This window comes from Schistocerca piceifrons, chromosome 4 (assembly GCF_021461385.2).
Source record: "Schistocerca piceifrons isolate TAMUIC-IGC-003096 chromosome 4, iqSchPice1.1, whole genome shotgun sequence".
NCBI classification, from domain to species: Eukaryota; Metazoa; Arthropoda; class Insecta; order Orthoptera; family Acrididae; genus Schistocerca; species Schistocerca piceifrons.
Window position 1 is genome coordinate 674,836,663 of NC_060141.1, and position 72,089 is coordinate 674,908,751.

Genomic DNA, 72,089 nt, shown 5'->3' on the forward strand with positions numbered 1-72,089 from the left:
GTGTGCGATACTCCTTGGCATCATGGTGACTCGAACGAGCTCAATTGGATCTATGGATGCTCATGTGAATGTTCCGCAGAACATAATGGAGCCGCCGCCAACCTGTGTCTGTCGTGCAGTACATGTGTCAAGGAGCTGTTCCGCTTGAAGACGACAGATTAGCGCCCTCCCATCGGCACGATGAAGAAGATACGGGATTCATCAGACCATGCAGCGATCTGCCGTTATGACAACTTACGTGCCGATGGTCGTGTGCCCATTTTAGTCGTTAGTCGTAGTTGCCGATGTCGTGGTGTTAACATTGGCACACGCTTGGGTCGTGGGCTGCGGAGGCCTATCGTTGAGGAGTGGTCGATGCACTGTGCGTTTAGACATACTCTGCCCGGCAGTAAAGTCTGATGTTCGTTCCGCCACAGTTCGCCACCTGTTCTGCTCTGCCACTATTCCCAGCCTCTGATCTCCCACATCTGTAATGATGGTGGCCACTCATTCCCACGACATCTGGAAGTGGTTTCACCTCGGTTTCGTCTCGTGCTGAACACACTCACTACAGCAATCCTCGAACACCCGACAAGTCTTGCAGTTTCCGAAATGCTCGTGGTGAGCCACTGAGTCATCACAAACTGAGATAGTGCGCGTTCCCCACTCTACACATTGACATCACGTTCACGGATACTATGTGCACCAAGTGTGTGTCTGACTAGCAATCATCCCTCGTCAGGTGACGTTGCTGTCTCCTGGACGGGTCTATATTGACAGTCGTCGGTTGTCATAATGTTCTGGCTGGTCACTTTGCACACTCTAGGGGTGTGAGTCATTATTGCTCGTTGACGTCGAACACAGTCGGTCGTCATTTTAATGTGACTGGACAACGTATGTAAGTGGAACTGAGATGAATGAGGAGTCATTTTAGCGAGGACGCAGGCTGAACATTGAATGATTCAATTAGCGTGGCGACTTTTACAAAGGCCAGAATGATACTGCCCATCCATAGTAGCAGGCACCTCAGAAACGGCATTGTAGGCTCTGGTGAGCATTTATGGAAAGTGAATCAAGGACGGTGTGACCACAAGCAGTCGAAAAGGTTTAGTACGTCAACGCCCCGTCACTGAACGTTGAGATTGGAGGCTTGCCAGCCCTGTGAGGCAGAATAAAGAGCTATCTGTATAAGATCTGCCAAAACATAGGCTGCTGTGGAAGCCGGTGTTTTGTACCACACCGTTCAGCGTACATTTTTGAATGCGGAGTTCAGCAGCGGACATTCTTGATGTGACCATCTTGATGTGTTACCATGTTGACCCAACAATCTTCTGTCACACTTTCAGATGTCACAACAGTATTGCGAGTGCACCGTGAGTTAGTGGAAACGTGGCACCTGGTCCGGTTGATCGAAGTATGTACCGCGCCACACCGGTGGCGGCAGTATTGATGTACTGGAAATTCTCAGGTTAGTTCCCACGGGATCTGGGGCAGAAATCGAAGGCACGATGACAGCCCTGGACTTCACGAACGTTACTTCATATCTGATGTCTCCCCTAACGGAGTTTGATATCTCCCCTGACGGGGATGGTACTCTACAGCGAGAAAACTGTCCGTGCCTCAAGACCCAAATCGTATTACAAGGACTTGAGCAATACGATAGTGGATGTCTTGGCAGCCAGATTCGTCTGATCTGCTTCCATTGTTGCTTATCTTGGACACTACAGGAAGGTACTTCCTCGCCCGCAGACATCTTACACTACACTAGTTCGTCCTCTGTTAGAATATTGCTGCACGGTGTGGGATCCTTACCAGGTGGGATTGACGGAGGACATCGAAAGGGTGCAAAAAAGGGCAGCTCGTTTTGTATTATCACGCAATAGGGGAGAGAGTGTGGCAGATATGATACGCGAGTTGGGATGGAAATCATTAAAGCAAAGACGTTATTCGTCGCGGCGAGATCTATTTACGAAATTTCAATCACCAACTTTCTCTTCCGAATGCGAAAATATTTTGTTGAGCCCAACCTACATATGTAGGAATGATCATCAAAATAAAATAAGAGAAATCAGAGCTCGAACAGAGAGGTTTAGGTGTTCGTTTTTCCCGCGCGCTGTTCGGGAGTAGAATGGTAGGCAGATAGTATGGTTCAAATGGCTCTGAGCACTATGGGACTTAACTTCTGAGGTCATCAGTCCCCTAGAACTTAGAACTACTTAAACCTAACTAACCTAAGGACATCACACACATCCATGCCCGAGGCAGGATTCGAACCTGCGACCGCAGCGGTCACGCGGATCCAGACTGTAGCGCCTAGAACCGCTCGGCCACTCCGGCCGGCTGGAGATAGTATGATTGTCGTTCGATGAACCCTCTGCCAAGCACTTAAATGTGAATTGCAGAGTAATCATGTAGATGTAGATGTAGATGTAGATCACCGGCCAGTAATTTACAGGAACTGCGTAACGTGTGCGTACACATCTGGTACCACACACCTCCGGAAGTATTCCCAAGACTTGTCGAAACCACAGGATCCGTAATCGCTTCTCTAGCAGGTTCCAAAGCTACATCACACACTGTGAAACATGTCGTAATGATTTGGTTTACCAATGAATAAGTGTAAGCCTGTGTCTTACCAGTATCGTGACGTTATCATCATACAGTCAGTAGTAGTTTCCTTTCTTGTCACCCACAAGAGAAACATCGCTTATCTATTAACCGAGGATGAGTAGCGGCCCATATTAATGACTGCCCTTTCAAACTACTGAATGAAGTGCCTGCATTCACGAGAGACCCTTCTTGACTAAAGGTATTATATTGTTATTACTTAAGTAAGCGTTTGTATGCGTACTAATATCATATTTCCTGGGAACGTTATACGGGCTAAGAAAGTTAATTTCGCCTCTAGTAACCAAAGGGGGCCAATGCGACTCACATTATTTCATAAAATATTGGACAACGTTATTAAATTTTAGACATGACTAGTGCTCTCTGCACAAGTATAGTAAAACACTTTATGGGCTACTACTGGAAATGAGTTTTCTACGAGCTGAAGAGCTGTTACAGACGAGGTTTTTCGGTACTCAAACATATTCTGGTTGAAAAATATGACTGAGGCTCCAGCAAAAGCAATAATCACTTCGAAAATAAATAACTACTTGACAAATAATTAACAGAGTAAGTTATCAGTTCACATCTTTGTTTAAGCTGAAGATATACTTAAAATACACCGAGAAATAAGAATTCAGTAAAAGATGACGTCAGACAGTTTTCTTGTTGATCTACCGGATTCGGAATTAGCTTGTGCGTCTATAATATAATACACACACACACACACACACACACACACACACACACACACAAACACACATACACACACACACACTCACGCACGCCCACAGTTCGCGCTTGTGTGTGTGCGCGCGCGCTCACACACGCACAGTAGGTTCCTATTCCTTGCTCGACAGACTTGAGCACCTTAAGGGCTATGTAACCTTCTGTGCCTCCATACTGCGTCTGAAAGGTAACCGAAATCGTTGGTGCACTAAATTTCTTTACCTTCATAGGCATCAGTTTGTACTGTAAGATCAGGTACAGAAGTGTAATGTGTGTCTAGGCCTTGTAAGAGAATTGTCAAATCATTAGATTCTGACACCCTAGTATTGTCCATCACATTACTGGTGTTACTAGGCGACCTCAGGCGCGAAGTGCATACGCTTTGGTAATTACACGATTACCACTTGCGTTGCCGAATCCACTGGGACGCTGTGTGGCACACCGGATTGCGGAACAATAGGATTGCAGTTTTCGTGCCTTGTCTTTCTTTCCTTTCTGTGTCTCTCTACATTTTCTCCCCCCAACTTTTATCCTTCTGTTCATGCCTTTGTTTTTCCTAACTGGCAGATGCTTAACTGCTTAACTCAGTGCACGAAGGTAAGATGTAGGAAGTGATGTACCGTTAGCTCAAATGGCTCTGAGCGCTATGGGACTTAACATCCGTGGTCATCAGTCCCCTGGAACTTAGAACTACTTAAACCTAAGTAACCTAAGGACATCACACACATCCATCCCCGAGGCAGGATTCGAACCTGCGACCGTAGCGATCACGCGGTTCCAGACTGAAGCGCCTAAAACCGCACTGCCACACCGGCCGGCTGATGTACCGTAACAAAAGTTACAATTAATGCTGAAGTTGAACTGGTCTATTTAACCCCTGTAAATTGCTAATTGAGGATGTATAATGACATTCTGCTGTTAAGTCCCAGAGGGCAGTGAAGATTTGTTAATATGAAGAGACGTAAGATGTTGCTTTATTGACGTTATTTGTGAGCAGGTAAGAGGTGCTGTGGTTCATGTGGTTGAGTACCCTTACATGCAGGCGAGAGTTCCTGTAACAATTGTTATAAGTGAGGTTATTTCTGTTACACAGGTAATGTTTTGTGGTGGAAGATGAAAAAGATGCAATGAATGCTGATTATAGTGCTAATTGTGTGAAAGAAGATTACTGAGCGATGTTAAATGGTCTCTTTTATGTTGTCGCTGTCGCCCTCGCAAGTTAGAGCAGAACCGTGAAGTATGATTCATTTTAGCGCGTAACGAGTTTCCAGCTGAGGTAATTACGTGTTTTGGAGTCGTTTAAACTGCAGCTTCTAGTCACCTGTGAATGCTTGCTGTAAGCAGAGACGATACGGTACAAACATGTGGGCCGGCACAGATGTGCCTTGCGATAAGCGAGCCACGCTAATATTTCACTTCCCCTTCTTCGTCTTGTATGCAGTCATTAAGGCTAGTTATCAAACTCTATACGTTTTGAGTGAGCATAAATTGCAAGGAACTTTATGGGAAACTATTACGTCATATTTTAAAAGGTCTTTTGTGTACTGGCTGTCTCTCAAGTTGTAGTTTTTTCTCTGACTAATAATTTATTTGGGAAAATGTACTTCCTCAGTTGAGTAGATAATAGAGCATAAATTTTTGTTGTTTGTAAGTAAACGTTAATAATTCTTGTGATAAGGATGGCCCAAGTGTATACTTATTTGTATTCTGTAGAGAGTTTAGGTGTTTCTGAAATTTTTAGGTGCTTAAAGGTGCTCCTCCTGCATCTACTGTATAGGTCTTTGACATGTGGTGAATTAAGCTGTTGCATTATTCAGCTTTGTTGTAGATTTTTGGTGTTGCACTGTATTTCACTTTTAGATCACTTTTGTCGACTAAGATTTTGTTTTGTCTTTTGAAAGAATGCATTAAATTGACCTTATTAAAATTTTTCTACAATACTTCGTCTTGCAGTTCCGCTTTGTTGAATGTTTCTTTTTTTTCTCAAGTCTAGAAAGTGCACTTTCTTTCTGCTACGTCTATCTTGTTAATCTTCTGTTGCTCAGCAGATCGTTATAATTCGAAATTTCGTGTAATTTCTGTAACTAGCGTTGTACTGCTCTCCAGACAAGTTCAGTTCAGAGTCGATTTGGAAGCATTTATTTTCGTCATTTTCTCTCAAGGTGCCACTCATAAAGGTAAAAACAATTGCGCATTTTTAATTCTCGTGTCCACCAAGCTTTACAAAATTTTCTTTACAAAATTTTCCTGGCTGGGGTCCAGTGAAATTAACATTTAGTTTTTACTTACCTATGTGTTTTACAGTGTGCTGTTGAAAATCGACACAGAAAAGCGTTGTCTCATCTTAGTTCTGTTTCAGAATTAATACAAACACTGTACTAACGATCTGAGCTGAGTGTTCTTATACCTCGTTTTTTGTCGTACAAAAGTTAAGATCAAATCCTGAACAAATTTGATGTCCGCCTGTGCTGATTGTTGTCAGCGTTTAAACCTGCTTTCAGACAGCATCGTCCGGCTCTGTTCTTACGCGTGCTCAGCATTATACCCCTGGAATACATTCCAAGCTATTCAATATGAATGAGTGCTCACCATCCGCTTCACCTTTCTCCCCTCTCCCTCGCAGCCTCATGTAACAGGAATACAGTAACACAGATCCTTTCCCCCTCTCCCGTCTTTCCTTCTCCATAATGGTACCACGTTCTTTTCTTTTTGCCCCATCCTTAAGCACCTGTCACACCTGCGCCTTGCGATGCTGTTTTTTTCCGCTGTTTCCCCTCCCACCAAGAAGCAAATTGCGCAGCAGAGAACATACCCCTCCCACCACGCCGTCCACCATCATCGCCGTGCTGGACAGAAGCCCGATTAAGGTCTGACGACGTCACACACGCTTATCTCTTCTTCCCCACAGTGTAGTCGATATGCTCTTCACCTGTCGCTTGGTACCTGTTTACAAACATGCGCATTTGCCACACCGATTGGCATTCCATCCTGTATATTCTGGTATTTTGTGAACTTAATAAAAACTCTCTGCATTCTTTCCTTTCCTGTATGTGAAGTTTTCATGAATGGGACGAGGATATTGTTGGTTGCTTCGTCATTGTGGACAAACATTTTATTTACTTTTTGTAGAGTTTTGCCCGTGTATTCCTCCGTGCCTACTACTTTCTTTTACAGGAGTATGTTATGCCAATGAAGGTTCCCTGATAACCTAAAAATTGTAAACTCTAAGAGCAATTGACAGTACAGACAGTTTTCTCAAACTATGTTATTTTAGAGGAAAAATAAGGTTGTAATTGTTCCTCATTTTCAACTGCTGTTTTCGGTCCTGACTTTCAGTTTTTTAGTTATAATTTTAGTGCTAAAGGAGAGCTTCTTAATAAATATTGTATTATAACACGTTTGAAGAACATTGTGGTTGTGTTACACTGTTGGGAAAAATATTGAGGCTTTGTGTTATTCTGAACGCTAGATCTTGTCCTTTTGTGGTGTATTTTCACATTTTATCTCATTACTTTAAAAGGAGTTAAAATTTTTCATTCGTTTCCCTACCAATGGGACTTAGAGAGGTATCGTGGTTTCGATGAGGTAATGAACAGTATTCTTAAGTAAGATAACGGATATTATCGATTTGCCACAGATCTATTTCGTACAGTACTTTTGCTTTGCGTTCTTTCGATAACTGTGATGTAATGAGGTGACACATGTTGATTTTATTTTGTGGTTCTGGGAATTCGATAAGCATTTATGGGCCTTGGAAATTAATTTGTGTAAGTCCAAACCGCCTGATGACTGGAAAGTTATTATAAAAGGTGCATTCACACCACAAATGTTCAAGCTGACATGAGCCCTTCTTTTCAGAAGTGAACCATGTTACATCTTGGGCAGTAATGCAGGAGAAATAGAAAAGGTAACCACTTACAAATGCAATACTGTTTGATGCGCAAATCGTTAACCATTCAGATCACAACTTGGTCATATTTCACCCTTGTTAATTTCGAATGGCCGCAATTACGCGTAGTTAATCTAGATTTGTGTCATTTTAACTAGATGATGTGCATAAGGACTTTCACCCCATGAGGTAATTTAAGATGTTTTTATGTTGCTTTTCTGAGATTTTCACTGTTGTTTGGCTGTGTTGGCTACTTCCAATCATACATCTCAGTTGAGACAGTGGCAGTTTATCAGATTCTCAGGCTAGTTTATGCTTCGCTTTTACTAGCTAAAGTTAATTAATAACTTTATCCTAGGTGTAATATTTCACTGTGTCTCTCTTGTTGTGTATTCCCAAATATATCAATACGCAGTGTATGAAGGACTGTTACTCAATGAGGTGATGTATGATATTTTTAAAGCGAGTAGGAAGAATTTTAATAATAGAAATTCTGCATGTTTTCTTATTTAGCTTTGATATCTCATACATTTTCCCATAAATCTGGTACTTTTTTAGTACATAGTCATGGTCATGTAATCGCCAGGCTAAATATTTCAATGATTGCTTTTAAAAACTGTATTTTACTTCTATTCAATTTCCTTGAGCAGCTAAACTTACCGTTTTGAGTTTTGTTTGCCTCTTTAATTTGGGATCTACTTTGCACCCTCTTTTTTAAATCTTAAAACCAGGACTACTCCTTCGGTTGGAACAATCTTCTTGTATTTCGTGATTTGTTATTTTATCATTACTATACAACAGCACTATTATGTTAGAGTATAAACTCCTGGAATTCTGTGGAAATCAATCACCTGATTGTATCAAGCAGTTATAAACTGTTATCTTACTTTGAATGGGAATGTGCTAAGTAAAACAAAAAAAGACTTTTTACTTCTGTATTTTAACACAGGTTAACGTAAATGATCGATTTATGTGTTTTATGGTACACTATACCTTCGACGTAGCAACTGAAGTCTACATTTTACTAAAATTGTCTTAATATGTTGTAGGCTATAGAGATTTATACAACCACTGCCCATAACTAACATACGGAGGATGTGGAAAGCTTTTACATTTGTTATTACTCTTTTTACTTCTTCTTAAACCTGTTCTAACCAAAGTCATGTGCTAATGCTCTGCAGTAAACTGTTTTCCTGTGGTTTTTATCCAAAAAGTTTGATTATCATATAATTAAGTATTCTGTCATGTTGTTGATGCATTTTACGTTCTGATTTTATTTCCACTAAGTGGCAACTAGATTAATATTTGCCAGACAACAAAAACAACCACACATTTCTAGGGTCGCGTGAAAACCTTTAAAAGATCAGAGACAATTAAGTTCGACCTCTATCCACTCATTTACTACACCAAGTTAAAATAAATCACATGAAATATATGGTGACTATATACAAAAGGACACTAAGTCGAATTATCTAAAAATGTTTGAGTTACCATTTGCAGTGGTAAAACCACCCAAGGGATGTGACACATGTCAAAATAAATGTTGTCTCTTTCAGCTGTTAATTTCATGCACACGAATATGAAAACAGAAACACGTGCAAGGCCTAGACTTACCGTAAGAGAACCGACCTGCAAGATTCTCCCTACGGGGCACTTCGCCACCTAATAAAATGCTGAATAATCAAGGAATCGTGAAAACAAGGTACCAATATAATTTGTATAAGCAAGGGAAATGCGTCAAGTAAGAGGTCTGGAGTGTATTATGGGCATGTGGACTCGCATGTAGAACCAAAATAAGAATAAGTTTAGATTGACTGATAACGCAAATAACGACTTCTGCAAGACTAATTCCAAATATCATATTTCTTGAAAAATAGCAAAAGAAATTATGCAGTGCTGACTAGTCTTAGAGAGAGAGAGAGAGAGAGAGAGAGAGAGATCTGTAGTGTAATGCCTTATGAATGCAAGACGTTGAACCGAAGAAATAATTTATCTCGTCAAAATCGGTGCATTCTGTAGTGTAAACAAAGTAGTTGGTTACATAAATATATCGTAGAATAAATACTGAAAAATTTTCTTTTCAAATTCATGCTGCTGAAATAAGAGTGCGTATGATTTCGTTCATAATCGTAGCCGTATTCTTGGAGCTAAAACTTCGGTATTTCAGTAATTTCTCATTATTGCTATACGATAGAAAGTGAAATTCCGCGCATATCATTCAGTTGTTCATAGCGACAACAGACGTAAAAAATGTACAAATTCAGTGTATCAGTTGAAAATCGTGTGTCACGTAGCAGTCCGTGAAAGAGAAATCGTGTAAAAGGTAATTTATGTGATGGCAGAATCAGCTATGTTGTATTTTCGTAGCACAATATAATTGATCCAGCTCTATGTTGGGCATGGCATAATATTTTTGAGATGAATGTAGATGTAATTACTTTTGGAAATACATATTTTCAAATAAATCTGCTTAGCTGTTGTGCGCTCATGGTATTGAACTCTGGATATTTTATTGTTGACTGATTTGCTGCTGACATCTTCGCGATCTATTTCATAGGATCTGTGCGTTGCTGTTAAATCAGATTGGCTTCTCGAGTACAAGGAAGTAACTTTGGCGTTAGTGGGTTTGATATATGCCGAGCAGAATTTTGTTTTGGTCGGCGTAGCGCTACGTTGCTTTGAAGTAAGCTGTGGTCCGCAGCTCGTGGTCGTGCGGTAGCGTTCTCGCTTCCCACGCCCGGGTTCCCGGGTTCGATTCCCGGCGGGTCAGGGATTTTCTCTGCCTCGTGATGACTGGGTGTTGTGTGATGTCCTTAGGTTAGTTAGGTTTAAGTAGTTCTAAGTTCTAGGGGACTGATGACCATAGATGTTAAGTCCCATAGTGCTCAGAGCCATAGCCATAGTAAGCTGTGGCGTGCCATTGTGCGGTCCGACGGTATTGTTGACGGCGCCGTTGCTGGTTTGAAGGACGGCACTTACCTGTTGCAGATATCATACTCTGTCCGTGACCTCTATGTTTTCAATAGGCTGTACTACCCTAGTTAATCAAGAGATGTAACATTTCAGAAACTTCAGCTTTATTAGAGATGTTTTCAGTTTGAATAGGATAACTGTGTGGGGTCAATATATCGAAATCTCTGTTTGCTTGTATTAAATAAACGGTGAATGGAATATAAAGTATTTTCTTCCCCTTGCGTTGTCTGTTACGAAGATAATTTGGAACTGTTTTTAGCATTGTCCTGACGGGCTGTCTCGTTAGAGAGAACTGATTAATCGTAGGTAGTAAAATCCTGTTCACATTAAAATGACATCTGCATATATACTGGTCTTCTGAATATGCTTCCTACCACGCTGATTTCGTGGCTTAGGGTTTTCTGTACTGGTCCTGAAAGTATTACTCTGATTTCACAAATTTTATATGAAATATCACCAATGTTGCTTGACTGATTAAAGTCAACTGTGACAGAAGATAATTTCTTTATGAAAGCTGCCGCCAGTTGTAGCTGTATATCGTAATCAGAGTGAATATGCTGTTTCTTAGAATTGAACGTGGGCTTTTGAAATTAATTGTAACTTTTGTGACCATCGTTCTTTTGGGCTGTGACATCAGACTGGCCTGTCTTATCGTCGATAGTAAAACTCTACTTGCTCAAAGTAACATCTGAATCCGTGCTGAAATTCGGAATGTGACTTCCACGAAGTTGCTGTGTTTTATTTTCCGTACTAGTGGACATCGTCTTCTTGCAGCTGTTAAATTTGGGTGCTGACTGTAGGTTGTAATAATTAAATACAGCTGCTTTGAAAGAGATAAACGGAATGGTGATATATCGCGTGGTTTCACAGGAATCCGTAACAATAGTTGATCTAACAGAAGCAGGGGCGTTAGAAGTCGGTAAAGAGGGGGGGGGGGGGGGGGCTAATGGTGAGAGGTTGAGGGGGTTTGAGGGAATGGAATATCACTTAAAGACAGGAGAGTTGATGTTCTCCACCGACAAGTTGGTAAAATTTGGTGTTGCTTAAACTAATTTATGGTAACTGTTTTAGAGTTCAGGGTAGACACGCGTCTGCAGATTGTGTGTGCCCGGGACAATAATACGATTTCACCCAGGTGTCCGGCGATTTCGAAGTTTTTCTCTGGGGTCAGCAATTTAAGTGTTGGTTGGTATACGCGGCATATTTAGTTTTCTTGATTATTGTAAATGGTACTCTTACATAAAAATACATCCAATGTACATTAATATATAATAAGACTGCCATTTCAAGTTAAATGATAGTTATTGGTTTAGGTAGTGATATATTTGTCGCTGTTATTATTTTGTTAAAATGTGTTTGAAATACTTTACATCCTATATTGCTACATAATTATTAAAAAATAATTGGATCTGTTGAAATAATACCGGCCGAAGTGGCCGCACGGTTCTGGGCGCTGCAGTTTGGAACCGCGAGACCGCTACGGTTGCAGGTTCGAATCCTGCCTCGGGCATGGATGTGTGTGATGTCCTTAGGTTAGTTAGGTTTAAGTAGTTCTAAGTTCTAGGGGACTAATGACCTCAGAAGTTGAGTCCCATAGTGCTCAGAGCCATTTGAACCATTTGTTGAAATAATCGGAAGAGGGAGGGGGGGGGGGGGAGGGAGACTAGAGCGACATGAGGCAATCTCGAGATCCGAGCGAGCGAAGCCACGAGCTACGCAAGGAGGGCCTGCACAGAGTGGAGATAAGGAGCACTTCCCCGGAATCAGCGTCGACTTAAAGCAGCAGGCCTACATTCCATCGGTTGGTGAGCAACATTCACGCCGGACGACCGCTCATGGCCTGGCTGCCCCCCACTAGCTGCCTGTCATCGGCACCACTCAGTAACCACCGCGACGCCCCGTGGATCCATGGAGCTGCTTGCTGATAAAGAGGAATAATATTCTGTAATCCTCATAGTCATTGGTGCCATCGTCTACACGACCTGCTAATTATTTTCTAGTTTGTACCCGATTCCTCAGAATTTTACCCTGCCGGCTCTTTGGTCGTAAATATAGACCGTAGTATTGTACTAGACGCTAGTTGTTTGAAAATTTTTCCTGATATTATATTGCCCTTACTTTCTACTTTATACCCTATCATTAATGCTTTAATGACTCTGCTCCTGGTCGGAAGTACAGTCGAAACAATTGTACGAAGGCACAGGTTTCTGTTAAACAGCAGGGGTCTTGTGGTTAGATTTAGATGTTAACCGGTTCAGTTCCTTCACTGTAATTACATCTGAGATAATCTGAACTGCTTGTTGTACTAAGCTGTGCATTCCTGTCTTTGAAGGACCGGGTCATTATAGGTATATTTTAACTAGATCTTGTGGTTCCAAGGACAGAGTTCTCTTGTAGTAAGTGCTCATACGCAATGTTTAAAACGTTCCTTCGGAACGGCCTTCATAACTGACAGGCAGTTTAACCTTTAACATATAAACAGCCAACTGCCACCAGGGCTGTAGTCAGAATAAGATTGTCAAAAGGGACGGGTTGGGGTCCAGTCGCACATTGTTTGCTGATTGAAATGAAAAGGTTGCTCGCTGTGAAGCAAGCCTTATTGTCTGTCGTAATTGTTTCCTAATTTGCTTTACCTTTAAGCACAGGTGCGCATCCTAACCCTGAATCTTTCAACATACAGTTTACAAATGAAAAACTATCACATCATCTGTTCGAACAATTGAAACACTCTTGTTATCAATATTACTCACATGTTTTCATGTGTTGCAGAAGGGCAGTTAACAGGAGAAACTGAATCGAGAGCAGTGGTAAAGACCGCTGTTTCACCCGATAATGGTCGGTCTGCAGGTACGGGCCCTTGAATTTATTGTCATGTTGTTCTTGTTTTGATTTCTCTGGTAAAGGCTTATTCATTTCACAAATTTGTTAATTGGTAAAGAATACAGATTTTTGATCATACATTGGACGGTCCTCCCTTCCACGTTTTCCTTCATATGAGTAAATCCCACGTCTCAACTATCATTCTCATACACATCAAAATAGTTCTGCATCACCTCGGTTCCGTGAATTCTGGAAGCTGCACAGAAAATTGTAATAGAGATCAACATAAACATCATATCCGACTGAGCCTTGCTGCGGCTTGCGTTGGTGCTGTTTATTTGTTTCCTCTCTCTTTGGGAGGCCAGACCGTATCCTTCAGTTTCCATGGTTGTGGCTGCTTGTCTTCTTCTCGTATTGACTGGTGCCACTCGTTTTGCAAGTGTTGACTCTCCGTTAGTGGCAGCAGCGGCGGTTACCGCTACAAAGTAACTGTTGCCCTATCTTAGGGGCGACGTCGTTGTTTTTCCGAGTCGTGTGTGGTAGTTCGGTTGGGAACTCAGGAGGAGCTTGGTCCACGCAGTGCGGGGACATGCCGGGACCACTGGCAGCACGTATGGACTGCCAGACGGAAGGGCTGTGGTCACAAGCGTGCACGATCTCATCGTGAACCAGATTCTGCAGGCTTTAAGATGAGTGCATTCCAAATCAAGTAGAGAAATCTCCACCATTGTGCAATCTCGCGATTCTCCAGTGACTTGGATTCGTGTTTCTGCTCGTAGTGTCGCCGAAGCGAAGAGCAGCAAGTGGAGTGCTTGGGGAGAGAGGATCTGATTAGCTTTTCTCGACTTCTTATTGCTGTTTACTGCGTTCAGATTGTTACAATTTGTTAAGTTCAACCAGCGGTATTTTTTCTGTCTGGTGTCGCTAACTCCCCAGTTGCCTGCCATGTTGGTTAGTGTATGTGACGGCAGTGTAGGTTTCCTCGCCTTGCCGCTCCTGTCGAGTAAGGCGTGTAGTTTTGACAACTTTGTTGATAGTAGACCGTTTGTGATTCTTTTACTCTGGTGGTAGTGATTCCATTCCCGTTCCGGGTGCTCTAAGCACAGTATTCAGGGGACGGCAGTCAGCCGGTTGCGGATTTTTGCATGTTGTTCGATTCTTCTATTTGGCTAGTTGAACATTAGGTAGGTTCTTCAAGATTGTCATTAGTCATTCGTTCAACTGCCACGAGTCTGAGTTACCATCTTGTGAAGTGAATGCAACTCTTGGCTGCATATCTCTTCACTCACGGAAGTGTATGTTGCCGGACTGTCGCAGAATTCGATTCCTGGACTGGTCTTTGTCTATTATTATTGTATTATTTATTACCATACCTTGTAATACCTACATTAAAGGTTATGTATATCTAGTTAATAGTTCCGGTCGCCTTCTGGAATAAATCTAGCAATATAAGGGTTGTGTTACAAGGTTACCTTCAGTTTCTTTCACCCGTTTGGTGGTCGGTTGCTTGTTTCTTTTAATTAACCTTTGCTTGTATTTTCTGTTTTACGGGAGGTTTCTAAATTTTTTATATAATTACCGTTCCTGGCGTGTAAGGCCTTCAGCTGTGATTGCGGTCATTTGCTTGAAAAAAATAATTCAACATTGGTATTTTAGGAGTAAGCTTTAAACCCTTATTTACTACCATTCCTGACGCCTGATACTTTCTGCTGTGTTCGTAGCCACTTATTTTTTAATATTTCAATACCTGTAAGTTCTTAAACAGCGAGTTATTAAACATTCTAAATTTATTGCGATTATTGGCGTGTGAGGCCTTCAGCCATGTTCACAATGGTATGCTTTTTGAAAACATTATCTGTATCTGTATTTCATGGTGATTTGCTAAGTTGTAACGCACTGAAAACACTGTTATTTACACAGTTGTTTACTCCTTTATTCATAACTTGTGATTGTTTTTATTTATTGTTGAGACTGGAATTACTGTTATAAAACTAAATGTGTGTAGCTGTAAGAGGCAAAGTATAGTAACTGATTACGGCCTGGTGCACAATCGTAACCGACTCCTGTCTTCCCTTGACTAACGGTCGCCTTGGCATACTATCCACAAGTTCATCAAGGCACTGTTGGTCCAGATTGTCCCACTCCTTAACGGCGATTCGGGGTAGATCCCTCAGAGTGGTTGGTGGGTCTGTCGTCTGATAACAGCTCTTTTCAATCTATCCCAGGCATGTTCGATAGGGTTCATGTCCGGAGAACACGCTCTCCACTCTAGTCAAGTGATGTTATCCTGAAGGAAGTTAGTCACAAAATGTGCAGGATGGGAAACGAATTGTCGTCCATGAAGACGAACGCCTCGCCAATATGCATCCGGTGTGGTTGCGCTATCGGTCGGAGGATGGCATTCACGTATCGTACAGCCCTTACGGCACCTTCAATGACCACCAGCGGCGTACCTCGGCCCCAAATAATGCCATCCCATATCAGCAGGCAATCTCGACCTTGCTACCTTCACTGGACAGTGTGTCTAAGTTGTTCAGCCTGGCCGGATTTCCTCCAGACACGTCTCCGACGAATGTCTGGTTGAAGACATATGCGACACTCATCGGTGAAAAGAACTTGATGCCAATCCTAAGCATTGTGTTGGGCCCATCTTCAACGCGCTGCATGGTGTTGTGCTTGCAAAGAATGACCTCGCCGTGGACATAGGGAGTGAAGTTGCTCATCATGTAGCGTATTGCTCACAGTTTGAGTCTTAACACGACATCCTGTGGCTGCATGAAAAGAATTATTCAATATCGTGGTTTGCTGTCAGGTTTCGTCTAAACGATAATCTGTAGGTAGCGGTCATCCACTGCAGTAGTAACCCTTGGTCGGCCTGAGCGAGACGTGTTATTGACAGTTCCTGTCTCTCTGTATCTCCTCCATGTCCAAACAACATCGCTCTGGTTCACTGCGAGACGCCTGGACACTTTCCTAGTTGAGAGCTCTTCCTGGCACAAAGTAACACTGCGGACGCGATGGAACCTTGGTATTCAACCATGGTTGAAGCACAGACAACTCGAGCCGTGTACCTCCTTCCTGGTGGAACGACTGGAAGTGATCGGCTATCGGACCCCCTCCGTCTAATGGGTGCAGCCCATGCATGATGGTTTACATCTTTAGCGGATTTAGTGGCGTCTCTGAACAGTCAAAGGGACTGTGTCTGTGGTGCAGTTTCCCCAGTCAACGTCTGTCTTCAGAAGTTCTGCGAATTGGGGTAAGGCAAAATTTTTTTTGGTGTGTGTATATGACTATTTTAAGATCAAAGATTTCACGAAGCGAGCGACTGGTAGAGCTATCGCCAAGTGTAACGTTCTTTTTAATAGTTTTGTTTTCTGTTGTTTTCCAATGAATACAAAATTCGTAATGTTAGTGTCATGCAAATTTACTGTGAAACCTCTTGTTGAGCAAATGGTGTGCTTAATCAGTTTTACTGTAATCCAAAAAAAATTCAACTTCATCTGAAAACCAGTATGCAATGCCAATAATGAAATCAATTCCTCTGAAATTTACCCAGTCTCCTGAGCACCGAATTCTATTGCCCTGTGCAATAAGCTGTAAAATTCCCTACGCAAATAAACAATGAAATAAATTTTCCTTAGCTCTAGAGTCGCACCGGATGTAATCCTGGTATTCTGTTCTCTCTACAGTGGGCATATAAAATATTCAGTTTTGGCACAGCGAAGTTCAGTTGCAACCGTAACATAGCTTCTTGCAAGTAATATCAGTAGATTGGATGATAAATGAATATCCTTGCAAATTTCCCGTGAAAATACTCGGTATTGGCTCAGCGCTGGGCAATGCTGCTTGCATTGAAACTGTTACAAACATTAATACTCTTCTGATTCTGACACATATTATTTTTCTTATTCTGATTGAAAAATTATTTATTTTAGAAAAATATTCATTCGATAGAAATAAACACGACATGCAAGAGGATGAGGTACTGATAAGGGGATATCGTAAGACCGGATGTTTCAGTTTGAAAATTGTATTCAAAATAAAGTTTCTCCTACAGAAAATCTGATATGAAACATCTTATATTAACTTCAAAGGTAGTGAACTTCTCGACTGCGCTACAATTCTCACTTGCCGGCTGATGTGGCCGTGCGGTTCAAGGCACTTCAGTCTGGAACCGCGTGACCGCTACCGTCGCTGGTTCGAATCCTGCCTCGGGCATAGATGTGTGTGATGTCCTTAAGGTAGTTAGGTTTAATTAGTTCTAAGTTCTAGGCGACTGATGACCTCAGAAGTTAAGTCGCATATTGCTCAGAGCCATTTAAACCAATTCTCACTTCTGACGAGATTAAAAATACTTGCATTCTTACTTGAGAAAAGTCTGACATCGTTTGGCAAAATGGACACCAAAATTTAACTTATCTATATCATGATTACAAAACACACAAAATATTACAAATCGTGTATACCTGATCAACCTATACATTAAATGCGATTGAAAATACTTGGTTCTTACATCGAGGATCAGCACTGTAAAAATTAGCGAAATCCACATTGCGCTGCTGCATACTTGAAACTAAATACACAAAATTTCATTACTTTATAAATTTGTTCCGGTTGTTTTGAGTTACAGTATCATGCATCATTTCATTTTATAAAAGCTGTATTATGATGTGTCCATAGACTAACAACTAAATTCTCACAGCTTGGCACTAACTTAAAGTCTTACATCCTACCTATGACAAGAGTGCAGCGGCAACTGCCATTGCGCTCCACGCACCCTACTTACAATCGATTCTGTCACTCAGTGGTGTCAAAAATACAATCTCTTCTACATATTACAGTCGTTTCACATCATTTTTCATGAATTATATTACAAAATCGGGCTCCACATATAAGTGGACACCTCACGCCGGAAATTGCTCATGGTGGTCTCTAGTGCGCATTCCTTCATGTGATTCAATAGTCGGTCACTAGATTCAAAGACCGAACTGAAAACACGTTGTATTCCTAGGTACAACACTCTGCTCTACAAATTGGAGCGGATAAATTTGAATTTTTTGTTGCATTACAATTTGATGACATTCGCACGTGATGGTCTACGGTTACAACATCACAGAAGTAAGTGATAGATAATTTTTCGGCAATCCATTGCTAAATGCTAGTGTAGTTGTGTTAAACATTAATCCTATGACAGCGGGTGCATGTCCAGATTAATAGAAATTGTGGTTGTGTTTAGTAGATAAGTAACGTACATTCTAATCCACACTATCCTTTCTTATTACTCTAGCTTGGTGCTCAGTTTAAAGTAAAGGCATTTCCAGATGATTAAGCTCTGAAGGTACAACTTACTTGTTGGGTTACATACAACAGTTTATAGACTGCTCTTTGTCCTTAGGCTACCTATGTGATAGACTTTCAGAAATTAAACAAACTTATGTAGGAAATACAGTTTATTTTTAGAAAATGAGATTTTACTAATTTTTAACATAATTCCCACCAGTATTAACATACTTATCCTAAAAATTTTCTTTATACCTGATACAAAGAAGTGTTGGTTTTGTTGTTTGAAGCAGGTTCCCTAAAATTCTTTCACCACCGCGTTGCTGCTGAACCTATTTGTACGAAATGCCGCCTTGAGTGGACTACACAAATGAAAATCCAAGAGGGAAAAATCCGGACTGTATGGAAGGAACGTAGTATCTCCCATCCCGTTTTATTAATGTTTTCTAGAGTCAGATGGATGATATGACGACGAGCGTTGTCGTGTGGCAATACCGCGGCTTTTCTATCAGATTCGCGACATTACTGTCTCACTGCTGATTTTACTTCGTTCATGTGGACTTCTTAGGCACTTTTTATGTTCACTGTCGTTCCAAATATTCTCAAAAGACGACACCTTCGGCATTCCAGAAGTACGTCAACGAGACTTTTTCCATTGATACTTGCGTTCTGAATTCCTTTGGGATACGTTAGCTCGAGAGCTTACATTCCATGATTTGCGTTTTTTACTGTGGTTCAAAATGATTAACCAAAGTTTCATCGCGCGTTAAAATCGTATTTACAAAATGGTCACCTTCCCTTTCATAAATTTCTTTGACGTCTGTTTGTTGGTGTTGTTACGTTAACTCTCTTCGGACCCACCCTTCACTTGTTTTCAAGTTCTTGAGCTTTTTACTGATAACATTGTGGACAGTGCCGACACTTACTACAACTGTCTTTGCGATTTCTACAACTGTAACACGTCGACCTTCAAAAATAATGCGGTAATGCGGTTTTAGAGCAAAGGTTTCGACCCATCTTACCGCCCAAGATACTGCTTGTCAGTCACTGAGGTCTGATTGTTTTTGGGCTGTTCTACACACTTATAAAAATGTCCATGCGTCATACAGCTTTCATACTGTAAAACCATTTGAGAAAAGATTTTAGCCCATTTTTCTTCCTAGGAAATAATTCAAAAAATAAAAAAGAAATAGAACTGTGGACATTGTTCAGCTGTGTGGAAATTTCGTGCGGACAGTCATCGTTAAATGCAGTATTAACGTTATAAACAAAATAGTTTTTATTTGTGAGCTGTTCTCAGCTCGTCCCAGTGTTGCCAACGTAAAGTGATGAAAAGTACAAAACCACCTACGAACTGTATCGTTTCTACATCACTTTGTCTTTTAATTTTTGAGTGTCCCGAATACAGATAAAAAAGTGATTGCCATTTATTCGCTGTGAATTAAGCTCCACCTAATTAAAAACCTTGTATTCTCTTTGTTTATTTTATTTAGATACCGTATAGCTACATGCGAATACCATGTTATAATTAGATTGTAACTGAATTGTAGTTTTGTGATCATTTTACATGTATTGCATGTGTGTGTGTTTCTGTGTGTGTGTGTGTGTGTGTGTGTGTGTGTGTGTGTGTGTGTGTGTGTGTGAGTGAGTGTGAGTGCGTGCTCGTTCGTTTGTTGAGTAACTGTAATGAGTGAGGCCACACTAGCAAAAAGTATGACAAAGCGAAGGAAAGACGCCTTCAGTCTTATTTCTCCACTGAGAATATTTCTTCTGTGAGTATATTGTAGTTAATATTTGTTTCACGTTAAGCTATGTATTGTCTGTCTTTTTATTACAGGACATTTCTATGATATGCTTTTATTATTTGAAAGTATTTAAATGATGTTTTAATTGTTTTTAGATATTAGTATAACAAGTGAAGTTTCGATTTTATTACTGTCTAACGAGGAATAATTAATGTAAAATCTAGGTCATGCAATACGTTATCGTATTTTAGGATAATACTACGTGCTGTACATGTTTGTGAGATTATATCGATAGTCAAAGTGTTTGGAATGTAAAGAATTTGAAAAGTAAGGTGTTTGGACAGGCGCAGCAGTAGACCAGGCAGATTTACTAGTTGTGTTCCACGCACATTAATGTTAGCGTTGGTAGACAGAAGAATATTTTGTAAAATCGCATTTTACATCCAAAAGAAGTAGTAGAAGTATGATTAATTACTGCAGTTGTGCAATACACAATACGTCTTCCGTAAGTGTATTCATTGTGTAATTAAATGACACTTTGTGTATAATGCCTGTGTACACGATGGAAAACATTTTATGAGGCACTGTATACAGTTATCGTTTGCAGTTTGTGCCTAGTAATTGTTGTTTGTTAGAGATGGGTCGGGGGAAGTCAGAAGGTGACCCAAATCGGTATGCAGAACTGAAATTAGCGCAACTGTGTATTACATGATTTTTTTAGCCAATAATTATTATATTTACTTCCATATTTGGATGAACAAACATTAATGAAGATTAACAGCAATCCTAAATTAATTAGAAATATAAACGACGAATGTGAATAGCTTTTGCATCAACTGTGTTAGGTACAGATACACTAGTTGTTAGCGACGTACGTGCATTAAACGAATTTTTTAGAATTATTTATTATTACGTTTGGTGGGAGTTCAGGAAGTGAGTTACGGACTAAACAGTTGCGGAAGCAGTAAATATCACCTGGATAATGACAACATAAACGCAGCTGCATATACGTTAACCTAGAGAAAGTGAATGACTAACCCGTAACTAAAAGTAATTGTTAAAACTTTAGTATTATTGACAGATGTGAGAGGTGATTGAATGTGTGTAATATTTTAATTGGCAGAACTGCAGTCCAGAAATTTCATAGTTCTCTTAGAGTAGCAGGTTTTTCATTATGAGAATCACTTTATTCAAAGCTTTGATTAATTGCTTGAAGTGCGGGGGTGGGTGCGTCAAAATGGAGCATAGAAATTTGGCTTCATATAGAGAGAACGGCAGATCGAACAAGGAAGTCAGAGTGTAGCGTACAAGGGTGCAGGCCTCTAATTGTGAGAGTTCGCGGACGGGAAGTGCAGATTGAAAATTTTTACGCGTCAGCAGGTGGCGGTCACTTTCTATTGTCACCCAGTGCATTCCATCTGCCGCACGCCGGGCTGCTCGCGTAATTACGTGGATCGCATCGATCGAATGGTAATTGCCCGAGGCAATTCCAGTTGGAACGCCAACGGGACACGCGGTAAATTATGAACTGCGCCGCCTTTCCCATCTCGCTACGCAGAGTTCATTAGTCCAACTTGCTTCCAAGTTTAGTAGCCGCAAAGTGTGAGCGGGCGAGCGAGGAGTAACTAGGGAACAAATAGCCGTTTCTGTCACTGTTGATCTATAGGTTAGTCACTGGTTCAGTTTCACTGAATGTATGTGATAATAGTTATGCAGAATAGGTACAGCTTCCACTTCTGATTATAGAAGTTAAGAGTCCATTTATAACAAAAATCTGAACCTTAATAAAGCACTTAAGTTGAGTGAAACTGCGTGCAGACATACACTCATAGCCAGTTGATTTCTCGTAACATCAGTTTTCGTTCATTTCTGTATTCTCTTATGAAGCTATATTCCTCTTCATTTGCTCCTTTAGGCAGCTGCCGAATCAGATATGTCAAATCTACGGTGCATATAGAATTTCTTGATTCTTTTGCTTTCTGTCTTTTTCTTCCGCGTGCTCTTACATCGCCTTTGTAACCTTGTTATCACTATGGCTCCTTAATTTTAGCATTCTCTTTTTGATACTATTTCTATTTTCTTTTTCCTCTAGATAATGTACTTTTCTACCTAAATTAAGTTTATCTTTTCATGTTTAAAAATGTTCTTAACTTTTTCTTGTTAACCTACCAGTTCCTAACTTTTGGTATGCTTGTAAAATGTTGTTGTTTCTTGCTAATTTAATATAGACTTTTAATGCACATAATTAATTTCAATCATTATGTAAGTCTATTTTATCTTCTTTAGATGGATAACGATCAACACAGTCCCATTTTTTCCTAAATTTTGTATTAATCTATTAGTCGTAAAACATGTAATGAAAGTCATTTGTACAGTGTGGCTGAATGATTATGTTGAAAAATGTTCAATTTCTGATCAGTGATTTTCGCTGTAACTCTTGTTACTCCTAAGAGCAGGGAGTAGTTGGATCTTGCTGTGATGGTTTGTTCCCTCATCTATGGGAGTTATGTGTTACATGTAAGTAAAGTCTCCTTTAAATATTAAGATTCGAAACTCAGCAACTTGTGATATTTACTTACTTATATCTTGTTTGTGATGCCTCTACAAAATCTACCATTATACGAAATAGGATCCACATACTATGCAATAAATCCTCTATTACCTGCATTTCAAAGTCCTTCGTAGTTTTTGCCAATTCATCTGTCGTTACGTTATTAATTTTTCTACTATACAGCTCTACTAATATGAAATTCATCCATCGTGTTTGTCAATCATATTGTTCCCTAATTATTTTGGGTTTTGTATTTCTTAAGGTTTCTTGTCACTGATTCCAATGTATTCTAAATATTCTGACATCATCATATCAACGGAGTTTTAATTTAGTATTACATGCAACAGTGTGACAGGATTAGTCGTCACGAGCAGGAACGAAACATAAATGGCGAAATCGCGCAGGAGTATCTTTTATCGCTGAAGCCGCAATCTATCATGCAAAATCTGAAACGACTGTTGACAGGCAATAATTCGCTTTCGAATTCCTTTAAAGTCATATTAGTTTTGGAAGAGGCTGAGAGTGACATTCTGAATCTGATGAATAGACGATCCTTACTCTATACAATGGCCTGCTCTTAAAATACAGATTTTCCATTACTTTGCTAGTTATATACCAAAATTCATTACTGTTATATTGATTCTGTCCAACAGTACTTCTTCCGCTTGTGACAGACAACTACTCACCGTGTAATGTATCTCGTTCAATTACTGCCCTGTACCTTCTCGACACTTCTGTAACAAAAGGTCGCTTCTGCCTTGCAACATGATTTATCGTTTCTTTCACCTAACAAAACGCATTTTGAATTCTCTTTTCAAGATTTTTGTCAGAGTGATACTTCCGTAAGTGTCTCTTCCTTTTTTCTCACACTCTTTATGTTTATTGTCAGCCCTACGTCTTATGAATCTTTCGGTTCTGATGTACAACGTCTTCCTAAATACTTCAGAGCCTCACGTTCTAGATTCTGATAAATGGCCAAAAATGTCTTGTTCTTCGTCTGACACAATACAGACGTCGAAATCCGAAAACGCTCGCGATATTCTCCAGGTGCAAATCTTTACCCTGCGGTAGTTTCTGAAAAGCATCGCCGAGTGTGCATCTACTTTCTAAAGATACATGTGGAGAGAAAGATATACCTTCAGTGCTCCGTAAAGTCTCAATTCAGAAGGTCTAGCGGGACTGTGTAGTGCTCTTCCACTTTCTTCACGAAAGTACTACGCGCTTCCTGGCCTTGACTAAAAGAACCAGAGCACAGACGCATCTCCCGGTATTTCCTTTCTTGAGCTTGTGGTCCAATGTTTCTTCTTTCGTTCAGTTGCACTGAGACGATATTGCTCTTTGCGGTTCCCCATATGACTAAGGAGTATTGTATACCACACTCTGCATTCCCCTTCCCTTCCTTAGCCTCTCCCTCTTCTTCCCCCCCCCCCTTTCTCTCTCCCCATTGAACGCAGCCTTGCCTCTCCGACGTTGTTGAGAATCCTTCTTTTAGAGAAACAACTCATTTCTATTGATGGTACCCGACATCCTTTCCGTTGGAGAGCAAAGCTGGTTTCTGTTCGTTTTACTGACTGGAATATGCTGCAAATGATTTACATTTGTAAAGCCATTTATGAAGTTAACATTCTATTACCATAATTATGCTGACGGAGTTTTGTAATGAAGTGTATCAGGTTGCTTCTCTCAGCCCCCGTATTCCTGTAATATGGTCCGTTCAACAGTTGGCAGCACATGTAACATTCTTACACATGATTATTATGTCTTTTCAGTATTATTCAATCTCACCATTTACATGAAAAAGAGTTACACTTAACTGAAGATTAAATCTGTAATACCTCGTTTTAATATTCTGCATGATGAACTTTGCAAAGCGTTCCCACGGAATTCTAAATGTAAGATTTGCTTCCAGCTACCAGTGGGAATAGCTATAGTGGTGCCGTAATGTGAACATTGGTGCTGGACTGCACACCGTGAGATCAACATCTGTACCACTGAAGAGAGATTCTATGGTTATTTTGTCTCATATGTGATTCTCTAAATAAAGGGTCACTCATGAATATATGCAAATAATTTAATACGTTATAGTACAAGGAAATCTAAAGAAAAAAGTTCGTATAAACATAGTTCTTCAAATATTTAGTTTCGGAGTTACGACTAATAAAATATTTTGCCTGATATTTATCAACTTCGATAATATGAAGCCATGGAAAAACTGCATGAAGTTAAAGTAAAGCACGATTTCCTTTTATTTCGTTGTTATTGGTCTGGTGAATTTAATAAAACATGTCCCAGACTTGTATTTGCAATAATTTTCCAGAACATCTAGAGAAGCAAAGATTGTTGCACAAGTAAATTTGTTTACTTCCATTAGGAATGTGGTAACGTTAATTTAATTGTTGGCAACCGTTAGCGACTTGTTTCAGTCGTTTCTTAACCTTGATCCGAGATAGTTTTCTGTAATGTTCAGTGAAACAACATAATAACAACAGTGTATTTAAGTGAAACCACATAGCAATGGTCGTAGTTTGTAGATCGTTGATGAAATGAAAATGTCTTTCAAATTTACGACAGAGGATTGCTCTGGTAATTACTTACTCGCAATATGAATCCAAAAGACGAAATTAAGAACAATCCAGTGGAACCGAAACAAAATCTGTTCACGCACGTGCAGCTAAATGCATTGAACTCCATGGAGACATTTTTGAACATTTAATGTGAATGCATTGTGAAATTGTATGTACACTGTACAACTTCCGTAACATTGAGCTTTGTTCTTTTTCGGTTTAACATGAATTCACGTGTGCTTTGGTATTAATAAAAGTAGATTATCTGACACATTCATTCAGTTTCCCATGTTATTACGATCAGTTTTTTTTAAATTATATTCTCTGAAACTTGTGTTGAAAACTTTGTGCAATTGTCCGTAATTTAAGAATCAGATTGGGCCAAGTAGTTAATAAATTAAAAATTTTACGAAATTGCCCCTTTGCATCTCCGGATGTCCTCGAAAACTACTGTAGATACACGTCTGGGACATGTTTTGTTGTATTCACTAGATCAATAATAACAAAATAAATGGAAATCATTTTTTTTACTTTAACCTCATACAGTTTTGCGATGGCTTCATATTAACGAAGTTGCTAAATTTCAGGCGAAACCTTTTATTAACCCTAACTCCGTAACTAAACATTTGCCGGTGTATGTTTATTCAATTTTTTACTTTAGTTTTACTTGTATAATAACATGTTAAAATATTTGCATACCTTCGTGAATCACCCTGTATATTTTGACAGTCTTCTAGTCACTTAATTGTCTATATTCTGGATCATATGAAATACTGATGCCTGTTGTGAGCTTTAATCTATAATTTTCTTCTATAATTTGTGTTGGTGTTGTGCAGAAGTGTTTACATACAAGCTTTTCCCAGGAAAAGTAAAAGTAACCTGGCAAGGTGAGCAAATTATGAGAGACGCTGGCCAAGTCAGACGCCACAGACGCAACATCGAGGCTAAAGAGCAACGCATTGATTTAATTTAATAAATAACGAAGAAAAAGCTTCAGGATCACATTTTCTTTTGTTAATGTCTACCGATAATTGTCTACACTGCATATCGTCTTCATGTTTTGTGCCGCAAGATACAGTTTGTGGACAGCTGTAATAATGACATAAAAATCTCAGATAAGCCATCCTCCGATGATGAACATAGCTAAGCAGAGGTAAGCAATCTTAGATATACATTATTTATTGTAATTCCGTCGCAGTTGCATATTATTATTCTTGTGACTAGTTTCGAATTACAAAGTTCATTTTCCAGCCAAGAATATCAAAGCCGCACTAACAATGTTTCATTAGGTTACAGGCAATTTACACGTAGGTAATATACCATAATACAGCACATGATTACGTGGAATGTCAAACCGACTACACAATGTAGACGTGACCCAAAGGAGCAGTTGAACTAGCCTGGATTTCAGAAGAAAGGAAGATATCAGAAGCATATGAAATCTTTTACAGTAATTGAAGGCTGCTGTTATCCGAACTGTCGCTCAAATGATGGGAGGTGAAGCTGAACGATCTGATCATAGCACTTCATGTAATTTAAAAGCGTATCATCGATAATTTTAAAAAGATGAAACTTAAGCAATCAGAATGTGGTGCAAGAGTAGAATATTTGAAATTAAGTGGACAGATAATGGGCGAAGTAAAGAGGTTTGCAGCGTACGTGGTATGGCGTCATGATGTATTGAACTTGCTGTACGAAGAAGGAGTCATTGGGAAACGTAGTAGGTTTGGGACTATAGAAGAATTTGTCTGTGATAGCGATGTGGAGACGGAAAGATAGTAATAAAACACATACATGATGAAGATACGTAGCATCGCAGCAGTAGAAAGTGTAATGGTAGTGTGAAACAGTGGGCACTGAAATGAATCGTATAGTTGATACCTCCACAACAACGACCATTCTACTTTGCTGAGGATGCCTGTGTTTGGTTCAAGACTTTACGTGAATTACTGATAATAGATATCTGCTCCCTTCTGATAGCAATTATATTAATGCACGCAGCAGTCTTGACGTGCTTGATAGGCAGAAAGAAATTTGAGGAAGAGGGTGAAGGAGAGATGACTTTTTGCGAAAGTAACAAGCCATGTTCGACATAACTAGTGTTTCCTAAAGCCGATAGTAAACTCTGCTCACGCATCGACACTGTGATATCCTGGACCTCCATCAAGCATCTGTGAATAAACTACGTCATGTATGAATTTAAAATCCGTGGATGAAGTAAGAAATAATTTCCCGTGTTGGGCTGTGAATTTCTTTGTTAATAAGTCGATTGGATAATGTCGACAACGAAATCTTCAAAAGCGGAAAATGGTTTAGATCAAACAGTGTACGCATTTGATACCATCTGCAAAGCAGTGATAGGCTGTTTTCGGTGATATGTTCTTATTCAGTTCTCTGCTAAAATGCTGAAGTTAAACAATTCCTCTTTCTTGAAGCCAACTTCACGGAAGCTCTTTTGTATAACCTGTGGGGCTATCTCTCCCGGAAGAAAGGTTATCGCAGTGGAGTGTGCGCAGTTGTGAAAGTTTCCCGCAAACAGTAATTTTTATCTCTAAGCGGAATGTATCATTCTGGAAAATGTGTCCTGGCTGTGTCTAAGCTACTCACACAAGATATCTATTCTTCTAGGATATATATACGTTTGACATTGCTTCTAATACTGGGGGCTATCTGAATTGTTACATTATTCTTAAATACGAGGTACGCAATGTAAATTTTTCTGTCTGTTCCGAGTTCAAATTATGGTCCGGCATACACTTTCACTGTGCCCGAAAGTCTCCACAGGGAGCATTTTTTGGCAGTATTCACCTACTTGGTAATAAAAATATACGAAATGTCATACACGTTCAATACAACAAATGGCTTACTACATATCAAATTAAAGCTATGTACTTAATGCAAGCGATATCATAATGTCAATTCCAAGAATGTAATCTACCGGTTCTTTTATTGTTATTTACATTGCTGAAAAGTAAAAAAGCACGTACTAGAAGTCCTGTCAGTTCAAGTAAGAAATTTTTGCACATCGGACCTACAGTGCAGAATTTTATTCGGAGGCACGTCTGAGCTTCTTAAACAGCTTGGAACGAGGCGACGCAGAGGTCAGTCACCAGAGGCGTCTTTGGAATGAGGGCGTCTTAGGTCCCTTATCGGCCATCCGGACTGAAGTTTTCAGTGACTTTCTTAAGTAGTTTCAGGCGAATACCGTGCAACTAATGTGCTTTTGTGAAAAAGATACATTATGCCTCATCTACTTGTATGTTGGCTTAAACATATTGATATTTCAAGAGAAACTATTGCAATCTGAATAGTCGCCTTACTGAAAGCAGACACAGCCTTGGAAAGTTACATGACATTTGACTCGAATGTATCAGTGAATAGCCGCAAACGAACACTAGTATTGGAAAGTTGCCTAGAAATTCCTACTCCATTGATAATGCTCAAAGAATATATCTTAACGTATCAAGTCTTGAACTATGTTAGCGAGATTACTCTATTCACATTAATCGTTAGGTCAACGCAACAGAATTTCTCTGTAACACTGCAGTTACAGACTGAAACTACAGCGAAAAATAGTTTATAAGCAGAAGTTTAACATGGAACAGATTGATAATTATATGTTGCAGCTGGGTGCAATTGCAAACTTAGGCATGGTGGAGATAAAGTAGTCTAACAAAGCGATCACTATACACGTTGGTTAACGTTCTAATACAAAATATGTATTATTGTATGTAAATCTACATCTGTACTCCACAAGCCACTTTCACAGATAGCATATGAAGCTTCGCGTACTACTCACACCTTCCCCTCTTCCTCATCCAATCGCGTGTGGTTCATGGGAAGAATGAGTAGCAGTGAGCCTCCATGTGGACTTTGATCTTTCTAATTTGTTGTTCACGATCTATTCGTGAGATAGACGTAGAAGGATGTGACACATTTGTTGATTCTTCCAGGAATATACGCTCTCGGTCCTAAAACTATAAAATATACCATGGTGCAGAATGCCTCTCTTGCAGCGCCTTCGGTCCTAAAACTATAAAATATACCATGGTGCAGAATGCCTCTCTTGCAGCGCCTGCCATTGATAGTCGTTCATCATCTCCGTGACGCTTTTGAGCTCATTAAAAGAATTTGTAACGGAACGTGGTGCAATTCGTAAGACCTTCTCCATTTTCTCTACCAGTCTTATGAGGTACGGAACAAGTCTTGATCGAACGAGGTTTATGTAAGCTACCTCCTTTCTTAACGAAATACATTTCCTGAGAATTGTTCCAGTGTATCAGTCTGCCCTTCATGAGATTTGTTTTATGTGGTCGTTCCGTACACGTACAGCTAGATATTTTGTGGAAGCGGCTGCTTCCAGTGATCGTGCTGCAATCGCGTTTTCATACAGCAAATGGTCCTTCTGTCTAGATATTCTCAGTACCGTACACTTGAGTATCCTCTCCAGTCCCGACGTACACATATGTGCACATCAGGTCTTTGTAGTGTCATCCTGGCAAGCGTCATTCCCCGAATTGAGACCCAATGTGCTCGACTGTGCACATCTTGCGCTTTCCGTTTTTGCCGCTAGGTAGTGCGCAAGTTAGTTTTGGCGGGTTTTCTCGCATCCTGAAACTTCCGATCTTAAGGATGGGGTCATCTGCGACACGCGAGATAGGCAAATTCAGTTTCAATATTCGTTTTTTAATTGAATTGGTCTTTTATCGTGTCTTACTCCAAACAAGACATCAAGGAAGTGATATGTGCATGCAATTAAAACAATAGTTTCGTAGTTTTACAAACATCGACTGTTGAATTTGAAGTACACATTTGTGTACATCAGGTCTTAGATCACAGAATGTAGTGGTACTAACGCTAAGACTTATCTCAATGTGAAATCGTAATTTAAAACGTAATCTCAATTAAAATCTAAAAGTTTAGCTACTAATACGGTAGAGTAGAAGCAAAGTCGTCGTGGGTGTTACGGGTAGCAGGATGGACATGTAATCTATAGGTCTTGGGTACTAGTCTCAGTAAAAGCTCTAATATTGTTAATTTTGTTACTAGGTTAACTTTCATTTCTTTGTTCAATTACTTCAACAGTTACCTTCACTTAATTTAATTTTCGCTTCTCATCTCTGACAGACGATGAAATTATGAAACTACTTGAGACGAGTGACTTGAGTGCCTTGTCAGATGAAGACGAGGATTCTGTTGATTAACTTCCAATTGCACCTGAACGTATTGGTGTGCCACTATTAATTCATAGATTATGTACAAACGGCGTTGTCAAAAAGAAGGGATGCCAAAACAAATGTGGATGTCTCTCATTAACTTCAGAATTCACTTGGCCCACGACTTGGTGAAGTCTTCAAAAATTGTCGACTCACTGGAACTGTCGAAAGAAATTTCTCCGAGTGTAACACAGGAGAATGTCAGCAGTTCTGATGAAGATGAGGAGCATCAAACGTCACAAAACGAAGGTGAATTGTGCCAAAGCGAACTAGAGAAAGCAAATGTGATAGGGTTCGTCACCTTCCTGAATATGTTGAAAGTATTTTTGCCTCAATATGTCGGCTACCAGTGCGCAAGTCACGTTCCCGCATAATGTGTGAAAAGTGCAAAGTTTATTTGTTCGTATTAGAAAACAATTGTTTTCTAAATTCCATAAACATGAGAAGTAATGTGTTCATAAAATGTAATGTGTACATAAAAATGAGAAGTAATGTGATCGTTTTTCACTGTAAATAAAAATAAAATACTAAGAGATTGGCATTTTTTTCTCTGTTAAGACCCAATGTACACATATGTGTACATTCAGTTGTTCAAACATTATTTAAAATAAAATTTCAAAATTAGTTTTTTTGGTGCTACTTTGAGATCAACTGCACCAAAAAAAAAAAAAAAAACTGAATTGTATTTCCATTATTTGTTTATCTTCGGGATTGAAGAGGGTATGGTGAGGATCATTTCCCACCAAGTGCACCGTGCGTGTAGTGCCTGTGTCCTCTGCAGCTCTTCCTGCATATCGCTTCAATTTTCTAACATTGCGACTTCTCAGCACCAAACAGCATTATCCACGAAAGAGCTAATGGATCTTCCAATGTATATCTTCTTACGTATATCTGAAACGTACCTATACCACTCTATTCGGTTACTCGCGAAGTTACTTTTACGAAGGAAGACTTCCCTTCATTGAGAAAACATTCTAACTGTCCATTTTCATCTACAGCCTTCTATAGCATATGGACCGACAGACCGTGCTAGGTGTTACACGATCGTTGTTTCGTTGTTGAACATTACTGTGAACATTTCCGACATCCATAAATGACACTATATGCTTGCGTGAAACATATCCCGAAATACTTCAACACACCGACGTCAGAGATATAGGCCTAGAACTTTGTCCGTCTCTTCTTGAAAATGAGATTGACCTGCGAACTATTTACAAGCGGGACTATTGACGCTCCTGTAGCAAACTAATTCCATATTAACATTTTCTTTCTCCGAACTCCTATGGCAAATGCTACTCTGTCTGGAATAAGAAAGTATCTTATCTGGCCTGAGGATGGATTACTATGTCATAAAAAATGGTTCAAATGGCTCTGAGAACTATGGGACTCTACTGCTGAGGTTATTAGTCCCCTAGAACTTAGAACTAGTTAAACCTAACGAACCTAAGGACATTAGAAACATCCATGCCCGAGGCAGGATTCGAACCTGCGACCGTAGCGGTCTTGCGGTTCCAGACTGCAGCGCCTTTAACCGCACGGCCACTTCGGCTGGCTACTATGTCATAAAAAACCATATGTGGACTCCTCGCGTACTCCGCTACTCCTAAGCCGTTTCCTACGTTTAGCGCACGGCTGTACCATTCGCCATCCGATACTGGAGATTGAGAAGTGCGCATCAAAGATCGACAGAGGGTCGTCCGCGCTTCTGGTTCAAATCTTCTACTCGGCTCCAAACCAGAGGACGACGATAGGTTCTATGAACGATGCCACAAAACGATACCTCTCCTTCCACCCCACGGGCGAGGCTGTCTTTACTAATTCAGCCAGACTCCTATAGGAACTGAGGATGGACTCTGAATTCGGGCGAAGAGGTCACTCATATCGACAGGGGCGATTGATTGCACTTAATCGCACCAGCAAAGCGCCCTCCACAGCCGGACGAGATCCCTGGCAAGCAGACTTTACCAGTACTTCCCTGAGGGGCTAAATTACACGTCTAACATTGGAGTTTCCATTGGCAAGCAATTTCGTTCTTAGATGTACCTGGAGCAGTAGGCAGTATATTAAACTTGTTTTTGATACGTACGGGTGCAGCCGTGGTGCTGGTTCCCAATTTCGCCATCCACCCAGAGATTCATGACGCCATCACAGCTAGCCAGTCACCATCAGATAACTGTCCACCGGAGGGAGATGCGGAATCAGGGATCCCAGGCAGCACTGAAGTCTCCAGAGGAGCCAAAGAAATCGTCGCGGGTGCCCCAGCGTCACTGGAGCCCGGAGCAGGAGTACGAATCCTTTCAGCCATAGTTATGACAGCTTCCCTCTATTTAAGAAACGTCGCAATTCCCTGTGCGTCCAGTCCCTGCCCTTATTTAATCGATTTTTGTCTGTGGCACAAATAATATAATACTAAACCTGAAAGATAAACGCACTTCACACAAACGACCGAAAAATATGCAAACCCATATATCAAAATAAGGAGCAGTAGCTACTGTGTTTTTAAAGAACTGACATTCCCTAATTATATTTGTTTATATATATTAAGCATTTTAGTGGACTCGGCACATCTGAAGACAGCAATTATATGCCGAAACCGGTAATGTAAATGTTTTGTATATATCCAAGCGATCGTTGTCGTAACGAATTTTTATATAGACAGCTACCATTCACTTCTACGCAGAAGCATATAAGGATATCATTAAATGAACCGATGTTTACAATCTGTGTACAAACGATACACTGCTAGCATCTAATCCTACTTTGCTCTGTGGTTGGTGCTCATTAGTAATTAGTCTCAAGACACATGATCAACAACTGAATACCTGAATGTTTACACTCAAATAGCCACGTGTTGCTCTAGCAATGTCTGAGCAGCATATAAAGCCGTCATGTCTTCTATCTCGTGCTTATGGCTGAGAAATAAATCACGTCCGAAAGAAACATCGGATAACGTAAAAATGAAAGAAGAGGTTCCAATATCCTCGGAGGCTCCAACGGGAATCTGATTGTCGACCCAATGTTACCTAGCGGTCGTTAAAAATACAAGTCTTTCGGATACTATCCAAGAACAAAAAAAACATAGTAAATGGAAATTTTTGGGACTGGATTTCGATAAAAATGAGAAGCAAATATTTCCATACGAACGAAAATAGTGTTGGCACAACAAATGGAATGTTTTTCCACCACATACAAAACACTTATCGTGAACTGATGTGAACAAAAATTCAGCGAATCTAAGAAAACACGGACAGAAATCACGGTACTTAAATTCTCTTGTACACAAACAAGGAATAGGCTGACGGTGGTTCAACTGAAAGCATAGCCATATGCAATTTTTTGGTGACTCCAACACACGCTGTGCAGAATGGCCCGTACATTACGTAATGTCCTCTCTTATCGAAGCACGACAGCAACGTATCTGTCCTGTACCCTACTCGGGATGAGAGTAAGCTGACATCATCACACTGACAAACCCTACAGACAAATTCAATGATTCGAGGATGCAGTATCAACTATGACGGGATGAAAAGGCCAAAATTCTAATGCTCACTCACCCTTGGTACTATTGGATCTATGGGTTTGCGACGATTCCGGAGGGCTGGCATGATAAAATGGCGTGTCAAAATGACAGACGGTAATAATGTAATTTCTTTATTACTCCAGCATTCTACAGGAGTTACAAGTACAAGTTCTCTTCAAGTGGCACTGTCTGGTTTCGATCACGGCATTCATGTTCCACGGGCGAGATAGGCACCTATCTCAAAGCCTATGGTGGCAAGAAGTAGTGTCACTCAGGTGGTGCTCCTGTAGTCTCAAAGTCTTGGGCTGTCAATGTGTAGTAGGCTGCATCAGATGCGGCTGCCTGGTGGCATTAGAGTGTAGGCGGAGCGGCTGTGCACTGCCTAGCTTAGGTTGGAGTCGTGCACCAGCAGTTTATGAGAGCATCAGCGACCGGTTTCATATCGGTCCATCGATGTCCCAATCCTCCAGTGGCCTGCAACAGGAAGAATGTTAGCCGCCTCACTGCAGAATGCAGCACACAAAAGTCGCCGATTCGTAGCCAAGTTGTATTGATAAAGCAGCCTGGCAAATTTTTTTGCCGAGCGAGGCAAGACCTGTTGAAGTCGAGGCCACGTATGTTACGAACAGACGAAACTACAATCGCCTGGTAATAACTGTGGGTTCTTTGATTACTCAAGGTATCCCTCATTGTAACTGCAAATTATAAATTAGTTCACTTTATTACATGAATGATAAAAGCATTAACTTAAATTGATATAATTCTTAACCACAGGAGCACTTCTTAACTTACAATTGACTACCAAAGCATCACAGACCTTCTCTTGAAGTACAATGTTAAAAATTTACAAAAGTACATTTCCATCTAAGATCTGAATAACTCTTTAGTCTTACTTGATGATGATTGCTTCAGCTGAGGTGACGAACGGGCAGAGTGCTTCCATGCTCGACTCCACGGCAGGGCGCTACAGTGCTGAAAGAGAGGTTTGGTGTTCCGGAGCGCCTCTCGTTCGTTGTTGCGGATTGCAGTGAGACGTCACTAATGTCTGTGCCATACATGTGCGTTGCCGAATTTAGTGTGGTACCTCTATTTCTAGACGATGCCACAGTGTACACAGCCTGCCAAGCACATTCAAAATGTCACGAAATGTCGGTCCTTTCCCGAGTGCATTATTGATACCAAAAGTATGTGACCATGTTAAGTAAGGAGAAGTTACAACCTTAAGTACATTTTGAGAGATTTTATTACATTGTCCTGCGTATTACATTTCTAGACTCAGGTAAGCCAGGACTCACTTGCGCCCTTAATTTGTGTGTCCAAGATAAAAGGCCTGTTAAGATGTAGAAATGCTGAGTTACGCAGATTGTCAAACTGTATTAACACAACAATACTAATTATACATATTTAACCCACCTCCTAACATGATTATTGGGCCATTAATTGTTACATAGAATTGAGTTGTAATGCAGTTTGATATTACAATTATGTTAGTGAACTACAGTTTAAAGTTACTACAGTATGGTTAGTTTTATACAACAATGGGCACTTTAGTTTAACCTACTTTATTTATTTAATTATCTAACCTAGAAATGACTACTAACTGCAGCGTCACAGGTGTGCCAGTAAAGTACAAACCTACTTAGAACAGCCAGGCTCCTCGAGCTAGCCCCGAGGAGCATGCCCCCGGCACTGGGCCGGCCAAGGTTAGTATTCGCTGCAGTTTCCTATATTAGTGTTCTAATCTAAGTCCTACTAAATACTAACTTAACGTACGTCATCATCGGTGCTTTGGTCACAGTCGGTGTAATTGAACCCATCCCCCCTAATCCCGTACGTGGCGGTTTCCGAATGATGGAAGTCGGCCATTCAACACACAGGCGGTATGGGAATGGGATCAGGTCTTGATCGGTTGGTCTATGAATTGGTACCTATTCTTGATACCTCAGGTAATCAGTTAACACTTTTCGTGATACCTCATCTACCAGAGCATTCAAAGTATGAAAAGTGTCTTCATGTCTAAGTAGATTGTATGTGTCGTTGTTCGGAAGTCTGTCTCGGAGTGTTGTCGCGACGTCATTGAAGAGAGAGCACTCGAAAACCACATGGTCGGGAGTTCCCTCCGCCACGCCACAGTCACACTTGGGGGTTGCCCTTCTCCCAAACCGACATAGTTATGTCGGATAGGGTCCATGACCAGTGAGAAAATGAATGAGTCCTCGTGTAGGTTCAAAGTATTTCATGATCCCACGCTCTTTTACGTCAGGTAAGAACTGGAAGGTTCTTCTCCCCGTTTCTTCTTCCTCTCAAACCCTCTGCCAAAGTTCCTCCGCTCTGTTTCGTATTTCTCGATTATCCTCTACCCTCATACCTATGATCTCTATTATTTTCTCCCCATTCCCTTCTTTGGCCCGGTACCATGCCGCTTGTTCGCGTATCTTAATATCCAGCGGGCAGAGCCCCATTATGACTAACAGAGCTCCCCCAGGTGATATCCTGTAGGCCCCTACTGATCTCAAAATTATGCTTCTTTGGACTCTTCTCACTGTCATGGCGGGCACGACCCGCGTGAGCCTGTGCGCCCAGACTTCCGAGACGTAACCCACTACTGAGGTCAGAATACTATTATGATAAAGTTTGATGAGATGAGGAGGGAGATGAAATCTTTTACGTCCAATGGAGATGAGATTGTTCAGTAGTTGGAGAGTTCTATTGGTTACGGTTTCTATGTGTCTTCCGAAGTTCCATCTCTCGTCAATTATGACCCCCAGGTATCGCGCCTCCCGTCGCCGAAGGAATGGTGAGCCATCGATTCTGACAGTGGGATTCCTGATAAGCTGATCTTTTAGGAGTAAGTATGTAGATTTACTCGGAGATATTTTCATCTTCATGTTTAGGCACCATTGGTGCAGTTTCTCTATGGCCCTTTCGATCTTTGGCTCGGTGCCCTCTCGGCTGCGACCGCCGACCAGCAGGAGGAGGTCATCTGCGTAGGCTATCACCTCTAGCACTTCTTCACTTTGTTGTAGTCCGTCTAGCAATGGTTCCATATTGATGTCCCAGAAAAGGGGCCCCAGAACAGAGCCTTGGGGCCGCCCCTTGGTAATTACTTTCCCAATTCTCCCGCTAGGGGATGATAGCCAAACCTCCCGGTCCTTACAATAGCTCCTCAGACACCCATATAGCGGCCCTGGACGCACTTTCTCCCGGTCAAACTGTATTAGTGCAATTGACATGGAAGGTGTATCTTAAGACTGGATTTGGACAAAGAATTAAAATAGGGTACATCGGAAATTGACGCAACGTGTGACCGACTTATTTGACGTATATATGTTGAGAGACGTTCGAAATCTCTCATGGATAGCCGATGGAGAGGTATTTCATCACTCGTGGAAAGTGGAAAAAAGATCAACAAACTGTTGCGGATCCTACTGCACAATCTCCCGAAAGTTTGTTGGTAATTAGTCACAGTCCAGTTATGTGTTAAATGCATTTTCCTGAACTGTAGAGTCAAAAGCAGAGAGAAGATGGCATGGACGTGAAAGACTAAAAACTATCTTCCAGTGGTCCAGTCACTGTATAACAAAGGGAGCAGCAGCGCTATTCAGCCCTTGTTACGGAAACGGTGTGTATCGACGTAACTGCGTCGAGAATTGCCGTTACCACTAGTGGGTCACGATAAAAAGGAAGAATGAAGGGGAACAGTGTTTGTGGCGCGTCGCAGCCGCCGCCAGCGGCGCGTCGGCACGCAGCCAGCGCCCCGCCCCCACCCGCACCCCAGCCGTGATTTACGAGGGAGGCAGCGGCGGCGCAGGGGTGGCGTCGGTGGCGGCGGCGTCGGCGTCGGCGGCGGGCGCTGACGGCGCAGATAAGCGGGCTCGCCTCACGCCGCGTTGCGCCGCCTGCCGTGAAATGCGCGCGCCTGAGAGGGCGGCAACCCAACGTGCACCCACGATGCGCGCCGCTGCTAGCGATTAGGAGCTCGCCAGATTTCCCCGGACGCCTGTGGCGCTCGGCGACCGACCTTTATCGCAGCCGAGGACTGAAGCATAACGAGCGGCAACTCGGAAAGCCTTCCGCATGGGGAAAGGACGGCAGCGAGGAGTGGGATTGCGAGAGGGAATCGGGATCTGAGACCCTGCGAGAGATACACGAACGGAACTGTGGAATTGGCCTCTGGACTGTTAACACAATGGCCGTCTCGTCCATGTGCTAGGCGGTGCGCGACTAATACTCTGTAAAGGACCTTACGACAATTGTAAATGTGCCCCGTTCAACATCTACTACACAGCTTACTAGCGATATACGCAACACTAAATCCCTAAATTATTTCCTAATTTTCACTCAAGTTATGTGCGTTGGGCTACACTGTACTTGGAATCCTCTGAGTTCAGTGGGAACATATTCTATAATACTAAATTCAGATTGGAGGATAACCGGCACGCTTTAATACTGACAGACAAATTTTATAAGAAATAAATGAAACCATGTTTTATTCCGTTTGGAATCATTTGTGGCAAGCGATTGTGTTTATTTCAGGTAGAACAGGGTACAACAATCACTCGGAAATATTTTTTATAGCATGTCCAGATATATGACAACGTGTCACCAACGTCAATGCTAAAAGACATACAAAAAGGCAGTTACAATAACGTGACATGCTTGCCTTATGAAATGTACAGTTGTATGAACTTTGAAGTCAGTCAGATATCAAACAGGAAATGTAAGCAAAAACATTAAAACCGTCGTATAAGTACTTAGTCCCACCTGGATGATACATGTGAAAGTTTGAGTTCACACTGATGTCGCTGTGTACATTTACAACACAGCTGGCTTTATTTTATATCTTACCAATCTGCTGCACCCTCTACATGCGTCATGCGTTGACAACATGTACCAAGTGAATTTTAAAATTCGTATGTTTCATCATTCTTGATACTAATTTATACGTCAAAAATCGTGTGTACCTAACAACTAAGGAGGGGCGCGTAACTAAAGACAGTGACGAATGTGGTTAAGTCTACACTCTTCACAATCGACAATAGTTTAAGAAATACAAAACATCTTGTTCAGTGCACCTAAGTTTATAAAACAGTTCATGAAACCGTGTTACATACGAGTACTAAGCACAGTTGAAGGTGACAAGTGTTATAAGTCAGCTTACCAGCGGCGATATATTAGAAGGATTAAAATCATCCTGCTTTAAATAAATAAAAAACTGAAGTACAAACCGTTCTTCTCCGAAATGACAACATAACCGCCCTGTAGGTTCACAAATAACAGAATATATACATTATATGAACTGCTGTACTGTTCTGATATCCGCTTTCCTTTGTGATTCACTGGAGATATAACTCATGGAAGACTGGTGTGACATATTGACACGCATAATATACCAATGCTATTGGCCTCTCCTGGTAAAGTGTTTTCTGAAAACATGGACACGAGAGAGAGGTAGAGCGAGAGAGAAGAGTGAGAGAGATGGGATGGGGTATCTACAAGTCGAACCTCGCTTTCATTCATTGTACGTTTCTTATACGGTCAACAAATAGGAAATGCCAATATTTCATGTTTTGGACAGCGAGTTACTGAGGATAGTACAGAAGTTTATACATAAAGTGCTTATAAGTAAAGTGTCACATGCTCCTACAGCACGTAGGATTGGTCAAAACTGGATGGAAACTTCATATAATCATACGACGGGAAACAAGTATATTTAAAGATATGAACAAAATTTTCCTCTCATTACCGTCCTTCTGTTACGTAAAAGTAGACACTATAGGTAATAGGTAATGCTGCACGTGGCTTCAACACATTTTGAACCAGAGCAACGCACATGCTTTCAGCCATACTGGCTCTATTCGGATTGAATCACACGCGTTGGTCACCTGCTCCTTTCATTTCAGCACATAGCTACAAATCCAGTAGATCCTCGAACGTTCCAGTTCTCATCAATCGTTGCAATGAGATTCTGTTCCACGAATCGTAGAAAATGGTGTGGTACACCGTCGTGCACAGACCATAGAATTTTGTCTTTCTGCAAAGGTAGCGGCGGTTATACATTGCGCACATATCGTTGATACGCTGTTGCTGTTAATCAGTCTGGTAAGGGACGTAGCCCTGTGAGGCAGTCAGCGACTGCTGCCGCACATCCACTGATTCTGAAGCGATCCTCATGCATTTACCCCCATTATGATTTCTACGTCTGCCTCGTACCACAAACCACATATTGTTTGCAGCAAGTAAAACAGTCCACATGTCAACAGGCATTGGTTTCTGGACATATAAGAACTTTTCTTGTAGTTGTGACCGATAACTCCTCATGCAGAAATATATTACACTTTTTTATAACCACCCACTATACACACAAATATTTCAAAACGTATACGTTGAACACTTCCTCCACTCGCATCAGCTGGCATAGCTTATGCAGGAAATCCTAGGGTTTCAGCATAGAAGCTGAATAGCTTTACGCTCATTTGCTGTAATGTGTTAATTAACTGTAGTACCACAGGCAAAAATGTAATTCTTGCTCGAGTGGAGAGTAGAGGTGTTAAACGTTGGCCTTCACTTCTGGAAGGAATTTCTGATAATGTGCTAGAAGAGTACTGGGCTGGCAAAAGTGCTCTTCACCGGAAAGCGTTCATGACTCGACTGCTGTCGATCGATGAGGTGTCATTCTGTGTGGCGTTATGGATGTAGGTATTTCTCGTTCTCTCATCGCTGATGACAGCTAGCTGTGATCACGAAAAAAACCCTAATTGAAATAAATGGTTTTAAGTTCGTCATATGTTGCATTCAGATGTATCTACTTTATTTCTTGATGAGTTCTAGTTTCGGACGCCTGTGTGAATTTTCAACCCTTCCGTGCCGCAAGAGTGACAAATACAAGCGACAGACCATGTACAGAAACTGCCCCTGCCTTAATCAAAGCGATATATGGCCGACTTAACCAAGAGGAAAATATATCACATAGAACGGACACATCTATGTATGTCTATGTGGTGCACTTTCCTGTTGTTAAGTCGGCCATATGCTGCTTTGAACACTGCAAGGGCTGTTTCTGTAGGTGGACTATCGCCTGTATTTGTCACACAGCACGGATGGATTGAAAATTGACACAGATGTCCGAAACTAGTCGCCATCAAGAAATAAGACACTTCTCAATGCAACTTATGAGAGAGCTACAACCATTTATTTCAATTGGAAGGCACGTTGCGGACCTATTTTTCACCTGCAGCATGCTCCAAGTTCGTAAACATAAAGTATTTTGCATGGAGTGTATTACAAGGTGGATCTCAAGATGGGGCTGGTAGACCCGATATCTATTATGCAATAGAGAAATTTAAAACACTGATGCTCCCAGCGTCTAAAAATTTGCAATTGAAAACCATATCATTAACTTGTAGTTAAAGAGAATGTCAGTTAAGTTGTATGTGAGACTATTGAAATGCTAGACAAATGCCACAAGCAACCATTTATTGTCTTCGGGGTGCAGGAGGGAAACGCATATAAGGGAGGAGAACGGCAGTTTATCGGCTACGATGACAGTACCCAGATGTTACAGACGACCGGTCGAATGGCTCCGAGGCATCGGTTACCTACCGCAGTATCACGGATGGCCATTAGCAAACTGATAGCAGATCGCGTTCAGAAAAGACTTTATATGTGGTGATGTTTTCACCTAAATGTTACTGACAGACAATGAAGGAAACGGCAACTCACAGTACTTATTTTTCCTATTAAAATTTCAGACAAATGTGATTAAGGACTAGACACTACCTACTACACTTGAAATGAAACAACGTAGACTTAGTATGGATTTCTGTTAGTCTGTTTCGCATGTCACAGAACGCTGTCGGCAGTATCAAGAGCTGATTCAGTAGTGGGTATATGTAAGGTGTAGACTAAACCGTGAGGTAGGTTCCGATTAAGAACGTTTATGAGAAAGTACACACATGTACTTGTATTCCTGCATCACTGCATCATTGAGAATGCACAGTGTGCGCAGTTTTTATCTATTGACACTTATTTGGTAGACAGATATTCACCATTGTTAGACAACCAGATCATTCGACAGATATCAAGAAAAGCTTTCTGGATTGTGTAAAAGATGTGGTGTAAAGGGCAGAGATTAAAAATAATTTAGGACAATGCAAGTGTGATACTGCAGGAAATACAATGGAAAATTCGCACAGAGAGCGTAATTCATTACAGAATCTTATTCATAATGCAAAACACTCATTAAACGAAACTGTTTGTCCCACATAAATTAACTAAAATACGATAATGCGTTCCATGCAGAAGAATTACTGAAAGTTTTATCCTATTCATATCATTTATTCAAAGAAAATTATACGTACAGTATTATGTACTTTATTATTCAAGATACGTAACTAATTCTTTTTTACTAGGAAGCTATCTATAGTCATTTGTTTCTGTCGAGGCTTCCACACTTGGCGAAAATGCGACACAGCAAAATGTTCAAATGGCTCGGAGCACTATGGGACTTAACATCTGAGGTCATCAGTCCCCTTGAACTTAGAATTACTTAAACCTAACTAACCTAAGGACGCCACACACATCCATGCCCGAGGCAGGATTCGAACCTGCGGCCGTAGCGGTAACACGGTTCCAGACTGAAGCGCCTAGAACCGCTCGGCCACAACGGCCGGAGTGACACAGCACTATCGTCAAATAAAATTCTGACATGCGTAGCTACTGCTTTGTTCGGATGCTGATTTTCAGTGTATCGCCTCCTCCTCCACCTCTGAAGAAGTTCTCTCCACTTCCTGCTGTGAAACACACTGCAACTCCATAAACTTTTCAGTGCTCATATCTTGGTTGTGCTCTTTTACAACGTCATCGGTTTCATTGTTATCCAATTCTAGTACCGTACTTTTGACCAAAGATACAATCTCCTTGACTAAACGCTCCTTAGGTACTGTCTCAAATGCCACAGAGTCACATTCGACAACGCACTCCGCCGAAAGCTTCTTCCAAGCAGAAGTGAGATTTCTCTTGGCAACCCTTTCGATCATCTTGACGCAGCCTACGATGTTTAAGTGAAATTTCCAAAACTCTCTGAGAGTGAGATTGGTAGCTTCAGTCAACTCAAAGCGATGCTGGAAGAGTGCTTTTGTGTAGAGCGTTTTAAACTTAGAAATAATCTGCTGGCCTGTAGACTGGAGTAACGGAGTAACGGAGTGGTGTTGGGAGGCAGAAATTGGATCTTGATGAATTGAAATTATTCAAGGAGGCGGTCTTAAAAGCCAGGACGATGGGCAGGAACGTTGTCCATAACGAGCAAGACATGAAGTGACAGATTTATCTAAAGCAAATTTTTCACTGAAGGACCAAACACTTCATCGATCCACTCACAAAAAATATCACGTGTTTTCGGAGCTCTATATCACAATTAACCTCCTCTTCCGGACTTGAACTTCCCGAGGGTTCGTTGCGTTTTTGATAAACAAGCAGCGGTTTAATTTTCAAATTGCCGCTTGCATTGGCACAAAATAGCAGTGTGAGACGCTCTTTCATTGGCTTGCCACCAGGCAGTGCTCCTTCCTCTGCTGTTATAAAGGTAGGCTTCGGTATCTTGTTGCAGAACAGACCCGTCTAGTCGCAATTGAAAACCTGTTGCGACAGATAACCCTGAGAATCCTCGAGCATCTTGAAGTTGCTGATGGAGTTCTTTGATGCCTTTGTGTCGGAGCTGGCTGCTTCGTCGTACCTCACGGCGCTGTGGATCCCGGTTCTTCTCCTAAACTTCTCGAACCAACCTCGGCTTCCCTTGAACACTTCTTTGGCCGCTGTTGTTCCTGGCGTCATCTTAACGAGGTCGGCAAAAGTAATTCTCGCCTTCGCCCAAATGATGTTCTGTTAATAGTGTCCTCTTGCAATTTCTTTTCATTTATCCATATAAGGAGCAACATTTCGACGTCGTCCGGAATACCGTTGTTTAGATACACTGGTCACTCACCTTGAAGCATCTATCTCCTTAATCTGTTCTTGTTCTTGAGGATAGTGCAAATAGTTGATATAGACAGATTTTACATGTGCGTTAAATCCGCAGCGCTCACAACAAGTTCGCGTTTTTCAACGATTTTACGTTTAATTTATAAGGACATTTTCTTTCTTTACGGTCGCGTTTTACTTCTATGCTCATTTTCTTTCTCGTCTTCTTCCGGCTTTATCTCCGTGAACTTTTCTACGAAGGCTATTAAAATCTGCGCACACATAAAAAAAATACACTGTGTGAGGAAAAATTTAGAAAAATGTGTAATCACAAGCTGCCCTAAAATTGTAGCAAAAAAGAGCGCTAAACCCAGGCCTACAGTAGTACAAAAGACATTGTTCATATACCGCTGTCGACAATGAAAGGAGTTTATATTGTTGAAAGTTTCCCCCGCCACGCGCGAACGGCTGGTGACGTCACACTAAATCGTTGTCACTCGTTATCTGAAACATTGCTCGTTAAGCCACTCATTTTTTTACAATTTGTTTTGCTCGTTTGCTAAGTGCGTGTTATGGGAGGTGCTCGTTAAGCGAGGTTCCACTGTACCGAAATCGAGGTGTAAAATATCATTTAAAACAAGGAAATGGGGTCTATTTTACTGGGCGGACTAAGAATGTTAGTCGTATCATGTTCTGAGAATTGATTAACAGAAGGATTACTCCAACAGATAGACGAAACAAAGAAGTGCAACAATTTTCTGATGAAATATGGAATTAACCAATGAAATCATTTAGGAAAAACAAATGGGAATGGCAACTAAGCAAAGACTGAATCACCGCAGACAAATTTGCAAGAAAAGTAAGAAAAGAAAGTCTTATCTGAAGTCGTAAATCAGGGTATAGTGAAACCAAAGAAGCTACAATGATATTACATGTAGGGGTATCAGCATTAAGAGCGCAAGTGCAATTCCATGGTTAAACGCGGAGGATGGTGCTGATATACGGAACGAGTACGTAGAAGGCCGTTACGTGGGGAAGGAAGTGTCGGATGTAGGGAGGAAGACAAAACACTAGTCGATATGGAAGACATAAATAGTGTTACAGTCAAAGTGTAATAGGCATTCGGAAGACTCTCGACGGAATAAGGCAGAAGAGACAGACAACATTGCCTCGTAATTTCTAAATCCAGCAGGGGAATTGACAACCAAACGACTACTCACTGTGCTGAGTAGATTTTACAGATTTGGAAACACAACCACACTTTCGAAGAAACATCACCCATACACACTCCCAAAACTGCCAAGGGCAGATTAAGAGCGAGAACTAGCTCGCAGTCAGAGTAACATCTTATACATCCGACATGCTGACGTTAATATTTTACAAAATAATGCAATAATATTGAGGTTCTGTTAGACCGTTATCAGTTTGGCTTCAGGACAGGTAAAGGCATTAGAAAGCCCATTCATAATAGAATCAGGACAAGAAACTTCAACACGCGTTCTTAGTATTTGTCCATCAATAGAAAAGTGTGCGACAACGTGAAACGCTACAAGAATACAGAAATTTTCTGAGAATTTGGTTTAAACTACAGGCAAAGATGGGTAATATAATATAGGTTCGAGGATCAAGTGATAGAAAGAAGGAGTACAATACGAAGTGCTCGGATTAGGAAGATAGGGACTCAGCGTTTCGCCCCAACTCCTCAATCTGTACGTCGAAGACGCTAATACGAAAATAAAAGGAAGATTTAAGAATGAAATTAAAATTCTGGGTGAAAAGTTATCAATGTCAGGAAGAAATGCAGTTCGGTAGGATGGAGTACAGAGTACGGATTTAGAGAAAACCGAAGAGCAGCGCGGGGTAGCCGCGCGGTCTTGGGCGCGTTGTGACGGTTCGCGTGGCTGCCCCCGTCGACGGTTCGAGTCATCCCTTGGGCATGGGGGTGTGTCTTTTGTCCTTAGCGTAAGTTAATGTTGGATTAAGTAGTGTGTAAGCTTAGGCACCGATGGCCTCAGCAGTTTGGTCCCATCGGATCTTCCTACAAATTTGCAAAATTTCCAAAACCGATGAGAGACGAAAGATAAATGTATGAAGTCATAACGTAGCAGCCTAAACGAGATCTGCAATAAACGTCAAAAGGGCGGGCCACGAAGGAGACGAAATCAAGAAACTGTGCTACACTGGAAGCAACGCGACTACGGCAGACAAAGCAAGGGGTCATAAAAGGAGACTAACACACGAAAAGAGAGCATTCCAGGCCAAGATATGTCCACTGAAATCGATTTGTGGAAGAAACCTGAGAATGTTCGGATAGAGCACGTCATTGTGAGGTAGAGAATCACAGACCGTGGAGAAAACTGAAAAAGAAGAGAATGGAATCGTGAGTGACGTCATGTTATAGAAAAAGAACGTTAAAAATTAAGTGGGCTGATAAGAGAAGAAATGAGGACTTTCTGCACACTATCGGCGAGCACTTGAACGTGGAAAAAGAAGGACAAAAATAAGGTTAAGATGATAAGACTTGAGATAAGGCACCAAGAAATAAATTTCGCTATTCTAGAGAAGGATAGTCAACAGGCAACTGAAGACATTGGATGCAAGTGCTACTGCTACGGGTCGTATCAAAAAAGTGAGAAGACTTATATCCAAAATTTAAGTTGTGTACCAGTCGTTTTTGAACTTATTTTCTAACTTGTTTGTAATCGTATACGCAATAAAGCGTTGTACACAACATACTAATCCCATTTAAACTAAACACAAATATAACAATATCGTTACAGCGCGGAAGCTCTGTAACAAATTTGGCTGAAAAGGCCACATGGACAGTCGTGGTATTGGGTGGCGAGGGGGCGTGGGGTTTGGTTCAAATTCAAATGGCTCTGAGCACTATGGGACTTAACATCTGAAGTCATCAGTTCCCTTGAACTTAGAACTACTTAAACCTAACTAACCTGAGGACATCATACATAACTACGCCCGAGGTGGGATTCGAACCTGCGACCGTAGCAGTCGTGCGGTTCTGGACTGAAGCGCCTAGAACCGCTCGGCCCGGGTTTGGTGCTAGACTCCAGTTTTAACTAGGAACATGGGGTGTAAAGCTTTTTCTTTAGTCCAGACAAGCAGCCTTTTGTACAGCCATTTGAATATCTACCTTACTGTAGCTATCCAGCATTCTGGTTGCTGTATGTAAGAATCAATCAAGTTTTAAAAAAAATTTTGTCCTATAAGGTCGATGTTTGTCGTTTCATAAACAGCAGAATGACAGCTCTAAGATGATACGCGATTCATATGAACGTACACTGCGATATAGTGGCATAGTGCGCAAACAATTAGCAGGAGCATTATGAATCATGGAACGCGAGACAAACTTAACTATCATTTGTACAGAATAAATAAACTGGAAACAAATGTTTATTACCTACAGAGAATTAAGACTATAACAGCAAGATGGCCAGTAGATTAAGGAGACAATGATAATCCAACTACTTAAAACGTCTTTAAAACATACTAGTTAAATTACGAAAGGGCTTCTCAGAATTTTATATTTCACTTCGAAATGTCAATGTTCAGTAATCAGTTTTTTTGTTTACTTGCACATACATATCCGCAACCCTAGAGCTGAGTCGGCGTAAGTCGTAAGTTGATCACTGACAGCTGTCGTCGCTGTTGCCAGCTTTCAGCTACGAAGTGGAAATGGTTGTAGGCGTAAACAATATCCATCAATAGATATCCGGCAACACTGACGCGTTGCCACACAGACGTTTACGAAATCGCGTAACATGATTGGTTCCTGTAGATACGCGGATCTCCTGCACCCAGCCCATTGCTACTGTCAGAAATCTCCTTACAGCGACTATACTGTAGTATGGAAATAAAAAAAGTATCACAATCCATTCATGAATTGGGGTTCCGTTAGGTAATTGGTTTCCTGCATGTAAAGGGGAAAATTCCGTTTCTCTCAATTTCATCTAAGAATTTTCTCTACATACGCATCTCACCACCACCATTCTTTAAAAAAATCGTAATAGTTGTACGTATATCACTACCCTAGAGAAAACTAAATCACGATTATTGTGAAGTTGGCGTATCAGTTATACTATGAAACAGCTAAGTGTGTTTTGTCCTCCCGCTATTCATTAAGTAGGCATGGAGTTAATTTAGAATTAATGTACACGTATTTCGTTATTGGAGCCTAACACACTTCACGCTGAATCTGTTAGACGAATATGAGAAAGAATCATCTATTAATTCGTAATTCTTGCACGTTAACGTGCCATGTGTTTAATGAGCAGTCTTTATATGGCTTCTGCTTCTTACGTGATTTCTCCGGTTCAGTCTTCTCCTGTTAGGCTGCTGAAAAATGATGTCCTAGAATTAACGTTATGTGACCGTGTAATTAGAAAAATCACTTACGTGACTCTTACGACGGGAAGAATACGTATCCTACGCTGCTTGTACATTATTTAATGGAAGGTGGACAATAGTTGTCGATATTAGTTTTTTTTTTTTAGTAGATGGTGTAGCCCGGATGGAAGAACTATACTCCCAAACGGGATTAACGCTACTGAGGTGCTCATTTTGCACATACACTTAAGACATTCGTGTAGAAAACACATATTTTTTCTGTTTACTGTAAATACACTTTTACACACTTTGAGGCGTAGCGTCGTATAATGATCCTGCCTTGGAGGCGGTGAAGTGGGAGATGTGCCTCAGAGCTGGATAGAGACAGATGGTGACGCGAGACTGGACGCGCACGTAGTTTATGTATCAGCCGATAGAGGACGGTATTGGATAGAGGGACTGTGATTTTAGTTTCGATTGTGCCCGCTAGAGTGCACTAAAGTAATATAATGTTTTTCACAAACTGTTCTAGTATTTTCTTAAAGTGTTATTATTTCTTTTAGTGTATGTAAAATGATATAAATGTTTTTTAGCAGTATGAATGATGCGTGAGTGTGATTTTAGGTTAATGTGAAGATAATTGTTTAGCGAGTTATGTAGTAGAATTTAGTGTGGGAACATTTCAAAGAAGTATGGATATGAACAAAGGGGATTTTTGTGGAATAGATTTGTATAGTAAGTTTATGGTAAAGGAAAGTTAATTCAGGTATAAATAACAATAGTAAATAATTTTATGCATAAATAAAACTTCAGCATATTAGATAATTACGTCGGTAAACATTGCAGTCGTCAGGTTTACTATTTTGCGATTGGTTAGGATGAAAAGCGTGGACTGACGCGGGAGAGTGTTGTTTTGCTATTGGCTGTTGAGTAAACTGAGCAATGGTAAAGCAGTATTCTTCGCGCGTATTTCTCTGCTGGTAGAGAAGACCTAGAGTATTCTAGAGAAGAGTCGAAGCCTAGCCATGAAAGAGATCGGACGTGTGCAGTAGTAGTTCCGATGAAAATGATAAGTTGCCGGATCTATCAGTGTTTCATAGATCAAAAGTGTTAGAAAGTGTCGGCATAATTATTCCGATGTCTGTGTAGAAATTTCAGAATTTTTGAGTGAATTCTGTGACGAGAAAAGACATATATTCCGCGTGGCGTATTGAGCAGGTCGGTGGCTAAAACCTGTGACTGCATTTGGTACCGACAGATTAATATTTGGCGAGCATTCTCAATCAAAAACAATCAGTATTTTTGTAGCTATTACGTTTTCGGGAAATGCAACACCATAAACTTGCTAATGTGAGTGAAAGGGATTGTGAGTGACTGTGTTAAGACAGCACGGGCTTGGCAGTGATACTTGTTCACCTAAGTTTCAGAATATATTAACTGAGGACAAAATTTCCAACCTTTCATTTCGTGTTTCTCCCGAAACGTAGGTTAGTGACTGTAATTGCAGTCTGGTTCACGTCGAAGTACAGTAGGTTTCACTCGGCTTTCCTACTGATGATCTGTTGAGACAATGTTCACATGTAGGTGCAGGTACGTCGTAAGAGGTACGGAAACAACCGCGCCGCCGCAACTTGAGCACTGAAATCATAAATAAAGTTATAATTTTGATTGTTTAATGTATTAACCATCTAAACTGCATACTAGGATAGCACAACAATGAAATACTCGAATACTGTAATCACGTGTGTAAATAATACTACACTAGGCCTAACGTTTACTTACAGTTTTTATACGTGTATGTAAGATGTTTCTTGAAAGTGAATTTTGTACACTTAAAGCATTTCATTGAATTTTCGTCATTAGTTTTTCCACACAGACGACGTTGCCCTCTCTTATTACTCTTAGGATCATTTTCTTTCGGTGTGAAAGGTGCAGATTCAAACTATATTCTTGTCTCTACAACTTCTCTTATAGCATTTCTTCTTGTTCTTGGCTCTTCATATCCCCATCGATTAGCTGCTCGCCAAGAGTTTCTAGAAATAGTCTTCTTCTCTGTGCGGTGTTTGCTTTCCATTGGAGGTAAGTTGCTTTGTATATGACATATGAGTTATATGGATAGATGTCGATCGTATTTGACAACATAACAACAGGCTTCTGTTTTTCTTCCTCTTCACTGTATAAATCACCACCATCTCCTATAGTATGTCCACACCTTTTTTTGTAGCGCTGTAGTCTAATAACTTTAGGTTTTCTCTTGGTGCCATCACTAACTTTTGCAACGCAATGCAGAGTTCTTTGCACATTAACGCATTTGCTTTTCTTTTGGGATGAGTAATACAAGAGTCATGTCCTTTCTGAAAGCAAATGTTGATATGTAATTAGGAATCCCCATGGTCTGTAATCGTTTTGATGAGATGGAAGGCTTGTTTGTTCAAACAGTTCCAATCACTGTGATATTTCTCTTCATCAGCACTTGTCCTAGTACGTGGGAGGTGAAATAGTTGTCACACATAATGATATGTCCTTTCAAGCCAGAAGGCAAATCAATTACAAACACTAGACCTTGGTTCTATTCAGGAGCACTACCTTGTCGTTTCCCTGTGTATAAGTGAATAACTTGTTTCATTCTGACAAAGTGCCTAAGACTTGATGCCATACTTTGTCGGTTTACTAGGCAGTTTCGCCAAATGCAACAAATTGTTCGTTTACTGTGACAAACATATTGGGATTGTGTAACTTAGGTAATATCTCTACCCATTTCTCCCAAATCCCATATATTGTTGGCGCAAATTTTCTTTTTAATGGATTGTTGCCTTGTCTCAAGGTCATCAAATCGAGTAACTCTTGATCTCTTTTTAAATGTTTCTAGTGAAGTTGTTGTTCAGAAAAGAGCACGACCTTAGTACTCGTCCGATGAAACTCCAGTAGACTCATTATATATCTCTTAAACTCCTGCTCATAACAACAGACATATGTAAGCATCTAGGTCAACAACATCTAATTCTTTCCACTTATCTTCACAAAAATATATACCTCCAGGATTAGAATGGTTGACGGTAATGATTTTGGTTGATGGGGGGAGGAGCAATCTGAAAGCTGAGTATTCATTTGTAACGGAAGAAGTGACATACTTTGTTGGTTCTGGTGTTGGGTGAACTATGTTGTATGTTGGATGCCGTCCCAGGTCAGGTAACTGTTCTGTCTTCCGTTTAATTGATTCATCAATTGACATCATAATTGCACTGCTAAATATTCGCTGCCATGATGTATTATCTGCGTCCTCTGGTGAAGATGAAGAGCTGTGTTGTGAAATGTGATCTTCATCCCTCAAATTACTCTTTCTACTATTAGATTTGCTTATCACTATTTCTGCTATTTCATCATCTTGCAAAGAAGGCATTGTCTTGACGAAAAGATATACAAAATATATGAATTTTAAAGATAGAAAACTAGTGAGCTGAGCAGAAGGGAATCGCTTTACAAACTAATTCGGCTACAAGCAGAAACCAATGATTCGCACCCCACCAGCCATCCTTTCCACACAAACAGACAATCCATTGCTGAAACCAACAATGACTTCACCTCTTCATACCCAACTTACTGCATCGAAACATGTTCCATTGTTAGTAGATTAAACATGGTCTGAATTTGCTGTACTAAGGAATGTTAAAATACAAATATTTAAAAAGTTCCGAAAAGCTTGAGAAGTATTATTTCTGCGGATGAGAAACTAATGCTCCAAAATAGTTTTTCTTTCTTTGCGAATACACTAAATGAAAACAAAATCAGTAAAGGGATTTTATTAAAAGAAGATATTTTCAGAACTACAGATCATCAAAACTCCTTTTCGTCAAAAGAAACGTGAATACCGTATGCGGGTTACAAAGAGGCTAATGTGCGCAATCATCCGCTATTCTTTGAACCTTGCGATCTTAAGGTAAGCCAGTGTAAAATGACCAGGTACATAGAATATCATGAATTAAAAGAGACGCATACCTTTTATAAACAACGTCAATCATTAGAGCGTAGATCCATAACATTTTCACTAAATTCTCAGTCCACTATCCACAAGAGGACTCTTCCATATATTCTAATTTGTGTTTACACAATGACTATTATATGTCAGTTATTACTCATACTTCGGTAATACATACAGACTTGCGTCTCCGAGAGCTACTTAACGAAGTAAGGAAATACCGTTCTTGCTTTTTGTCTGCCTACACATTTTCTAAGAACTACTCTACTTTTATTGCAAGTAGCTTTTCGCGCTCGCAGGTACTTGCTTCGCTTCATTATGAAGTTCTTGTACAGCGCTGAAGCCAGTACTGCGTCCAGTAGCAATACTTCGTACGTACGGCATACGTACCTTATGTTGGGAGCCCCCACTGACCCTCCGGTGGGGCTCTCACCGTCCTCAGACTGCCCGCCATTTGGCTGAATTGTGCAGCATGCCCCCCAATGGACCCGATATACAACACTCACTTCTTCCAGTGGAGAATGTAACAGACGATTCTTAACATTCTGTGTTTCATTTGGAGTAGAATCAGATTACACACAGCTGTGATGGAAACTGGTTCATTTTAAAGGCAAAAACTATATGTGTAAAATAAAACATTGTGCTATGGTACATAAGAAACCTGGCTGGTCGATTAGAGCTGTGTGCTGGGCCTAGATATGGACTCGGGATTTTGCCCTTCATGGGGAAAGTCCTACCGATTCCAGCCAAGGTGGAGAGGAAAGCCAGGGAGCTCTCGGGAGGAGGTGAGGGCAAGAGGAGGGTCAGAAGTATAAAGGAAGGCGAGATGTAGGATGTTCCTTTGGGACAGGTGATGGAGTGTGTGAGATGGAGAGAGGGTGGGACACATTGATAAATGCATGGCAGTAGGTGGGGAGTGGAGAGCAAAGGAGACACAAGGGGCTTAGGGGGATTGAGAAGGTGATGGTGTAGAGGATATGGATGTGGTCTAGGAAAAGGAGATGATGTGGGAAAGGGATGAGGTCATAGAGGATCCTCGTGGGGGATGGGAGACGAATAGAGAAAATGGGGTAGAGCAGATGGCATTCAAAGATTTGGAGGGCTTTATAGAATTTAGGAGGGTCAGAGATCCTGGAGTAAAAAAGGATGGGATGGATCAGATTTGTAGGTATGAAGGATGGTGGAAGGATGCTATCCTCATGTTCAGCCCAACAGGAGTTTCATGCGGAGGATTAGCCATTGCATTGGATGGTAAGAAGAGAGGGAGTCCAGGTGAGGTGAAGGTCAAGGGTGACGTCAAGGAACTTCAGTGTGTGGGTTAGTTGGATAGGATAATCATAGATGGTGAAGTACAAATCGTGGATCTGGAAGGAGCGTGTGGTATGTCCTATAATCATTGCCTGGATTTTGAAAGGATTGATTTGAAGGAGCCACTAGTTGCTCCAAGTGGTAAACTGGTTTAGGTGAAATTGGAGGGAGTGCTGCGACCGTTGAAGGGTTGGTCAGAGAGCAAGGAAGGCGGTGTCATCAGTACATTGATGGAGGTGGAAGGGTGGGAATGGTTTGCACATATCAGCGGTGTACAGGAACTATACTAAAGGAGAAAGGATGGGTCCCTGAGCCACACCTGCAGCAGGGTTGAATGTATGGGAATGACTGGTTACATATGAAGACAGTAGGAGAGGATCTGGATGATGCTGATGGGAAGAGCATAGATCACGGGCTCGGAAAGGAGCCCAGAATGCCATAATCAGTCATAGGCATTCTGGAAGTCAAGGGAAACAAAAATAGCAGAGCAATGGAAGTTGGAGGGTGAGGAGATGGGAAATACTAAGGAGAGCCAAGAATCACATGGTGGTGGTGTTGAGTTAGGTTGCGATGGATACAGTGGGAGAGGATGAACACAAAGACCTTACTAAATACGAAGGTGAGGCATGCAGGGTGGTAGGAGGAGGTGTCAGAAGGGCGTTTTTTTAATTAAAGGAACAACAGGATGCAGTAGGACTTCCACAGGTCGCAGTTTAAACCTGGGGAGAGAATAGTGTTGCAAAGAAGGGAAAGGGCAGCGAGGAAGAAGAGAGGGCATCCCTTGAGGTGATGGTGGTGATGCAATCATGACCATGGGCCATGTTGAGTTGGGAGTAGAGGATGCATTTTATGTCTTGTGCTATGTAAGGATTGTTCAGTTCTAAGGATGATAACTGGTCCAAGTACTGAAATCTGGGAACAATCAGTGGAATGATCATACTGGTGCTGTCAGGGAAGTCAGAGTAATCAAGTGAGGGTCATCGGGTTTGAAGAAGATTTCAGATAGGTGGGAAGCAAAACGGTTACCTTTACTGGAGTCATGGGCATGTATGGTGCCGGTCCCAGCTCTCAGATGGTTTCGAATGTGTCTTCGTAATTGCCATTGGCGGAGGAGTGTGCAGACAAAGGCATGGTAGAGCCGGTGGGATTCACAGAGGAGTATGGCCTGTGGAGGAAGGGTAGGACAATGGAGGCAGAAATGTTTGGTGGGAATGCGGGCCAGCAGAGCATCGGAGAAGGTCATCGAGAAGAAGGACGAGGCATGAGCGATATCATCAGGATGCTGGTAGTGGAGGGGGTGGCTTCAGACCTTGGTGTCAATGGATTCCCAGTAGGCATTCAGGGTGTCGTGGAGGTAGTCGTGAATGACCTAGGTGGGGGAGTTGTGGGTGACAGGGCAGGGAAATTGGGGTGGGTGCTGGGCAAAGGAGATGATGAGAAGGACTGGCAGGTGGTATCTGGCAATGGGACTGAGGACCTCCATGGTGATAGGGGAAGTTAGGATCACATTGGGGAGTAATGTTACTTTTGGGACAGGTATGCTGAGTGAGGGGGACAAGATCGCCTTGGAGGGTGTAAAGGAACTGATGCCACTGCTGGCGGGTGGCAGAGTCATGGCTTTGGATGACAAGATACGTGGCAATCATGTTGGTTGGGAAGGTGTGGCCAGTATGGGAGGGAAAGTCACAGGGGATAGAAACAGCTGGATGGACATACATGGTAGCAAAGGTGACCGTGATGGTGGGGAAAAAGGTGCTGAGGGTAAGGTAGGATCATTGAGGAGATGAAGAAATCCTTAAGGTGGCCAGTAGTGAGCCCAACTCGGGCTAAAGGGGGGGGGGGGATTATTGCTACATTGAAGCACATAGGGAGAGGTGAGGACAATGTGGTCAATGGTCAATTTGGAGGAAGGCTTCATTGAGGATGAAGGCGTCAACCTTGTGCTGGGACAGGATATGCATGTAGGGATATGTTGGCAGGGAAGGAGCGGATGTTTTGATAAAGGAGGTGATACTGTCATTGGGCCAGAACGGAGAGAGAGGAAGAGGAAGAGAGGCTTAGACAAGAGTGTCGAGGTGGGTAAAGACAAAGTGGGCTCTGTTGTGAGAGTATTTGGCATAGGGATTCAAGTGGAAAACGAAACGAGTGGCGAGGGATATATGCTAGAGTGGGTGGATGTTTTGAAGGGCTAGGGTAAGAAAACGGATGAATTCTTCGGCTGTGGAGGGGGGATGGAGGAAATTGTTGGTTTGGGATGGTTGATGAACAGGACTAATGGGGATGGTGAGCTCTAATTTGGTAGGAGGGTGTAGTGCCCAAATCGTTGCTGTTGTGGCCTTCTATAGCCCAAAGACGTATTCTGATTGGTCGGTACTTACGTCATGCTGTAGCACTTGGTGTCAACGTCTGCGCTGGTGGCGCCACTGTCCTGACGAAGCGTAAACATGCGACAAATATCTGTGGCCCTTCTCTGCATCGAGAGCACGCTTCCACGCACCGCTAAGATTATTTCTGTCGTCATAGTTGACGGTTTTCTCACACATTCTTATTTTTTCAGCCTATTTAATTACAGAGTACCAGAATGTGTGAGCCTGTTTCGTCAAACAGTATTTTATGTTCCTCTGTGAGGCTGTGCTCAGCAACTGCGTATTTTCCTGCTCACGATTTTTAATATATCGTTGATGTCCTGCATGGCGGTCGGAAATCTTGCGGATCGATAGATATATGTAATTGCTTCTGCGTTCACATGGAATGTTGTAAATTCCAGGGTTTCATGCGATTTTGTGCAGCCATCGTTCTCGATAATCGAGAGACCCTGTATGTCAGTACATGTGGTCTGCCTAGTCTTAATTTAGGTTGGGCCGTTGCTTGCCATTTCCACTTCAAATCACGTCTCCAGCATTCGACGTGGGGAGTTTTTTAAGTGTTGAAATGTACGTGATGGTTTGTTACTTTTTGGATATAGTGAGTGGGTAATTTCCCCACCCCACATTCAGCTTCTCTAGTCACAAAATAATGCTCCCCAGCATATTTTGCACTAGAGGTTTGCCTCTCGTTAGTTATAATGATCAATTACACATTAAATAATGATGTTCAGATACTTTTGATCAAATGGTGGAGGTTTGGTTGAAACGGAGGCAAACGCTTTCTGAATATCCTACGAATACTGGAAAGTCATACTCGCTGTTTCCTGTTTATTCTTGGGTTGAAATGGTCCATTATGCTACTCCTGCATCGACTTCTTTGAAATCTAATGATTTATATTTCGCCAAAGAAAATTATTGTGAATTTTTTGTACATTACGGAGAGGTGGACAACCAGTCTAGTTTTTGCCTGTTATGTAAGCCCTCTCATATAACAGAATAACAGTTCCTCATTTAGAGAACTTCAAACCTTCCTTCCAGCCTGACCATGGTGCTTACGTGTCGGTTCACAAAATTTGAGCCGAAATCTTGGCCTGAATCCCCATTCTCTACGCGTTAGGACGGGCGAGAGGCTAAATGCACGACGACCTACTGCTTTGTCGAGTTGATTATGGGAACTGAATTCATTCTCTGTGCTGCTAAACGTTAAGTATCGTTGTAAGCACGAGACGCCAGCTTCTCTATGGACCAGATGAATTGTTAAAATTTTTACCTCTCCTACGCAACTCAGTGCCCTCTAGCAATCCAGCTACTATCAAAAGAACGTAAACTCTGGACATAATAGTGGAAAACGAACAAACATGCACTATGCCTGCTGCAACCGGTTTTTTGCATTTGCATGATAAACAATTCGTTGTGTTTAATGTTGAAATAACAGAGAAAGAGATAGGAGGGTGGCAGGGTGGGAGGGGACAAACGTATCACACTTTAGGTTTCCAATGGAAGAAATGAAATTTATTGTCTTCTGTCTCCTATAAGATCCAGCCAAGTTCGCTGCATTATCAAACACTACCTTTAGATAATTATATAGCTGACATCTGCACGTTCATCGAGCATATGCTTGCCAGGTGCAATGGGCATAAGGTTGCTTACTAAAACACATCCTCATTCACTAAAACCGGAAAACCACTTAGCCCTTTGCACTAATGCAGCGCAAATATACTGGCCATTGTTGTGTCTATTGCTACATTTCTTTTCATCTTAATTGCTAGTAAGCTATGTTTGCCGAACCTTCATACAGGTATGATGCTGTGATAAAAAAGAAGCTGTACTGTCAGTTCGTGTTGTTTCACTAACATCACTAGTAATTACGGTAAAAAGTGGATCGCAGTAATCGCTACAATATATACCAAAAATATAGAAAACTACAAAACAAAAACTAAAAAGACAACGCAACACAAAGGAGTTTTCTGAATGGAACGGAAATCGACAGATGTGATGTATGTGTGCAGACAAATAAATGATAACAATTTGAGAGAAATTGGATGATTCTTTCAAGAGCACGAGCTTCAAAAACTGAGCAAGTCAATGCCCCAAATGTTCTCAGTTGGGGAGAAAGCCGGCTACCTTGCTGGCCAGTGCATGGTTTGAAGAGAAGACGTGTGGTAGATACTGTCGCCATGTGTGGGACGGTGTTATCTTGCTGTAATGTAAGCTAAGGATGCATTTGCTGGTCAGTGGGGCATAGAATATCATTAACCGGATTAGAAATGGATTCCATGATGAGTCCTACTTCTTGTTTACTCCTACGACCTGCGAAGATTGTAAGGTGGCGTGGTCTCCTGATCTTCATTTCTTACATATTCCGTCCTTACGATCGTATTCTGCACATCAATACGCTTCATTCGAACCCAAACTCGATAAGGTAGAGTCAGTTTTGTAAGAATTAATGTAAGCGATATGCAGCTATAAGTAAATCACAAGTGCGCACCAAGGTTGAAAAAGTCGCGGCTGGCGTACACGACATGACAACCACAGGAATTTTCCCTCTTGGGAGGTGGCTGGGCCACTGGTAGGCCCGTTCCTTCAGAGTGGTTGATCAGCACACACCTACTTCGGCCGAAGCGACCACCCAGAGAGAGGACAGCTTTTGCCACAATGAAGGGATAACGACCCCCGTGTTTGATTTAAAAGAAAATTCTGCTACATTGTGTGGGAGCGCCAGGCAATTGTATTTTTTGACAGACCGACTGTGTAGTTACGGAGTTCTCATAGGAGGACAGAATATGCCTAGCAGATATGCTACATATTTCCGCACTGGTCGCCTCAAACGAAACGTCATTCTCCCATTTAAAAGAGCAACACTGATTGGTGAAATATTTCTGACACAAAGAGCCAGAGGAGTGACCGAAGACAGCGAATGATATACCCTGGCAACTTTTCCAGAGAAAGGGGCCATTCTGATCTCGCTATTGGAGTGAGAACACGTATCAAGAGCGAGTGCGCTTGTACGTGTACGCAAAGAGCAAAGAACAAAGTCTCTTCTCAGTACTTCACTGGGAGAGCGCCTCTGTCATTAGCAAATTGGAGTGATGCTCTATATTGAGTCGCTCACGATTAAGCATTGTTCACTGTGTTGGCCGCCACACTTATTGTGCGGTGTGAACACAGACAGAGTACTAGTTAAACGCCTGTGAGCGAATATTGAGTGGCATCACGGTGGACTGGTTATCTGACCGGTGTACCACGCCATTAGTTAGACTAGGGGCGGATAGGAGTCCTTGACTTCATCAAGGTGTAGGGAGTTTTTCGTATGCGAAGGTCAATCCAGATAGAAAGAGATAGTTGTGTTATTTGTCCCCAGCGAGTGAGGCAGGCAGCAGTCTTCGCAGCTCACAGTATTGTGCGCTACAGCGTATGTGAGCCCCATCTGTCCTCCATAACAGTACACTCGATTACATTTCTCACACGACAGCCTCTACCTAGAAAAGTTGTTCAAGTTGTGTAGGCCTAGCTCTCAGCCATTCTTCCGTGTAAATAACATTCTTGAAGAAAAGAGAGAAAAGAACCTTTCCATACTTTGTAAAATACTAGCATTCCTATCCATAAGAGGCAATCTACTGTTCCAAAAACAGCCCGGAAATTTATTATTTTTTTATAAGAATGTTTCACTTGACATCTCATAATTTTTTCAATAAATAATATTTTTCCTTTGTTTCATGTTTTTCTTACACTAACTAGCAATACTCCAGTTCCCAAGTATTCCACTAGTTACGTGAGAGTTTTAGAATATTTTTTTGTCTTTTCCTTACAGCGAACGACTCCAAAAGATATATGTTGCTGAATGTTTTTCAAGCAGTTCTTCTTGGTACATTAGGAGCGTCTGTCTGACATCTGTAGTAGTGTGAGGTGGAAATTGTTTCTTGCAGGAGCCAAAGGGCGCTTGTTGGATCAATCCATTTCGCAACCTTCAAAAATAAAAACCCACACACTCACAAGATGTGTGTGGAGACACCCCAGAGAGTGGTGGGAGACCAACCTGCCTATCGCCTGCCATACTGCCCGACAAAGGAGTGAAGGTCTGGGGAGCCATTTCATTTCAAAGCAGGATCCCTTCAGTTGTCATCTGCGGCATCCTTACAACACAGTGGTATGTCGACGATATTCTACGCACCGTTTCGTTGTCCTTCATGGCAAGCCAAATGGTTCAAATGGCTCTGAGCACTATAGGACTTAACATCTGAGGTCATCAGTCCCCTAGACTTAGAACTACTTAAACCTAACTAAGGACAGCACCCACATCCATGCCCCAGGCAGGATTCGAACCAGCGACCGTAGCAGCAGCGCGGTTCCGGATTGAAGCGCCTAGAACCGCTCGGCCACAATGGCCGGCATGGCAAGCCATCCTCGGATACATTTCAGTAAGATAATGCCCGCACTAACACGGCGAGTGTTTCTACTGCTTGTTTTCGTGCATGGTTAACACTACCTTGGCCATCAAGATAGCCGGATCTCTCTCCAAATGATAACGTTTGGAGCATTACGAGCGGGGCCCTCCTACCAGCTCGGGATTCTGACGGTCTTACATGTCACTTGGACAAAATCGTGCATGATACCCCACAGGAGAACAACCAACAACTGTGTCAGTCGATGCCAAGGCGCATAATTGCTTGCGGAAGTGCTGGAGTTGAAGCAACGCATTTGCGACGATCGTTCACTTTAATGAACCATCCATGTGTTCCTTCTTTGTGCGTTTTGCTGTTTCTTTACAGCGTATTTTTGGATTTACATTTTCTTTTAACTTTTATCAAGAACATCTAGTTTATGCTAGATTTTACTAAAGTACGTTCCCACTAATGAAAGCACAACGCTACTGAGTCGTTTCTGACTGGGAAAAGTAACGGAAGAAGAATGTACGCTTTGCATAATCAGACGTACTTCAAATTTTTGGTAACATTTTTGGGAAACAGCGATATTGTGCGCTATATAAAATCAGTGAGAAGACAGCCTAGATCGAGATGACTATTTTAATAAAATGACCGTTACAGCAGTTTCAGTGACTGAGGTGTACTGACTGTTGTACACATCGTCAACTTTATCTGGTGGTGGTGTTCTGAAGATGGCCTGGGATTGGGCCGAAACTGGTCCTTTTAATAAAATACCCATCGCGATCTGGCTTTTTTTCACTGAGTTTAGATATACTTAAGTGGCTAGGAAATGTATCCTCCTGCAGAGCACATTAAACAAATAGAAACTGTATGAATTACTCTGAAGTAAACGAGTAGTATAATGGTAAAACAGTACGTTAATGATCTTAAACACTACCATTCACTACCAATGCGAGCTTATTTCCATCAATGTGATTTTTATTATCTTCTCCTCATTCAGTTTTCGTCGATGGGTTTTGTCAAAGCTTTCCTGCAACATTTGTGGCGTCGCCTCATCAAGCGTTTCCTTAAAATGGTTCCTGGTGTGTTCTACCCAACCAGACCTACTCTTTGTTTTCTGTATCTACTAGGCATTAGATCTGCTACTGTACTAGCATATTTCTTGCGGCTACATTTCGTACTACTCTGCACGTGATACACCACTATAAGTCGTAGTACGAGAAAGCGAAGGCGACAACCGTTTCATTACCACGACAGAGACCGGAGTGCACGTATTGATATACCATCGGACGGTGTCGTGTTCCTTGGCGCAGGCGTGGCTGTTACGTCACCTCAGTTATGGAGGCAATTTGTCTGCTGCGCGTCTGAGCAGAAAACTGCTAAGCACTCTTTCGCAGCCCCAGGCGCTCCTGAGATCGACGCGATGCAAAGAAAATTGTGCGAGGAATGAGATTCAGGCACGCTGTAGAGGCAAACCAAAGAGTGTTTTGCAAGGAAAAGTAAGAGATCGACACGGGATAACGCTATTCTTCATGTACACAGCGTCACTCACTTCCTTCAGAACAGCGATAACGTTAGGCTGTGCGTATAGCATCAGCTATTTTAAACTTCTTATGGATGAGATGGGCTTCAGATAAAAGGAAATGCAAGTCACTTTCTTTACGCTGGCCTTTAGAGCAGTTAAGCAAATCTTCAAGGTCTAATGTTTGTGTAGGCAGCATCCGTTGTTTGAGATCGTCGATGCAACGTTGAGCGGAATATACGTCTTGCATAATATATTCCTTCTCTCACAACGATAATGATGGCAGCTGAAGAAATAAATTGAAATTTGTGGCACAGGCGGAACTTGAACTCAAATCTCCGTGCTTACCAGGCAGGAAGGAATGCTAACCATTACAGCACTGCACCACTATGGCTGATATTGCTCCACAGATCGCTCAACTCCGTTGCCCTCCGCAACAAAAACTTCAATTCCTATCTTCTGCCTTTTTTTCCCCTTGTTAGATCGTTACTGTTGACAAGGCTCTCCGACGTTGTAATAGCACCACAGCGTTGGACGTAGTAGGGAAGTCCTGTGCAAGTCATGTGTAGCTGATCTAAAATTTAGAGTCATCTTTATCTACGATAATTCATTTCTTCAGCTGCCATCATTATTGCAGATAACGATGAGACTATGTATCGAGGAAAATTTTATTATAAACTCTATAGATCTCTGTCTTACATCTGGATTAAGGAGGTTGTTTAATAAAGTGAGAACTTAAATTACTCGTCTAAATTTAGACTCATTTTTTCCTCTGTTACCCCTGTATCAATAGTGAGGTTGTAATACCGACAGTGCGAAGTAATAAAATAGTTAGGACAGTGATCATAACTGTATTCTCCCTATTGGCAGCTTCTTGATACTACTGCTGTCCATCTGATCTTGCACCATGCCCACTGCATTGTAGTCTCTTTTCACTTTATCCAGTAAGTTTATTCCTCTCCTTCCCATTCTCTTCTTCCACTGTATTTTTAAGGTGTTATTGTTAGAATTTCTTTCCACCTTCACCCTTTTCACAACCACTTTTAGGACAGTTCTTTGTTATTTCACTATGTCTAGCTCTATACTGTGCTCGACTTTATGCATTTTTTTTTAAATTTTCGCCGTTCTCCTCTAAACCCTCATCTCTACCATCTCAGTTTCGTTTTTTTCTCACATCTTCCACGTTCAGCTTTCAGCGACACGTTAGAAAAACTCTTTACACACGAATTATTTAAACAACGAATTTGATAACTCTAAACCAAATTTGCTGGAGAATAAACCTTCCTTTTTCTGGAAACCTTGATGGTGAAACACAACAACCCTGTCCTACAACTGATATCAAACCAGACTTTCATACTTTTTCTTAACTTCGTTCTTGCTTTCAGTCTATTGTGTATCTCTTTGTATCCTTATCCTTCCTCATCACTTGTAGTTTTATTATTTCCTAACTTAGTCCCTCTAGAATCGCACAAAGCCCTTTTCCAGATCTATGAAGCACGAAGACACTCCCTGTCTTATTCCTGTACCACTTGAACCAAAACTCCACCAACAAATTTTTAGAGATAGTATGATGAGATACTGGCGTTTGGATTGTGGGGCGCTTAACTTCGCGGTCATCAGCGTCCGTACAAAGTCCCAATTTTCACACAGTCCAATTTTGTCACGAATAATGATGATAAAATCATGAAGATGGTAGTATCTAAATTACATACCTTAGGAGGTAAGGGCACATGCTCATCTTCACTAACGTGAAACTCATGTCTTTTAAAGGAAAATGTACGCATCGCTCTTAAGTACGCATTTTAGATCCCTTTATCTCTGGACATTTATTCTCGCTTTCATCTATACTACCTCCTCACAGTCTCAGGTACAAACATATGCTCACAGCTCATAAGATATGCATGTTAGAGCCCGTTATTGGCATTTATTTCTTATTTTGGTTTTACTCCATTCCTACAATCGCCAATATACTCTGTATAAAATTCGCGAATCATTTCAGTTAGTTCTCTTCGACTTTCTCTTTAGCAGTATTCTTAAATAGTGTGTTACGTAGCCCATGTACACTCTTAAGAAAAAAGAGAAAAAACCGACGCACCACGAAAGAAATATCCGAGTGGGACGTAAATCGGTAGATGTGATGTGCATGTACAGACAAACAAATGTTTACAATTTTAGAAAAACTTGATAATATATTCAAGAGACAGAGCTTCACGAATTGAGACCGTCATTAATGTGTTGGTCCGCCTCTGGCATTTATGCAAACAGTAATCAGTCTCGACGTAGACTGATAAAGTTGTGGCATGTTTTCCTGTCAGATATCGTGCCAATTCTGTCCAGTGGACGCGTAAGATTGTTAGGATCACCAGATGACTGCAGCTCCCTAACCATAATGCGAACGCTCTCAGTTGGAGAGAAGTCCTGCGACGTTTCTTGCCAAGAACGATAACAAGCAGTGGAAGTGGGAGGGCGTTATCTTACTGAAATATAAACCCAGGGTGGCTTGACATGGATGGCAACAAAGCGATTCGTAAAACATCTTCGACGTACCGCGGTACTGTTAGAGTACTGCGGATGATAACCACTATTAAAAAAAATTGCATACCAGACCATCACTCGCGACTGTCTGGGCACTGACAGGCGACGGTGTGGTTGGTGTCGCAGCGATGTGTGGGGCGTCTGCAGACAAGTCTTCGCCGGTCACTGTGGGGCAATTCTAAGCGGAACCCATCACTGAACGCAATTCTGCAACAGTCAAGGAGATTCCAGACGCAACACTTGTTTGGAAACGTCCTGCTCAGCGGTGGGATCTCCTTTTATACACTTGTAGAGCAACAAGTAATGTATTCAGCCTTCTTTGCGTTATCTTACTAACATACTTTTTTTTTTGATTTGGGGTCTTTAACTGTTGAAGAGGTGTAATCTCGCGTTTTCTGTAAGTGTACAGTGTAGCTGAGACAGGCAACCTGCAGCACAGTGCTCATATTCCTGAACAGTTGGCTACCTTCTTCATTAAGTCATTAACATCCATTGGTGTCAGGAGTGGGGCGAATTGCATAATTATGTATCATCTCTGTGTGCTTTTAAGTTTACTTCTTAAATTAGCCGTGCTGGGATTGGTAGGATGTGTGTATGCTCTGTGCGGATTCAGGAGGAGCTGGCAGTAGTTCGAGAACACCTGAAGCCGCTGTTGTCTATGGACAGCGTCTTCATGCTACTGCTACGTGGTGTATGAGACATGTCGGGTGTTACTTGCTAGGCAGCTCCTAGAGTACACGATGCAGAGGATCCGCCCTCTTCGCAGGGTGAGTTGCGGATGGTGACGCATTTGAGACGATAGAGGCGGAGAGCAAGTGTGGAGGCTCGTTAACCCTGTGAGTGGAGGGGTGGTCGCTTCTTCAGCAGGATCCGAGCACGCACGAGAGTGGAGTAGTTTTCTATTTATCGGGAGCTCCAATGTTAGACGCATTATGGAACCATTTGCGGAAATATAGTTCAAGGCCGGAAAGAAAGCCAATGTCCAATCGGTATGTCTGCCGGTGGGCGTCAGCCGAGATGTGGAGGAGGCATTGCCTGGGGGTATAGAGTGTACAGCAGTTGGGCAGCAATAGCAGTCCGCGAGAGAAGCAGCAACAGGGAAGTAACCGATTTTGTGACTTTTACGAGTTCCTAAGCAGGAGCGAATTTTACAATAACATCTGTGTCCTTTAATAGTTTAGCTTATTGTGTTTCTGCGTGTTTATTTAATATCTAATAGCCACAGTTCTCGCGTTTTCGTTTGCGTTGGAAATTAAATCGATTTTGCGACGTATTAAAAGTTCCTAATTAGCGGATAATTATTTAGTTTCACCTGAGTGCTTCGGTAGTTAGGTTTTTGAATCTCTGCATGTACATCTGATTTATTAGACACAGATCTTGCGTTTTCATCAGGGTCTACTGTAGAGTTGCGCAGCACGTGCCGATAATCCGTTTATCTGCATAGTGTAGTTTTCCATGGTCTTTGTTATGCACAGGGACTGCGATTGATGTGTGTGCATGCGAGCCGAGTTGGTGACACTTTGCTATCAGCTCCTGGCTGTGACGGCTTCAGTTACACAGCTCGGGGCTGCAGTGGATGGACACCACTGTTGTGGGCCGGCCGTGGGGATCCAACGGACGTTCAGCACGTCCAAGTCCTCCGATCGGTCCTCACCGGTGGCCAGTCCAGTTAGTGCTCTCACTAAGGTTGACCCCTAACCTGCGATCGAGTGAGAGGTCGCCCCAGGGCGTAGCAGGCGGCGAACGACTTCCCACGCGGGCGCACTAAGGCCTCCCCCGTTTGTCTCACAAACCGGTTCCAGGCGCTGTCTCTGACTGACGCTATCGCTGAGCCAGATGCTGTCGCTGGTCCTGTTTCAGAGGAAACCTCTCAGCCTGCAAGATCCGGACAGTCACAGACGGTGGGATTATTGATAGTTTTGAGCTCCAACGTTAGGCGGGTTACGGGGCTCCTTAGGGACATCGCTGCCAAGAAGGTAAAGAAAGCCAATGTGCACTCCGTGTGCATACTGGGTGGAATCATTCCAGATGTGTATGGGTCCTCCCGAATGCCATGAAGAGCACAGGGTGCAGCAAACTGCAGGTGGTTGCTGACGTCGGTACCAATGATGTGTGTCAGTTTGGATCAGAAGAGTTTCTCTCTGGTTTCGAGTGGATAACAGAAGTGGTAAAGGCTGCCAGTCTTGCTTGCAAGATGAAAGCAGAGCTGACCATTTGCAGCATAGTCGACAGGACCAATGACCGACCTCTGGTACAGAGCCGAGTGGAGGGTGTGAATCAGAGGCTCTGACGGTTCTTGGACCATGTAGGCTGTAGATTCCTCGACTTGCGCAAAAGGGTGGTTGGGTTTCGGTTTCCGCTGAATAGACCAGGTGTCCACTGTACGCATGAGGCGGCTACCCGGGTAGCAGGGGCTGTGTGGCGTGGACTGGGCATTATTATTTATTTTTAAGGGTTTCGGGAAAACACAAGAATGGCTTCAGCCACAAAGGGAGCAGGCAAAATACACGAACGTGGATAGAGGAACCATAGGTATAACAGTTGCAAATTGCGTAGCTGTGTTGGGAAAATACCAGAGCTCCAAGTGCTAATAGAAACCACTGATGCTCAAATTGTTATATGCAGTGAAAGCTAGCTAAAGCCGGAGATCAGCTCAGGGGAAATTTTTGCGAAGAACCTAACGGTGTTCCGAAAGGATACTCTAAATACGGTTGGTGGAAGCGTGTTTGTTGCTCTTAGAAGCAGTTTACCTTGTCGCGAAGTTGAAGTAGGTAGTTCCTGTGAGTTGGTATGGTAATGGGTCATTGTTGGCAACCAGCATAAAGTAATAATTGGATCCTTTTACCGATCTCCCAATTCAGATGATACAGTTGCTCAAAGGTTCAAAGAAGACTTGAGTTTGATTTCAAACAAGTACCCGACTGATAAGATTATACTTTAATTTACCCTCGATATGTTGGCGAAAATACATGTTTAATTCCGGAGGTACGCACAAAACATCATCCGAAATTGTGCTAAACGCGTTCTCTGAAAATTATTCCAGCTGTTAGTTTATGAGCCCACGCGAATAGTAAACAGTTGTGAAAACACAATTGACCTCATAGCAACAAATAATCCTGAGTTAATAACGAGCGTCAAAACGGATACAGGGATTAGTGAACACGTGGTTATCGTAGTCAGATTGAATATTGTAACCCACAAATCCTCCAAAAATATACTAAAAATATACCTATTCAAAAAAGTTGATAAAATTCACTTGACGCCTTCCTGAGAGACAATCTCCACTTGTTTCAAATTAATAATATAAGTGTAGACCAGATTTGGCCCGAATTCAGAGAAATATTATCGGCAGCACTTGAGAGCTTTATACAAAATAAATTAACAAACGACGGAGCTGATCATCCTTGGTACAAAACGAGTCAAAACACTGTTGCCGAAACAACGAAACATACACGCCAAATTTAAACAGATGCAAAATCCTGAAAATTGGCTATCTTTTACAGAAGCTCGAAATTTAAAGCGGACTTCAATGCGAGATGCTTATAACAGCTTCCACAACGAAACTTTGTCTCGAAACCTGGCAGAAAATCCAAAGAGATTCTGGTCGTATGTGAAGCATGTTAGGCAAGAAACAATGAATGCCTTCTGTGCGCGATACCAATGGAGATACTATCGAAGACAGTGCTGCCAAAGCAGAGTTACTGAACACAGTCCTTAGAAATGCCTTCACAAAAGAAGACGAAGTAGACATTCCAGAATTGGAGTCAAGAATAGCTGTCAACATGAGTAACATAGAAGTAAATATCCTAGGAGTAGTGAAGCAACTTAAATCACTTAATAAAAGCAAGTCTTCTGGCCCAGACTGTATACCAGTTAGGTTCCTTTCATACTATGCTAATGCATTAGCTTCAAAATGGTTCAAATGGCTCTGAGCACTATTGGACTCAACTGCTGAGGTCATTAGTCCCCTAGAACTTAGAACTAGTTAAACCTAACTAACCTAAGGACATCACACACATCCATGCCCGAGGCAGGATTCGAACCTGCGACCGTAGCGGTCTCGCGGTTCCAGACTGCAGCGCCAGAACCGCGCGGCCACTTCGGCCGGCCCATTAGCTTCATACTTGGCAATGATATACAACCCAGGTCACACCAATATTCAAGAAAGGTAGTAGGAGTAATCCACTTAATTAATGGTCCATATCATTAACGGCGATATGCAGCAGAATTCTGCAACATACGTTGTTTTCGAACATTATGAATAACCTCGAAGAAAACGGTCTATTGACACACAGTCAACATGGGTTTACAAAACACCGTTCTTGTGAAACACAACTAGCTCTTTATTCGCATCAAGTGTTGAGTGCTATTAACAAGGGATTTAGGATCGGTTCCGTATTTCTGGATTTCCAGAAGGCTTTTGACACTGTACCATACAAGCGGCTTTTAGTGAAATTCGTGCTTATGGAATATCGTCTCAGTTATGTGACAGGATTTGTGACTTCCTGTCAGAGGGGTCACAGTTCGTAGTAATTGACGAGTGAAAGAGCAGTGATTTCTGGCACTCCCCAAGGTAGTGTTATAGCCTCTTTGCTGTTCCTTATCTATATAAACGATTTGGGAAACAATCTGAGCACCCGTGTTAGATCTTTTGCTGGTGACGCTGTAGTTTCTCGACTAATAAAGTCATCAGAAGATCAAAACAAACTGCAAAACTATTTAGAAAAGATATCAGAGTGGTGCGAAAATTGGCAGTTGACCCTAAATAACGAAACGTGTGAGGTCATCTACATGAGTGGTAAAAGCAATCCGCTAAACTTCGGTTACATGATAAATCAGTCAAATACAAAGGCGTAAATTCAACTAAATACCTAAGAATTAAAATTAAGAACCACTTAAACTGGATGAAACACATATAAAATGTTGTGGGGAAGCCTAACCAAAGACTGCGTTTTATTGGCAGGACACTTAGAAGCGTAACAGATATACTACGCTTGTCCGTCCTGTTTTAGAATACTGCTGCGCGGTGTGGGATCTTTACCAGACAGGACTGACGGTGTACACCGAAAAAGTTCAAAGAAGGGCAGGAGGTTTTTACTATCGCATAATACGGGAGAGAGTGTCACAGAAATGATACACGATTTGGGCTGGACATCATTAAAAGAAAGGCGCTTTTCGTTGAGACGGAACCTTCTTACGAAATTCTAACCATCAACTTTGTTCTCCGAATGCGAAAATATTTTGTTTACACCGACCTACATATGGAGAAACGATCACCACGATAAAATAAGGGAAATCAGAGCTCGTACGGAAAGATACATGGGTTCGTTCTGTCCGCGCGCTATACGAGATTGGAATAATAGAGAATTGTGAAGGTGGTTCGATCAACGCTCTGCCAGGCACTTAAATGTGATCTACAGAGTATCCATGTAGATGTAGATGTAGATGCAGGTTACAGTCGACTGCAAGTCGTGGCTCACGCCGGCCTCTCGCTTGAGTTCTGAGGCCATGCTCAGGTCGTACGGGTGTATGGCGAAAGCGGTGAAGGCTGCTGGGCGGTGGAAAGCAGAGCTCGCAATTTTCAGAATTATTCCTAAAGTTCATCGATGTCTTTAAGTTTGTAACCGACTGGACCGTCCCAACCAATGCCTTCGTCCAGTGTGTAACAATCGTGGCTGCAAATTTCTGGACATGCGTTATCAGGTGGAGAATTGAGGTACTTCCTTTGATAGTCATGGGTGCACTACACAAAGGAAGCAGCTACTGTATTTGTATTTTTTCTTTATCTGGGCGGTACTTAGAGGCACTCTGCTGAAGCAATCGCACTCTGATGTACACTCAGCAGTCGACACGCAAGTAGCGAAATCAGACCACGTTCAGAGTAAAGACACTTCGACTGTCCAACTTATATCAGCAAGTTGTCGAAGCATACGTAACAAAGTTCCTGCGATAACGAAATCTGGCTGAAACCCGAAGTAGAAAGCTCAGAGATATTTAGCTAATCATGGAACTTATTGCGGAAAGACAGATGAAACCCTATAGCAGGGAAAGTGTTCATTGTAGATTACGAAAGTCTTGCGCCTGTATCGGAGGAATCTGAGCGTGACTGAGAAGTTATCTGAACGCATGAAAAAAAGGTCTAGGTTAAGTCAAGTTAATTGGTCGATGTTCTAACTGGCCACCCGATTTCGCAGTGACAGTTTTAGCACCATTCAAAGAAAGTCTACGCTCAGTAGCGAGGATATACCCAGAACATGCAATAATAGCAGGAGGCGACTTTTACCTACTGAGTATAGATTGGCATGTCTATTGAATCGTTGCAGGGGCTACGGACAGCCAGTTTTACCAAGACTGTCAAACACATTATCCAGAACCATATCGAGCAGATAGTTCAGCAGTCCATAGGCAATGGAAATCTTTTAGACCTCGTAGTTGCAAACAGCCCTGACCTTATTGACAGTATCATTGTAAAGACATAGGTAAGTGATCATAAGGTCTCATAGCGAAGATGGTATGGTGAACTTCAGAAAGTGATCATGAAGACTTCAAAAGAATTTTTGCTAGAAAGAGCATAAAAGCAGTTGCTAGCATCCCACTTGGGCAATGAATGGAGATCTTTTAGTCCAATATGATGGAAGTAGACGCTGTATGAAATTTTAAATTTGTGGTAACGTCTTATGGGACCAAACTACTTAGGTCATCGGTCCTTAAGCCTACACACTACTTAGTCTAACTCAAAATAACTTCTGCTATGTATAATACACACAGACATGCTCGAGGGAGGACTCGTACTTCCGACGGGGGCAGTCGCACGGACCTTGACAAGGCGCCCTAGACCGCGCGGCTACTCAGCACGGTAGACAATGTATGGGCAAAGTTTAAACAGACCATATATCTATTTATCGAGAAGAATGGTGATTAAGTGGATTAAGTACGGAAAAAACCCACTGCGGTTTAAAAAAAAAATTCATTAAATACTGAGGAAGCAAAGATTGTTGCACTCTCCATTCAAAAGAGAACGCGCAAATGACGACAGACAAAAATTACTATAAATTCCTGCGCCTATGAACAGATCAGTGTGTGAAGCGTAGAACAACTACCGCTGTCATGCCGCATCTGAGGATCTAACCGAGAAGCCGTTAAAATTCTAGTTCTACTTGAAATAGCTAAGCATTACTTCCTCGATGTGGGTGATACACTAATTCCCTGTATTACAGCCTTTTTAATCCGAGCAGTTCTTGGTTTTCCAGTCTTGCTGTTCACTCTTGGTTATTGTACATATTGTATATTACCCGTCGCTGCCGATAGCTAAAATTTCGAATATTTTACTCCATCTGTCAAAGTCGAACGCTTTTTCCACATCGCCAAATCGTACGAAAGTGTCTTAATTTTTCTTCAGTGTTGCCTCAATTATTAACTGCAACGTCAGAACTCCCTCTCCTGTGCCTTTACCTTTCCTAAAGCCAAACTGATCGTTACATAACTGATGTCAATTTCTTTTACATTCTTCAGTATGTGATACTTACAGTAACTTAGATGAATGACCTATTAAGCTGATTGTGCTGTAAACCTCGCACTTGTCGGCTCTTGTTATCTTAGGGAATGTGCAGATGATACTTTTCCGACAGTCTGATGTTATATCGCAAGTCTCCTACATTCTACACACCAACATTAATAGTGGTTACATTGCCACTTCCCCAATGGTTTTAGAAGTTCCGCAGGAATATTATCCATCTCTTTTACCTTAATCAATCGTAAATCGTTCAAGCTCTTTCAAATTCAGACTCCAATACTGGGTCCACCAGCTCCTCCCTGTCACCTCC